The 60,948-nt window shown below is 38.6% G+C and overlaps 2 protein-coding genes across 2 annotated transcripts; one reads left to right on the forward strand and one right to left on the reverse strand.

Moving 5' to 3' along the window:
* Positions 1 to 20,744: 20,744 nt before the first annotated feature.
* On the forward strand, positions 20,745 to 37,395 carry CALB1 (calbindin 1; the record flags this gene model as incomplete). The annotated part of the gene is made up of 11 exons (XM_080339609.1): positions 20,745 to 20,826; positions 21,128 to 21,204; positions 25,695 to 25,769; positions 30,693 to 30,776; positions 30,865 to 30,921; positions 33,900 to 33,977; positions 36,303 to 36,358; positions 36,455 to 36,494; positions 36,585 to 36,638; positions 36,768 to 36,839; positions 37,282 to 37,395. The coding sequence occupies 11 exons, from the start codon at positions 20,745 to 20,747 to the stop codon at positions 37,393 to 37,395; spliced, it is 789 nt and encodes a 262-aa protein (XP_080195735.1).
* An 8,131-nt stretch (positions 37,396 to 45,526) lies between these two features.
* On the reverse strand, positions 45,527 to 60,559 carry LOC308037385 (2,4-dienoyl-CoA reductase [(3E)-enoyl-CoA-producing], mitochondrial-like). Its single transcript, XM_080339120.1, has 10 exons — positions 60,428 to 60,559; positions 56,187 to 56,389; positions 55,179 to 55,236; positions 54,944 to 55,030; positions 53,031 to 53,178; positions 49,797 to 49,896; positions 48,450 to 48,522; positions 46,179 to 46,325; positions 45,811 to 45,873; positions 45,527 to 45,713 (listed from the first exon to the last, which is right to left on the reverse strand). Exons 1-10 carry the CDS (start codon positions 60,500 to 60,502, stop codon positions 45,654 to 45,656), a joined length of 1,014 nt encoding a protein of 337 aa, XP_080195246.1. The 5' UTR covers positions 60,503 to 60,559; the 3' UTR covers positions 45,527 to 45,653.
* Positions 60,560 to 60,948: the final 389 nt, after the last annotated feature.

Below are 60,948 nucleotides of genomic sequence, written 5' to 3' on the forward strand. Positions count from 1 at the left end.
CTTCTTCCTCATTTCAAGTCCCTTTCACCTCCCTAAAAGTAGTACTGCTAAGATCCACCTGTACCATCTTATCTACACACATAAGGTACAAACTTTACAGTCTGGAGAACTCCACATGGGATCAGGACTAAAAATATTATTATATTTCTACTTGCACGTCACCAGCATTAGTAAGCCAAAGTCAAACAAGGTTACTGTGTAAGAACCCAACGTCATTTCAAGTAGTCTGTAGTGACATCTTTGTAACCTTTTTTATTTCAGTGGGATTGCCAGATATTATCCTTTGCTTTTCATTAAGCAAGGTGGTTGATTAAACACAGAAAAGGACTAGAACAAGTGACACACAAGAAGGAGCAGCAGCACTAGCTTGGTTTAGCAAGGGTAAAAGCAACACATTGTCATTTGCTGTAGTAGATATGACCCCGATGATGCAGCCTACCTACATACATGTTATCTAATAGCGTGGATCAGTAGGAGCAGATCTATATAGTAGAAGTCTGAGAACCTGACATCCACACAGCACCTATCCCAGGGTTTTGCTTTGTCTTTCTCTTCAGAACAGCTCTAGTCCAGTGCCACAAACTAAAGACCTGTTTGTGGATGCAGTGCATTAGCTATGCTACCAGAGAGCACTTTCCATTTTGGTTTCATGCAAGAGGAATCCAGTTCATGTCTTCAAAAACTGCTCCACAATGGGAACTAACGCATGCTAAGTGTGAATAGAGGCATTTGTTTCAAAACACACCTCTGAGCCAAAATAAAGCACTAAAGTACATAAAACTGTATAAAGCAGATTTGTTATGTGTAGAAGTGACAGCTTAACAGTGGAGCTGCTCAGAGAAGGACAGCATTTGAATAGCTCTGGTGAATTAGAAGCACCACAACCTCACACAGTTCCCTCTGTGCATATCTCATTTTTTGCTGCTGGATAAGTCCTAGTGTGGCAAGAAACTCATTAGCAATCCTTGCTGGAAGTAATGCTTATGTAAGTTGAAGACGAGCACATTATCAGAATGTTTTGAATAATTTGCTATTCATTCACTGCACACCTTGACGACTGTATAGTAAATTCTCTTTTGAAGACAACCATAAGTATTATACACAGCTATATTTTTTGAGAATCTAGCATTTTGAGAACATTTAATGACGTCTAACAAACGTTCATTATTTGTTTGCATCAGGTCCCCATTTAAACTCTGCAGCACACGCAGGAGGATTGGCAATCTGAGGTCCCAGAGGGCATCTTTCAAGAAAGCTATAGTTGTGGAGCCATAAAAAGTCCTTCAAGGTAATATGCCCTGTCACCCATGAATCAGAGCTAGACAATATATGTCAGCTCTTCCACAGGGAATTACTTTTTCTAACAGGTCAACTGGGGCGCTTACTATGATGAACCTTAATTTGGGTCATGTTTGCTTAGTATCCAATACCATTACAAATCTAAAACTTTGACCCTACTTCCTTTAACAACATACATCTTTCGTTGACCTTTGTCAGAATACCTAGCTAGTTTGACTACTAAACTGAGGACATTCATTACTTAAATGGGGCTTATAAGAAAAATGGGGACAGACTTTTTAGCAGGGCCTGTTGCGATAAGACGAGGGCTAGATGTGAGGAAGAAACATTTTACAATGAGGGTGGTGAAACACTGGCACAGACTGCCCAGAAAGGTGGTAGACGCCCCATCCCTGGAAACATTCAAAGCCAGGCTGGATGGGGCTCTGAGCAACCTGATCTAGTTGAAGATGTCCCTGCTCACTGCAGGAGGTTTGGACTAGACGAGCTTTGAAGGTCCCTTCCAACCCAAACTATTCTATGATTCTATGACATCTTTCTTTTTGTCAGATTAACAGATGGTGTTTATCGCAAGGAAAGAAGCAGCAACTGAGTAGCTTTGCATTTCTTTTCCATGGAAAGAAAAAAGAGTTTAAGCAAGGGATTCCCTTCCGTATGACATCTGTGTGTTCCTCCATTTTAAGGGACATTGTGGTGACATCATCAGTGTTTTGTCTATCTATACTAGCTAGAGGTGCTGTATCACTCACAGTAAAAATAGCTACACTAGTAACAACACTGTGCCAAGCTGGTACTAGGTAGCTATATTTGGCTAACATAACGTGGTCCTAGCTAGAGTATTCTTCATTGCACTGCACTGCACTGCACTGCTGCCATGTGTTGTCATAACAAGGCCTCATTCAATCACCTATTGTTTCTAAGGGGAAAACAAGAGTGTCACTGTGCACTGTATATATTTCTACATTTCTAAAGAGCTTTCTGATACAAGAGCACCTCTATAAATACAAGTCGGTGTGTAATTATTTTCTCCACAGTTCGTCACCTGCTTGATTTTTCGGTAGGCTTGCACAGAATATGATTTTCCTCTTGCTTGGGATTTTCCTCTTGCTTGGTTTCAGCTAAGCCTGTTCTGCTCGAAAACCCGCTCACAAGTTTCACTCAACTGCTGTGCAAAGATTGACCGGGGTGCCTTAACAGTTAATAATTGATTAGAAGAAAACAGTTCTTCCTCCCAGAGATCTCCTCATTTTGGGAGTCTGAAACATCAAACAAGTGGGAGGTGCAGTGGTCTGCTATTGCTGTTTCTATTCCTGCTTCTGCTGGAGCAAAGAGGGCAGTGAGTACTGACCAGCAAAAAGACATCAGAAACACAGCATGATATTAACAGCTCTTGCTCATTAAGGAGAACAAAGAGGCATATTTCAGGGTAACAGCACAACATCTGCCAAAAATCTGCACAGAGCAGTTATAAACACAAATGACTACTCTGTGTGCACATGCAGGTAATGGCAAACTTCAGTCAAATAACTTGAGTGAGTAGGTAGTTTTCCAAACACCTCCCCGGCTTTCATCCTGAGGCACAATGATGTGCACAAATCAAGCAACAAAATAGCATTACCCTATGGAAATGTGTCCCCAGAGTCCAATGTTCCCTCTTCCTTCTGCAGTACCCCCAAAATGACTCCTGTTAAAACCACAACTTGTTACAGAGATAAAAAGAGCGTGAGGAGTCTTGTCCTTAAATCTTCACCAACTAAGAAGGAAGAAATTTAAAGGCATGATACACAGACAAAGCCAATAGGAAAGTCTTGAAGCTCTTTAAAATATTTTTCTGCCTTGCTTTTAAGTCAATTAAGTATTTGCTTCAGCTCTTTCTCTACAGACAGCCAAGATTTTAAATCCTTCAGTTTTGAACTATTGTTATTAATACTAATAGAGGGTTAGATACACACAGGATTTTAGGCAGCTGCCCTTCAGCCCTCTGATCTGTGGCCCTGGCATGGGGGGCAACCTGTCTGGCTTGCACAAGGCTGGAAATAATGCAGCATTTCTAATAGAGATGTTACCCAAAAATGGTACTCCGGGGGAAAGCCACCTAATCAGCAAAGTGGAAAATCCCTGAAAAAAGTGTCTTAAAATTCTCCATGTTTCCAACTCTTAGCTCAAAATCTTTTCCTATACAGGTAAGCACCAAGGTCCACATGGAAATGCAGGTGGCCTTTCAGGCATTGGTGTTGTACCAGGCAATCTTCTGACTGTAGCTATTACACTGGGAGCTGATTAATGATGAGCTGGTGCCACAGTATTCCCAAATCTTGCTCTGAGTTTGTTTCTTTGCTGAACTGATCATGAAACAGCCCTTTCATTCAAAGCTCTGATGGGAATCTGCTTCCCCTGTTGGTATCTGCAGCTGAGATAGAGAGACCTGCATTTAGCTCCTGCCTTTTTCCTAACAGGGTTGAACACCAAGCATGAGAGGGCCCTGTCTATGCTTTGTGGGCTGCAAAAAAAGGCTTTACCTCCCTGCCATAAAAGACTTTCACTTCTGCATGCAAGAGGAGGACAAACATTTTCTCTGGCTGGTGATCGAGGATGTTTGTCTGAGATAGGAGACACCTGAGTGCCACTGACTATGTGGTTTATATCAAGTAATTTTCAATAAAAGGTAATCTGAGGTGTACATTTCAATACTTGTCTAGGAATTAAAATGTGTTGCTGAAAGGGTTTCACATTTGGTATCCGCTGCAAATGAAGCCATTTTGTCTCAGCGTGGCCATGACAGTGCAGCGCTCCACGCTGGCTGGCCTAGCTTGCCTGGCTTCTGTGGTCCCAGCCACAGGAACAGAAACAGTTCAGGTTTCTCCAAACAACACTGAACTGTGTGGCACTAACACATCCATTACTTCTCTGTAAAGGGTATTTGCTCTGAAGAGTTTTGGTTCCTACCTGAGCCATCTGACTGACACTAATAAAGTCCTGCCAGCTGACATCTCGTACCCTTACAACTAAAAGCAAGTGTGCTTCAGCAGAAGCAGGACAAATTCAGGCTGTTTTTCTTCTAAACAATATTACAGAAATAGTCAGAAGTTTGTTTTTTTTGATTTTGCAGCCTGACAAGTAACTCCATTTTCTTAAATACATAAAATAATTTCCAGAAGAATGTAGTGCAGTTTTCCAACAGCCTCAAGAATTATAATGGACTAAATAGTTTTGAAAACAGCCCAATGCACTTTAAAATAAGGTTCTTTGTAACCTTCTATATTACAGCCAGGCCTAGCTTAACACGTCATGGAAAAACAAGACGGACTTTAACAAAAAAGCCTTGTCAGCCCTTCCAGTTTTCCCACTACATTTCTTTATTCTATTTAAAAGATATTGACCTTTTTTCTTTTGTATTGGTCTTCTGTTCTTACCATAGTGTACAACTGAAAGGTCTGACATCCTTAGTTTCTAAGGTATTCGTTTTCATCAAACTACTCTAAGAAAGAAAATTCATGAGTGGGAAACTGAAGCACCAGAGCTCCAAAGAGCTCCCAAGGCCATTCAGGGAGTCAGTTCAGAGAGCACTGAGCCCAGACCTCCTAAGTCTAACAGCAGGACCTCAGCTATTCAATCATCCTTCCTTTGAATAGCACCATTTTACCTGTCTGGAGATCACTTTCACATTATAAAACTTTTTAATAGTAAAAATACTTATACTTAGTATATGTTAACTCACAAGAAGAAAACCAGAATATTCTTACTGAATTATGTTCATTCTTTTTCAGATATTTATGACCACCAGAGCTGTAACTCTTTATTCAATAAAACAGGTATGTATTCATTTGAATGAATGCAAATAAGGACCATTGATTCCTATGACCCCTTTAATTCATTAGCCAGGCAGATTATTTTTTTAGATAAAGTCAAAGGGAAAAAATACACCCAAGGTGAATTTTGAAACAACTGTGTCAAACTGAAACTGATCCTGGAGTGATCCTTATCTTCAAACTACAGGATATTTGTTCCATTGAATGTCAGAGGATAAAATCGGTCTAAAGTCTCAGGTTTGTGACTGGCAGCCACTTAAGAGCACTGCACCTGAGAGCAGGCTTTATTTTATTGACCATAAGAGTAAACAACGTGTCTTATCATTCTAATACTTAGGCATAAAAATACTTATAGAGGGTAAAAGTCTACTTTCCAGTCTGTAGTATACAACTTTTAATGGGCTAGTACTTCTCTTAAAAACAATCCTCACTGCAGACCTTGTAAAACCCAGCCATTGCATCAGTAAATATTGTGGCCATGTGTTCTGACCTTTGCTTCCAGAATTAGGAGCTGGTCGAAAGGTAGGACGTGAGGTTCTTACAACCCAAGTACAGTACAACAGCAGGGCACTTTAGAGCATTTCTCCTCAGAATACGTATGGCTTTTTTTACAACACAAAGAAGACTTAAGAGTGAGGCATCCACAGAAATGAGTTTTTCAAATAAGCCTGCAAAAATTGACAAGGATTGTTGTAACACAAGGCCAGCCAGACACCTGATTCCAGAAAAAGGGAAGCTCCCATGCCCCGGTCTTCACCCATCAGCTTATGTGAAGTATTCAGTGGCACGTGGGAGCTGGGATTATACCCTCCTGCTCTGCCCATGAGGATTTGAATCCATGATGCATCACAATTTTCAGGGCAGGAAATCTCTCACTTTCAGGCTATCACATATTGGGGGGAGGGGAGGGTGTAGAGGAAGAAAGCCCACTTGCAATTTTTCCTGTTGGAGCCACTCACTTTATATAGGATGATTAAATGTTAATTGGCCAGAAGATAAGTATTACTCTCTAGATGCTCCTTTGAGCAAGGTGACACCTGTGTTTGCGTCCTGCCCCACCTGAAGAGCTGTACAACAGGGACAGGAAAGCAAGTCTCTTCTCCCACTCTCCCCTCTTGCTCAGGTGAGTGCCCAGCCACTGAGATGACTCTCCTTGTCTCCAGCCAAAGAGACATGCAGCCACACAATGTGGTGTCAAACAGCTTCAAGGGGACAATGGAGGAGAACTCCAGTTTGCAGTACCCTACAACCTGCTGCTAGAGCACTCAGCCCTGCAGCCGAGTGCACAGGCAAAAAGAAAGTGGTAAACCTACTCTTTCCACTTTTGGTGTTGCAGGAGGAGCACAGGGGGAGGTATAAATCCTTAACTAAGTTAGATGCTTCACCAGGGTTCAGAGCAATCAGAGTTCACTGGAGCCCAAAACACCCGCAGTTCTGGAATCGTTCTCTTCTCCCTAGCTCAATGTGCCCATCACTAAAGAAAGAGGGATTTGAGAGAGACAGAAATGGGGAACAGTGGCACTTAGGGCTACACTAACAAGTTTCCTAAGCCTGAGACAAACAGCACTGAGGTCTGAGATTTGGAGTACAGCAGGGGGCCTGGCACCTTCTGGAGAACAGGACTTGGGGCAGACGACCTGTATTCCCCAGCCTGATGGTTGCCTTATGGTCCAACTTAGACATCAGAAAAAACATTGCTTTTCTTCCTAGGATATTCGTCTCTGAATCACCCATGAAAATGGGAAAACATTCCTTGAAAAATGTACCTGTTCTCTTTATAATCTTATTTTCAACCGTGAGTCATAGACCCAAGTGATTTCTAGGCCCTTAGTTTTGTTTGTTATGCAAAAAAAACCCAAAAGAAACTCCTGTAGATGATGAGAATTTGTCACATCTATGGCATACCTGGCTGTCACCCCACGAGCCCTAATAACAGGCAGAACCAGCATGGCAAGAGCTCTGGTGTCCTTCACCAGGTGCCAAGCACCAGCAAGAAGCTCACTTATAAAATAACAATTTAATTCAACCCTGTATTAAGCAAAATATTTCTATCTACTTTGTATATAATGAACTTTATGTCAGGTATCATAGAAGACTGATTAATCCTTTACTCCAAGTGTACCAAGTAGGAAATAGTGTCGTGGATGACTTTAAGAGATACCTTTGGAAACAATGGGACAAATCTGCACACCATCACTCTCCATAAAAATGCATTTCAGGCCTCACTCAAAGCCCTCTGGAGAAAACAGGATTCTTTCCTGACAGGTCAGACTCTTGCTCTGCAGACAACATCTGTACTGACACACATGAAGCAAATTTGTGTCTCTTTTTGCACACACATGAGGAAACATGGCGTTTGTGGGAAATTGGGTACATGCACTGATTTTGTAGGCATAATTTACTGCAGGTATTAAAATCTTGAGTACTGATCTTACATATCTTGAATCTGTAAATGCCAGGAAATTACAAAGGATAGCAGCTAACATAGAAGTGATTCTCACTTATCTCTATTTCTGATTTCCCTTCCTTTATTAGATTGCTATATTTGCTCTACAGAATCAGTGCTCCCCTCCCAAATCCACACTTTTTAACTCAAGTGGGGATAAGAAGCTGGCCAACCCATTCACAAGCCGGTTAGTCACTAATCCAACAGCACATGAGGACTACCATGCACTAAACAAATTTAGGTTTCAAGTTGTTAACACATATATATATTAATAACTTTAAGTCAAAGATCTCCTTGTCCCCATAGTGAGTGGGCACTAAGGTGGATTTCATGCCTCTCTGAACTAGGGGTCACCATTTTCCCAGCCTTCCCTTCTAGTAGGCGTTAGAGTTGCTGAAGGATTTCTCTAGTTACTGAGAGTCGTTTTCTCATGTAACCCAGCCACCTTGGTCCACAGAGGTGCCACAGTAGTTGTCAAACTGACTTTGCTCAGCCTGCGGATCTCCTCAGCCAGATAAGCTGGCGTCAGGGCTGCTTTGTGTGGATGACACAGAGCTGAGCTGTAGGAGTGTTGGGGCAATGGTATTTGGAACTCCTTCCAGGGCTGTGAGATTTCTTGGGCATGGTGACCTGGTGCTGGCAACAAAGTGCCTTACTGAGGCAAGGCTGCAGGAGCCGGTCTAACCAGAGTATTTTTCTGATAAAAGCTTGAAAGAGCTCTCCTTACCCTCCTCCTAATTAAGACCTTGGGCAGAAAAAACAGGCAGTAGTTAATTTTCTTTTTTTTTTTTTCTAACAACCATAGAAACTAACACTTTTTTGTTGTTGCTGAGTTTTTATTTTCATAAATTAAAAAATAAAAAATGGGGTCTTCTTCCAAACCCAGAATATTCTGAATCATACACAATTGTTTGCTTAGAAAAGGACCCAGGTCCAAAGGGGGCTGAAAAACTGGAAAAGCTGATAAAGGAGACTGAATCAGAGGTACAACTCCCTGACTAGCACTCCCTGACAGCGGAGAGCATTACATAAGCAATAATTTAACTCAAATTTTTATAAATGCCTTGTATTTAAAAGGCATTAGAAAGACTCCAGCATTGTCAAGGAGAGCTACTAAAAGAGATTGCACCAAATTCCCTTCCATAGTTTCAAATACTTTTGTTTGCCAAAGCAAAGTGTTTATGTGAACACTCCCTGACTGTTTTGTCCCTGCTTTAAAGCAATTAACTGTATAGAAGCCTTGTATGCTAACAAGGGAAGGAAGAAGAAATTTTACCTGGTAAGGATAGCACCTGCTAATAAAAATAGAAACCTATATTTAGGTTCTGTTACTTCATGCCTGGTTAATCTGGAGAGCATGTCCGGGAGAGCAACTGGTGTTAACCAGTCTGATAGTGTGATGCCCACAGCAATACGAACTCGTTAATCTTAAGTCTAAAATAGATCTTCTCCAGTAATTCAAGTTAACTATGCCTGATCCGACTAGTTTTATCTTAGACTGTTTGTTCCATTCCATTGCCTCTCTTTTGGTGCTGGGAAGATTTGACCCTAGTTCGATATAATGTCTTGATCACTATGTAGCCTGCATTGATTTTCTAAAAAGAAATTTTTAGACTTTCCAAACTAGTAGTTTGAGCTCAGTGGACTTAAATTAAACATCAGACATCTAAGTTTGAAGACCCCTCTGGCTGGGTGATGTGCATGTTTTGGTGGCCCTTGCAGCTGAAATCATGAATTAGCTATGCCCCTGATCAAAAAGTAATTTCTTTCCGTTTAAGAGGTTTAGGAAAAAGTTCACCTTCTTCCAACTTGAGCTACAGTACACACCATAAAAAGTCATAAAAGTGATGATGATTATAATCTTTTCTGCTTGCAGAAAACAAGCCTTTATGAAGTGATAGCAAAGATCTGCAGCTTCCATTTCTTTAATAGGATTTGTGTGCACTTGAGCTTTAGGAAGTTACACAGTGTGTTCATATGTTCCTAGATACAGACTTTGCAGGCAATCTGACAAAACAATACATACTATATTTTTGCCAGACCTTCACACTCTTAGGTGAAAGACTCATTTGAAAAACTGAGCTACAAAGGGTTAAATTTTTACTTGTTTTCTAGCATTTGTTAACAACTTTGGTTCAAGGCACAGAAAATCACATTGGGCACTCATTTAACTTACAATATTAATAAACTTACTCAACCTGAAGAGAATTTCAAATATTTCTATATCACAACATCAGCATTCAGAAGCCCAAAGCTTTTCCTCTCTAAGAACTTTCAAACAATGAAGAAATGAGGTTTCTAGTTTGATGGGACTCAGGCAAAAAATGTAGCTCGTCCGGAAGAAGTCTTAAGATATTTCCTTACTATATAAACAAGTCCTTTTCTTTTTTAAATAATTTTTTAAAAATTAAATTCAACACTCTTTAGTCCTTTCTTTTGATATAAGACATGCTCTCAACAGCAATCACTGAGATGGGAAGAAGTGAACATTATTTGGTCCTTTCAACTCCTGCCACCAGTGACCCAGCCAGCCCCTCCCTGGCACAGGACACAAACGTCCATGTTTATAGCTTGCTCGACACACCAGGTGGTATGGGCTGCCTGTGTGTGTAAAACCAACAATCAGACCAGTGTGATAGAATTAATTAATCATTCTGCCTCCCAAAAGTGTGTTTCTCCTTTTTCACATAAGTATTTTGTGACCATTGGACAGGGGAAGGATGCAGAACATCTCAGAAGCTATGGGTCTGGGTATATTACAAGCATATTAGTTAATGAAAAAGGCCTTTTCTCAAGGTTTAAAGACCTTCATACAACATTTAAGGCTGTCTGCAGACCCTTCCCAGACTGAAGCAGCTCTTCCCTGTGCTCTGCACTAAGGATAAGTGCAAAAATCCTGTTTGAACTTAAGCCACCTTCTCCCACATGGGGATCACCTCTGGTGGGGTTTCCTGGGCCGCATCTTCCAGACACAAGTAGCAGATGATACCTTCTGGCTGTCAGCATTTTAGGAGTATGCTGTGGCTGTGTGCTTGTGCCTTACTGTCTTCCAAATATGTAGAAAGCAAAGATCATGAATCATCATTACTGGTGATCTCCCCTTGAGGAAGTCACCTTTGAGAAAGCTTCCGCCAACTTTGCTGCCTAAAGAATCCAGCCTGCCCACTATGCCATCCTGTGAAATCAATGCCTCCTCCCACTTTCTTGAATTGTATCTGCTTTGTACATTAGCTTTAGGAACAGATGACCTTGAAGATTTATGGGTAGCAAAAGGGAAGAATATGAGTACTGTGTAAGAAACTAGAGAAGTCCTTTATACTACAGTTTTCATACCAACATGCAAAGCATCAGCATACATATGTCCATTGTTGCTCTGAGCTAAAAGAAGCCATGCCTTGGCATCCAGGTAGGAAATGTGGCTTGCAATATTTAATGATATGTCTTCAGGTTACTTGAAAAATTTAAGATTAAAGATTAATCCTGCTCTGTGAACTTGGCTTATTAATGGAAATACATATGGTGAAAAAGGTTGTTGTAAATCTCTAGAAAAGTTCTGGAAAGGCTTGCTGAAGTTAGCAAACTTTTCTCAAAGGTGAGGATTCCAAGTGTTTCAAAATTTTAAAAGCAGACATATAAAACCCTTCTAATTCCTCCACTTATCTGTACCCTAGATAATATTGCAGAGAAGATGGGTTGAGTCAGCCCAAAAGGCAGGTAGGATATTCCTGAAATAAAGCGAACAATGCAATTTCGAACAGAAAATTATATTGAGACTGCTCTAAAGTGTGTGGGGTACCCACTGAGCAAGCTTTTGGTTAGTCAAGCATGAGCTCCACAGAGCAAACCCAGGACTTGGATGGGGCTCAGTGCCAGCACAGAAAGTCACCTCCTCACAGGTGGAGGGAGAAGGTGAATCAGTTCCTGGGGCCTCCTTCAGGTTTAACGCAGGCTCTGTCAGACTACAGTGTTGCTGGTGTTGAGTTCACATTTTACTGTTTCGCAATTTATTCAGTTCTTTGTGGCTTTCTGGGAGACTTTCTTCTATGCATTCTGGCCACAGATTCACATATAGTTTCAGGCTGGAAAATAACTCATTTTGAGGGGACAACATTTATCTGCCACTTTTGCTTTCCATGCTTTTCCATGGCACAGGGCCAAGTTCCTCCTTACCCTCCTCCAGGCTGTAGGAAGAGCAGGGGCGTGATGATAAGAGACAGACAGACATTTCAAAATAGTCATTCTGAAACTGAGCAAGTTAATATAGCCAGTGAGGCATTGCTGAAAAGTTGTGGGGAACCTCTGGCTATTATTCTGATTTCCACCATATCTGGGATAGGTTCACTGCAGACAAACTGGCACTTGGGAGTCAGTCCAGGCACCTGAATACGTGGGATTTCCATGCTCCAGGTGAATAGCCCTGCTGCAGCTAATGGTGGATCACTAGGAAAACTTGTGCAAAAAATTCTGCTGGTGGGACTCTGGAAGATAACAGGCTTTCTGGCAGCATCCCTGTGCTTCTCTCACCAACAGACAGGGGACTAGAAACCTGGAGTTGAGGTCAGTCTCGTGTTGCAATTAGCTGAGACTGAGAGAAGAACAACTGGACAGTTAAGATTGTGCCCTGACAGGACAGCAGCCATTTTAAGTATTCATTATACATTTTTCCTGTATGGTTGAGTACAAAACCTAATCAGTCAGTATGTCTGCAATGTGTACTTCTTTCATTTCATTGCTTTGCTTAGTCCGTAGCTATTTAAATATAGCATGAAGTTGTCAAGATTTACATTGCTTCCATCTGGTCAAACTGGAAGTCCTGCTGGTCACCACTTCTAGTCCTTAGCTGAGGAGAGAAAGCAAGCACCTCCAAACACTTTGCATGTCAGGTGCTAAATACTCACACTTATTGATGAGAAATAGAGCAGCAGGTTGAACTGCACAGTCCTTAAATTTCTGCTGGCTCTCACAGCAGCGTTATCGCGGGAGGCACAGTGGGAATAGACCTGCAATCCAGGTCGATCTTGATCAGGAAGTAACAAAGAACTTTTTGAGTTCAGAAAGAGGGCTGTGAGGCTAAAGTTGTAAAGTGATAACAAGTTGGACACACTGCACTGTTGTGTTGTGAAAGCCTAATGTTTAGCTTCTGTTTGCTTTAACTTGCTAACATTTTCCATTCTCTGGCTGTTGTAAATGTCACTTCTTTCCACAATCACAAGGCCAGACACCAATCTTTGCTCAGAAAAGGGTGCAGCTCTTATATCAAACCTGCTCATTATATTTTTACTGCAAACCTTGGACAATTTTGATAAGTGGTTATTTTATGAATTATTGGAAGGAAAGCTTCTAATCTTGAATGCTAGAGCAGACGGGTAGAATGGATCTTATTTTAAAAAAACAAAACAAAAAAACCCTGCCCTTTACTGTATCATTTAGAAGCTTCCAAGAAGCCACTGTGCTTATCAGGTGCTGAAATCATTTCCAGGAGCTACTTAGAAATAGCTGTCCATTGTCTTCAAAAGTGATATGCCTTGGAGAATTAATAAAGAGATTCTTTACTAAATTTCTCTTTCTGATCTTGAACTCATCTACAAGGTAAATTATTTATATTTTCAAAGAACATTAAACTTTTTTAACTTTTTTTTTTTTAATAGATCAGAGGGATGGAAAATACTGTTAGCAAGTCTGCCTTCCCAATGTAATGTTCTATTTTCTTGATAAAATCACACATTTTTTAATCTGTGAGTAAGAAACGAGATAAAGTGGCAGAAATATGAGAAGTAAAAAACCACAAATACTTAAAAGAATGCAGCAGTCTATCTAAAAAGAGCTCATATTGTTTAGGAGATAAATAGTGTATGGAGGAGTTATTCTCCTTTTGATATACATGGTTACCAGCCACTGATCTTTAGTGAGAACTATGCATAAAAAATGGACCTTACAGCTGAACTACAGCTGTTGGTATGTTGCCCTGAAAAAAGTAGTTACATGCCTGCTTTTGTAGGCATCCAGTCACAGTGATCATTGATCACACACATTCCTGCACATAACAAGAACTTGCATTTCTGTGCAGCAGCTTGCAGTGACTGAGATCTTTATTACAGTGGCACTTACGTCACTTTTGCTGAGCTAGTTTTGAGTTCATCAGAGATGAAAGATGAACCTGTTCACCTTATAATATTGTTTGCTTTATTTATTGTTTTTTTCCATATTACACTTTGAGACTCTCACCATGTAATTTTATGTCTTTGAAGTTGTGTGGGTTGACCTATAACTGTAATAAAAGAATATAGAGTGAGATAACACAAGTTTTTCCATTATTTACAGAAGGCTGAGGCTACTTATTAAACACTTTCTTATTCCATGACTTTGCTAAAATGAATACTTTTTCAAGCGGCCTTTATGTTGTGCTAGACCCTTGCAACACACAGATTGGACAAGATAGGGCTGTGCTGTGAGCTCAAACTGGAAAAACCTCCGGTTTAAATTTTTAATTCAACCTTTGTGAAGAACATTGCATTTCCTAGTTACAAATTAACAATATGTTTTTATCTTGCATAACTACTCTAGGACACAAGTTGTATTTCTTGTGATTCATGCTCTTCCTAAAGAGCATTCACTTCAGTTAAGGATATGTACAGAGAAGAGAGGGGGCCACTTTTCTCCCATTTTGCTCACAGGGGATGGATGCCATTTCATTGGGATCCCATCACACCTAACATAGCCCTAAGCTGAACTCCCAAGGTTTGATCACACAGTCAGCTTTTTCTCTCAGTGGCATCACACCCCATGGATGTTCCTGGCTGTGGAGCAGGCATGACATGGGGTGTCCCCCATGCATCCGGACTGTGGTACCTGTGAGCGAACTCTGGAGCTTCCTGATAGCCGTGAGCTCAGGTTTCTTTTTAAAAAACAAACAAACAAACAAGCAAACAAATTCAAACAAACAAACAACAACAAAAACAGTGCTCAGGATATGAGGATTCTGCGAACAGGGACCACTCACACACACACACACACACACACACACACACAGCTCTCCTCCTGTTTGTGGAGCTAATTCTCAACCAGAGCATGTGTACTGCCCTGTAAACAAGACACAGCTTGAGTTGGGTAATGTGTAGGTATCCTAAATGTGCAAAAGGAGCTCTAAAATCTTTCAAAGAAAAAGACAATCCTCCTAAATCGGGATCTTAAATTTCCATCAGTCTCCCAGTAAGATGTCTCACAAGATGGGTGTCTGCAAGCTTTGGTAACCAACCACTAACACCAGCAGTAGCACTAGCATTCCAGTTAACTGCTTACTAGGCTACTAAACTCTGCTCAATTTGTTTGGAATTACATGCAAATACACATTACCCAAACAGCAGAAAGATAATAGAAATAGCAACATAAGTGACTAAAAATTCCTCTGAAACTCACCGAAAATCAAGAAAAAGACAAACACAGGTTTTAACAAACATTGGATCAGACTCTCAGTGAAAGCACTGGGTCCAGTCAGCTGCAGCCCATCTCCACTCAGTTCCTGCCATGCAGAGAGCTCAAGGCAACGGCTGAAGATTTCCTCATGCCAGAATTAACGTTGGTGGTAACGGTAACTTCACAGCACCTCACACACCACCAATGTGAAAGTGTTACAGGACTGTGGCAGGTGGGGGAGAAGAGCTGCTTTCTCCTGGTATGAGTCTTCTAAGTCTCATAGTTAGGCAGGTATTTGCCAGCAAAATACAAGAAAAAAATACAGTTAATCATTATCATGGAAAAGATGGAGCTAAATAGAACACTGCATGGTTTATTTCTTCTTGGTTTCCTAGTTGACCTATGGTATTGTAGAGGATCAGAAAGATCCTATCCACATCAGGCTTTTTTCCTGGTGGCACCGATAAACCAACACCCCAGCAGAGCCTTTCATACATCAAACAGGTTTTTTGATTCCTTCAAACAAAAAAGGCATTCCCTCATGTCTGGAGCCACAGCTTGTCACACTCCTTGGTCTTGGGAGCTGCTGGGCTACCACCATCTGCGAGGCCTGTGCTGGGTATCCATGCAATCCTTGAAGGAAAGGAGCTGCAATTAAATATTCTGATGGCTCCAAGGATCTTACAGACTGGGAAGACATGGCAAAGCATGGTTGCATGGACTTCGGGCCTTCTAATACTGAGGAATCTGTTGTTGCCATCAGTATGTTGCTCCTTGTAAAGCTACAGATGAAATTGCAAAGTATAAAATAGGTAAAAAGGGGATGAATTTGTCCCTGGCTTCACCTTAAGGCTTGCTGCAATCTGAATTTACAAGTAGCTCACCAATTTACATTTTATATTAAAACGCATTTCACATCCTTAAAATTATTTCAGATTATTCTGTCTGGTGTATTAAAAATATATTTCTATATAATTCTGTCTTTGAAAAATAATGAAGGCTCATATAAATCACTATTTAAATAATATATTTCCTGTGCAAATAGTAGTTTACTGTAATGACTATATAAGCCAAGGCCAGTTTGAGATAGATCATTCACTTCAGTGCTTCATTTTCTTTTTCATTTTTAAAGAATACACATACTGATTGAAATATAGATAAAGAGAAAGTAAACCATAAATTATTTGGTAGTATTATCCGAATATTCTGAAAAGACATGTTCTTCCAGCCACAGCCAGCCATATTTGCTGCTGGCACAAATGCCTTCAAGAGCCCAGTGCTACCTCTGCAAATTCTGCCACAGCCCGAACCAGGTACCAACACTGTTCCAGTTGTTCTGTCTGCTTTATGTGTCAGGAGTAAGCTTAGGGATCTTATTTGAGTATCTCGATCAAAGATTTACTCAAAAAAAAAGTCTTCCCAAGGTTTTGGTTTCCTAGGGTCACTCTATAAAGCAGGTGCCTTCACCTATCATCTGGTCTGTACACAAATCACGGTTAAGACTGACATTAGCAGGACTCTGTACAGATATAGCGGTTTGACCTTGTTTAGAATTACTGTAATCTACATTCTTTTTTCTGATGGAAGACTCTATCTATTGCCTTTGAAATCTATAATTCTTATGTGGTTAGGCTCAAGATGAAGGACAAGTCTGCTTTTTCTATTTGTTTAAGAGATCTTGATGTCTGAAAATTTCTTTAAAACCTTATCCATCCTTCCAGTTATGAAGTTTTCAGATATGTGTCTTAATATAAGAGTATAGAAGAGTGTAAAAGAGACCTTCTCCATATCTGACAATCACGAAAAGTTTATAATCAAAATCTTGGGAATCACTTTTTCAAAATGCTTCTTACTATGATGGTTCTCTACAGAAAAACAGGACTGTAGTGAGCAATAACAGCCAAGGACCAGAATTTCCTTCTAGGTATTTCAAGAATGACTGTGCTGCCAGTCATCACTAAGTGTCAGATGGGAAAGAAGATGTTTATGAGGGAAATCCAGCCACACCTCAGGATCACACATGAATTTGGCCTTTCAGAAGAGAGTTGACACAATCACCCCTGTCTCTGACATATCTTCTGATGGTGAACTGAGAATAAGTGAGTAAATGACTTCTGTTATCACTGCAGAGCATTTGTGTTGTTCATATAGAATATTCTTGTTTGAAAGTCTTTGGGTCTCTTTTGGTCTCTGCTTATTACAATCAAGTTTGTGATGCAGCACATGATGCTGAAATATCGGTGCTTTCTGACCGAGAATTACTTACTTTTTTTCTTGTTTTTATTTGGGGGATATTTTAGGTTGGATTCCTATTATAATTGGCATATTTGATTTCCACACATCTTGAGAAACCCTTGGGATATTACAGCTAGAGACTGTTCAGAGAGTGAATACAGAAGTCTGGTAGTCAGGAAACCCACATACAAAAACTTATTAATGGAAAGCATTTGAAGAACAGCTATGAACAACAAATGTTTTCAAAGAAAATCATAGTCACTTAGATTCTGGGTCAAGTTCCCCGGTGGCTTCAGTGTAGCATTTCTGATGTCTGCCAGATAAGGATCTGGCTCATTTTTTGCAAAGAGAATTTCAAGTAGCTCTAGCTAAAATGAATGACAAGGCTTCGGCTTCTCAGTGAAGTAATTCATTAATCAGTGTGTATATATGCATATCACTATACATATAATTTCTGAAAATAAGAACTTCATTCTTGTATAAAGCCCTCTAGAGTCACTGGAAAAATTTGCATGGACTTCATTGCGTTATGGATCACATCCTGTATATATCTGCATTTTTTAGTCTTTTCCAGTGCTTCCTCTTTCAAGGGAAATTAATAACTTCTTGGAATTGAAATGACCAGTTTCTGATTTAGTTTTGCATAAGAAGCAGAGTCCAGTGGGATTAAATATGACTAGTGTCTTGGTAATTCATTAATCATGAAAATATGGTGTGCAGTTAGTTATATAAGTGGTTATTTTTGCATGGAAATGTCTGCTACTGTTATGCCTGCGCAGGATCCCTTCAAGTGCAGCAGTGAGAACATACAAACCCATTCACCTTGATACACTGCTTTACAAAGAATGCACAAAGATACATAGATGCTCTGCAGACAATACTGATTTTGTGTATGTTAGCATAACGAGAGGACAGTGTGTCCAAGGTTCCTACCTGCACACAATCATACATGTCCCTGGTGGGGAGAAGCAGCATATTCTGAAGGTTCCTGTGAGAGTTTTTTCAAACCCTCCTGGCCACATATGACTTATGTAAAATATTTTATTCTGAGAACTTCTGAAAATGTAAACATTACAGCTCCTGTTCATTTAAAAGTCTGAGCAGTCAGATGAGCAAGGTTGGGCTGGCCCCAAAGAGTGCTGAATTCTGCTCGCCTGCTCAGCTACAGCCTTCTGGGCCAGGGAAAAGTAAAAAGCACAAAATTTGATGTGCCTTTGGAAAATGGTACACAACAACTAGCAAATCAACATAAGATGCAAGTCAGAGGTCCGTTGAAACAGGTTCAGTACTTCATTTCCATTTGTGCCTGCTGCTGGAAGCTGAAATTCTGCACTGAACTGAGTAATTCAATCCGCTTGGCAAATACAAGAAGTTGCCTCACTGGCGCAGACCTCTTCTATCTAAAAATGATGGAAATGCCAGCCCCACCTTTGTCTCCTTTCAGTGCCCTTGCGTCACTGGCACCCCGTTGTCTTATCCAATCACAAAGAATAATCCCAGGCTCGAGTCACTGTGCTACTGCTTGCCAAGGCCTAGTAAGAAAAGCCTCATGAATTGTCTCTCCTTTTCTCCATCATCATTGCTATTTTATGGAAATGCATTGCCTTCAGATTTTTATTTTCAAGCTGAGATGTAGGCAGACTGCAGAAGTCTCAGGATCTGGCTCCCACTGAAATATAATACTCTGAGAAATCCATGCCCAAAAAACATTTCCTAATGGGAAATGGACCCAGTCATTAATTTTATTTCTTTTTCACATGAAGAAGCACAAAGCCTGATTATAAGGAAATACTTAGAATTTCTTCAGTCCTTTTGCAAGTGTACAATATTTGTGGCCGTAAAACTATTCTGAACATTTTTCACTAATATTTACACATATTTTGAAATTAAAGGATTGATGATGAGATTCTTGTGTCTTGCGTCTTAGCTGCTGCTTTGTTCAGCATCTCACAAAACATAGGCCAACATGATGTATCTCTTCAGGAACTCACAGCCAAACAGCAGCAACAGAATGAGAGAAAGCTGTACATAACAGGTGGAGAAACAGGAGAATGGAAAGATGGAGGGAATCAAGTATAAGGTCTCATGATTACTTAATCGCTATGCCCACATCTTGTTCCATAATGCATACAAGATTTCAGCCACCCAATCTACTGAAATCCCTCTGAGGACATGTCAGCCTTTAACTAAGCATCCACCTCTCATCCTGCTGGTTATCTACCTGGCATTTTGCTGCCTTCTGTTTTTTCAGTATCCCATTATTTTTTTATCCTCCTAAAATACTATTGTCCTACTGTTGCTCATGTTGATCACTTAACACATGGGGATTCACAGGTTTTCCCAGCTATTCTCATCCTCCATCTTTACTATGCTACCCACTGTATTTGTCAATGTCATGCCAGCCCACCATCTTGGCCATCAAACCATGCTAAGTCCATGTAGCATCTGAGAAATATTGCTAGGAGAAAGTCCAAAAGGAAAAAGACAGTTTCAGTTCTTCAGAGTGCCCAGGTAACCCTGATGACTAAAATGAGTCATCCCAAAAGGCATCTAATCATTATTGCTAGTACAATACCATGTTACCACATGACAGAAGGAAGATCTTTGGTAAGCTGCTTGGTCCCCTCCCACCAACCCAACTGGTATGAGACAAAGAGTCTCCAAAGCTGATCTGCCAAAAAAAACATTCTTACCCATTCAGAAGTGACTGTGGTAGCATCCCTCACACCTCCACATGGAAAGAGCAAGTTGACTAATGTGATTTTCCATACTTGCCTGCTGGGACAAAATTACGTTCTAGGACAGTATATTTAAATTTACCATGTCTGTTCCCATGCTATCTCAATATGGATATCTCAATACCCTGTGGTATCACAGTGGGAATATTGGTTTAAAGAGTTGCAGCACCTCTAAGATTAAGCCTTCGTGGAGCTATCTGCAGGTCTGGTTTGGTGATGGAGCAGTGAAAAATTGATTCCGTGCAGTCTGCATGGTGTCCCATGTGTTTTTTTGTACTGAGACATCCCACAGTGCTATTAACTGTGCTCTGACATCCAGGAACCTTTCCCAGTTGGAAACTTGATGGCTAACTGGGAGACTGCGTTCATCCTCTCATCCCCCATGTCTCATGGGCACACTCTCCCTCGGTGAGGCACCGGTCACAGCTCCTGGGTGACCCAGCTCTGTTGTCTTTGCTCGGGGCCTCCACCCGGCACCAGCATCCTCCTCACTCTGACGCACGTTTAAGGGTGACGGCCCCAGGGGGCTCAACCGGGGAGAGTGTCCCCAAGCTGGCCCCAGCCTTGGTGCCGCCGGCGGGAGACCCCGGCCCCCCCGCGCAGGGCGGGGAGGCCGCGCCGGGGCCCGAGGAGAGGGAGGGCAGCGCCGGGGGGAGTGGCCGGGCCGGCCCGGCCCCATAAATAGCCCTCGGCGGGGCGGCGGCGGGAGGAGCCGTCGGAGCCGTCGCCGCCGTTGCCGCCGTTGTCGCGCTGCGCCGGCAGAGTCAGCACCGCGGACAGCGCCTCGCCCCCCGCGCCCCCAGCATGACGGCGGAGACCCACCTGCAGGGCGTGGAGATCTCGGCCGCCCAGTTCTTCGAAATCTGGCACCACTACGACTCCGACGGTGACTCCTTTCCCCCCGGGGCGGCGGGGGCGCGGGGGGCGGAAGGGGGGCAGGCCCGCGGGAGGCTGGGGGGACCCCACCACTTCCCGCCCGAAAGCAGCTCCGGGCCCCGCTCCGCACCCGCCGCCCCACAGCTTCGGGGCGCAGCCCCCGAGCCGTCCGCCGATAGGGTCGGTGCCGGGCGAGGCGCTTTGGGAGCCGCTCCGCCGGGAGGGAGCAGGCAGGTCGGAGACGTCCCTGCCAGCGCTGAAGAGCAGAGAGAGTTTGGAGGTGACCGCAACTGTAACTCTTTCTGTTGTAGGCAATGGGTACATGGATGGGAAGGAGCTACAAAACTTCATCCAGGAGCTGCAGCAGGCACGGAAGAAGGCAGGCTTGGTAGGTTAACGTTTCGCCCCACTTTTTGGTCTTCTCTGGGAAAGAAGAGTTTTCTTGAGCAAACTCCAGTGCCCCAGTTCCTTCTGTTCTCTGTTGCCATTACACAATTCATGCACCTGCCTCAGCAGGCAAAGGGAAGTAGCTCGGTTAGAAATCATCAGGTTGCAAACGAAATAAATAATCTGCTTTGGAAAGGTGAGGCCAGGGTCCACGTCCCTGGAGAGCAGGTCCCACTCACATCTTGCCAGGCTACAAGCTGATGCTTCTTACGGTGCTTAAAAAGAAAAGTCAAGGCATGCATAGACACTATCCTTTTGTAATGGATGGGTCCTTATCCCATTGCAAGTAATTTTACCTGATCCAGGTATATACTGACACTAAAAATAAAATAAGAAAAAAGAAAATAAAAGAAAACAAACGAACAACACTTCAGAATGGGACTCTTGTTTGAATTTCATACCTAATGGGCAGTATGGGCTGCAATGCATTTCTGCCCCTTGGTGGTCAATAAATAGATCTGCAGATGACTGCTAACCACTATTTGTCCTTCACCAGTGTTATATACCAGCAATATGAGTACTAAATCCTGCTAGTTTAAACTGTTCAGAGGGATGGCAAAGTTTTTTACAATACTGTCAAAACAATTCTGTATATGAGTACTAATTATAAATTTCCTCCAAATTATACCCACATGGTAAAAAAAAAAAAACAGAGAAAGAAAAGAAAAAAATAAATACATTTCAGATTCCATGCCAAGATTTAAATTAAAATAGAAGTAAACCTTTTTTAACAAATAAATTTCCTTTAAAATAATCAGATTCTAAAACAAGCCACTTAGCATCAAACTCGAATATATAACCTAATTAAGTCTATTTAAATCAATCTATGCTAAAAGACATCTGAAGTAACAGATAATAAAAATATAGTTTAACTGGCATGTGTACGTGGGGGGACATAGATTATTACTTCATGTAAGAATACCTCCAAATTGAGCACTAGCTTTTCAATAATTAACTTTGCTTTAAAAGTTTCTGTATAATTTTGTAGTAAATGAAAAAATAATATACATTTTAATTTTTGCAAAATTGTATCTTGTTATTAATTGTATGAGTGTAAACTTCATGCATCTGAAAATCTGTCTCGCAGCAATGCCTTTAATGTTACTGTGGTCTTGGTACCTGTTAATTCTTCTTATAGCCATTGATGTAGGCACTTTTTTCATGAGTGTAAGTTTAAACTAAAATGTAAAACTCAAACAACTAAAAAAAATCACCGGAAAATTGAGAAAGGAATGTGTTTTTAGAGGCAAAAAGTCGATTTCTTTTTATTTTTTTCACAGAAAAGATTAAACACAACTTCAATACCCTTCCAGTATTGCAACAGTGTATTTCCATTAGGAAGAGGATTAAGCCTGTGTATATTTAGTATGAATGGCATTCTTATAGAAATACTGATATATTATTCAGTAGTTAAAAATTAATTAGAAGCTCAAGGAAAAAAATATTTCTCATTTCAAGATCAGATTGTTTTCTCAAAGCAAGTGTACATCTTAAAAACAGAGCCTTCTCAAAGTAACACTGAAAAGCAAATTTCACAATTTATATATATTTTTAAATAACCTCTGCCTGTATCTCACACTATATTTTAAAAAATGCTCAGGTGTTTAATTAAGTCTTCCTTTCCTATTTCTCTGATTCAAACCTATCTTTGGAGTGTTCTGCCGAAAGAGCAACCTACAGTAACAACATTAAATTCAGTACTTGATCCATTGGCTCTGCCTTTGGTAGATGTTACCTTCAGCCCTGAAGCCTTTTTCTGGAATACGGATATTTGTCATCTTAGGTTTCAAATCCAAGCTGATTCTCGGATTTGAAGGCTCATTTGCCAAACAAGCATCTCATTAGTTCGTGTCTTGTCTCATGGGATACTAATTCAGTAGCTTTGAATTTCTGTTCTTTTGCCAGAAGGGACACATTGAGAAACTAGTGTAGGTTATATGTCATTTCCTTGGCTGTCCTTCTTTTAACACCCCAAAGCTTCTTTGTCATCATTAACTTTGGAATTTCAGGTCACTCTCCTGCTCACTATTTTTGAAATATTCAATTATGCATTCTTCATAGCTGGATTTTACATCAGTCATGCCATATGCATTAAAGAATCACATTGATTCTGTCATCTAATAGGATGGTTTAACATTTCCCAACATTCTTCCCAGCTACAGAACTGTTCTAATTATGTTCTAATTCTAATCCTTATATTAATCCACGCAGTAAGACCGTGCATTCACAGTTGCTTTTTCTCAGATGGAGCAGTCGCATGCAGCCTGATTCATGCTGGCTCCAAAGGGTAGATGTGTACTTGACAGTTTCAGGGCCTAGACTTTTCTTTGGTAACACTATTTCTTTTTGTTTTGTGCATTATGGTAGATAGTGAATTGACCTGATATACTTTCAGACATGTCAAAAGAACTGCTGCTTTTTTAAATATAAAAGCTATATAAGTATGTAAGCATAGCTTCCATTTATCGTGCCTCATATTTATGCAATACCGTGTGTATTTAGGTATGCCAACAGCCAAAAGAAACTGTGGGGTACAAGTGGCTAACAGAGAGGTTGATAAAGAGTCAATAGGTAGATCTCAGCTGAGCTATTCCACATCTGTTTCTCACTTTCTCTGCATGTCTAGACAATGAAAATATTTCTCCACAGAAATACGTGATTTAATTGATGCTTATTAATACAGTCATGTGTTTCTGTAGTACCATCTATCCTTACATTTTCAAATCATATTGAAAAAACATTTTTCTCTACAGCTCCACTTGTTTGGATGTGTCTCTTAAGCTTTAAAAGGGGAGATTGAGGGGTGACATGCTAGTCTCTTAATTCAAATGTTGAGCAATGCATCTGTATCAAGTTTAGGACTAGGCTTGGTTAAATTTAGGCAAGTGTTTTTTGACTGAAGACATTTATTTGGGTAACATAACTTGAATAACTTATCAAGCAGCTCAAGAGAAGATGAAGTGAACACCACCAAAAAAAACCCCTTTCTGAGTAGCATACTAGAGGATGAGAATACAGGTTTGTTTAACCTGTAATTGTCTATGCCTCCTACAACAGCTGGATGCTGTGGCACTGCAGAGCTGCTACTAAAAAATCAGTAAAATATTTAACCAGGACTAATTAAAATCCAGGTGTCTAAATTCTCCATTCTATCTGCTAAGCAAACTTGTCCTCACTTTGGGATCATTAGATGAAAGGTGACATTGAAGTGCATTGTATTAATAACCACATTTCTAATTAAAGCCATGGCAAATTACAAACTTGCCATGGATGACTTTGACAGAAATAGGATACTAGGCCATGATTGTACCAGCTACAAGGAACTGACATTTTAGTTAGCTTTGGTAATTGAAATTTGGGACAAACTACAGTGGACTTTGTACAGCTGAGATTCTCTGTGTCTCCAGTGAGTGAATCATTTAGGTCCTATAGAATCAGACCTATATAGCAATTAAACCTTTAATTTCCAAAGACTGCTATATCTTCATTGATAACCAACAGTTTGCTTCCATTATTTTAATATAATTGTCACTCTGATTCTTGCTGCACTGTTTTACTAGCTCACACCTATAAGAAACATGAAGCTGAAAGTTTAATCAGTATTGAAGGCTGATGGCAGCTCATATCAATGGAAGGCAAGTTGAAGTGTAAAATCAAATATTTAGATTTCCACCCCAACCTTTGCTATAGCCTAGAGTAAGGATAGCCTTTAGAGAACAGATGTATAGCAGGGACCGTAATTTATATGAAGAACAATTATGTTGTCCTTACTCTGTCAGATTTAAGGTTCTGCTCAAAGTTTTCTCTCTTCTAAATCTGCCTCTCTACATTTCAGCAGTGACATTTTGACTCTGTTTTTGTGATAATCAAATGCTAAACAGTGAAAAATATGATATTGTGATGGGTTCTTTTAGAGCTAAAATAGTATTCATTGCTCAGGAAAAATCAACTCAAAGACTTGTAAAGGCTATTTTGGTGTTCAGATGTATTATACTGAAATGTTTCTTATTTTGAAAGATTTTTCACTGCCTTCAAGTTACTAATTTAAAAATGAAAATTGAGAAAATTGACTAAGAATTGCCTATGAACTTCACTGTCATCGTCTTAAACAAAGGAGCTGTTATACCCATCTTCCAACACGTCTCTATAATTTTTCATTCTGTAAACTAAAATAGGCATTCTAGGTATTTAGATGCCAATCATTCATGTCAACTGTAATATAATTCATTAGGAAGCAGAACTTATCACAATGATGTGATTCGTGACTAAAAAAAATACTCAGTTTCATCTAAACTTGAGGAATCTGGCTGCAATAAGTGTGAGTACTTTATTAAATGTAGTACATTATTTGGGAACTAGTAGAATATTCAAGTAAGTTTATATATATGTTTCGCTGTATCTTATAGTAATGATTCTCTTATATCTTCATAGGATTTAACACCTGAAATGAAAGCATTTGTGGACCAATATGGGAAGACTCCTGATGGAAAAATAGGAATAGTTGAGGTAAGTCTTTTATAAAAAAGACGACTGACGTGTTTACTTGTGGAAAATACATTTAGCGTAGAACAATGTGAGCATAGTACATAAATATTCTAGATTTTTAGTTACACAGAAAGTTTCTTCCTCTGTCTTAAGATCTTTAGTATTTTTTTCACAAATGACATTTTTTCATTAACAAAAGGTATTCCATACCCCTCTCAAGACATTTGACTACACTTCATTTAACTTGCATGTTCTATTTAGTACAAATAAGCATCAACAGCAATTTAGTTTTTTCCGTAAAGCAGATAAGAGTTCTATTTTAGGCATTTAAATTGCGAAAGGTAATGTGATCTATTTCTACCCATGATTTTGAACTAATGCTCTGTGACTACTCGTATAGTGAGGATAACACACAAGTGAATGCAATCAATTGGGCAATCACTGTATGTAGTCTATAGTAAAAAAATACATATATGGTAAAAGAACATGATAATCATGTTAAATTTAAACAAAATTTTAATAGGAGTTGCCATCCAGCTTGTAAAAGATCAGGATTTCTTATTAATTCCTTTCTTGAACTTTAACAGAACTTCAGGCAGAAAAATCCCCTATTCCTTACTACCACTTTCTGAGGAAGGTAAAGATAACCAACCCTTTCTATACATGCAGCCACTCAACAACTGTATAATTTAGACAACTCGCTAGGAAGGGGGGAACTAGTAAGTTTTCTCTCACCTGCACTGTTCAGTGCTGCAAGTCAAAAAGGAGAGTTAGCTGGGTTACAGCTAGAAAAGTCACTTTTTAAAGCCTGAATCTATGACTCATTTATGTCACGCTGAATGCAGTGAGACTGTGGTTTTATTAACTGCTATTATATTTTTTTTTCTGATATTAAGAAATCAGACCTAGAGAGATAATTAAGAAACAGCTGGAAACAAACCAGGTCTGCAAAATTTCTACAGTGACCAACTCTGAGTCAGTGACTAATTTTAAAATAGAAGACTAGATAGAATCTGTAAAAGTTGATAAAGACTATCACTACTGATATAATAGATCATTTTAGGTTATCGTTTCTCCTCTTTTGTGTGTCTGAATTGCATATACTTGTTTAAAGGCATATGTAATTATGAATAAACTACCATGGAAATATGAACAGTTTGTTTCACTTGCAGCTATAAATGATTTTTTTAACAATATTTTTACAATACTTAGCATGATCAAATACTTCTGCATCCTAAAAGAACTAGTGTTTGTTTGGACTAATTGTTTAGTTTTGGACTAAGAAATGCTTATTCATTTAGTCTTGAAGAATTCTTTTTAATTTAGTATTTTTTAATATGTATAATAGCAAGCATTAAATGCAAGAAGAATGTGTAGACAGTGCCTAGAAAGACCATAGTTCTTTACTTAGGAAAGATAACTGAAAGCTTATGCTTTCAAATTCTATTTCCAATTCTGCTATTGAGTTAATGGGTAAAGGTGAGCAAACCCGATAGTGCCTGATATAGTGCAGTGCTCACCACCCCCAGTGAAGTGTCAAGCATGCTCAGCATCCACGGAAGCCATTGAATAGTGACAGTACTCAGTTCTGTGACTGAAGGGACATTCTCCCTTAATATAGCAGTTTCCTAACGCAACAGCTATATTTTGTTTCACTTACATCAGCATGAAGCTTCATTTGGAAAGTGTAGATGGGACTCAGCCAAAATGTGTTGTACATGCAGAACAATATGATATTAAAGTTGGTATTTGAATATGATTCTCCTTCCTTATGAATAAAAATGCCTGGTAATTCCAAATTGCTCCCATTTATGTAGTACATCAAATAGTTTTTCTGAAAAAGTGTATGAATGTTGTTTAAAAAAGAAATTATGTAAAGCCTTTTGGACTCCCAGGCATCATAATAAATATCCTAGCAAATAATGAGTTTGCAGGAAAGGTCTGTTGGCTGAGACGAAGAGGAGGCCTAGGTGGCTTCACAGAGGAAGGAGTGGGCTTTCAGCTCAAATTAAGTGTCAATTCTGTCTTTGCAAGCTCATCACAGTTCACTAGCTTTTATCCAGTGTTCTCCAGCTAAAGGCAATCTGACCTGTCCACTTGCTTATCACTGTGTAAGGGACCTTTCTTTCACATTTTGTACTCATTTAGAACAATATTTTTACTAAAATGTGGACGTGAAACACAAGGTTTCAAAACTCAGGACTGTGCTAATTCCACATTGAGATTATTTGAAGCTTACTGCTGCTGTAAAAATAACTATTTATTAGCCTAAAATAGTTTTTGTACTCCCATTCTTTAATTAGGATTTTAAAAAGAAAATTCACTCTATGAGCTGAAAGGAATTTTAAATAGCATTAAATATCAACAGAATTTACTTAGAGAATGATTTCTAGAAAATAGTTCTGATATAAGTACTGAGAGTATTTTTTCTGCTAGGTAACCTATAAAGACGTATCTCAGCCTGCAGCTGAGCAGAGAGGAGTCAAGCTAGTCTCAGGCTTTGTGGCTGTCTTCTGTTACTCATGATGCAGAAACAGCCAACATTCTCTATTAAAACAGCACAGCTCACAGAAGCAGTCACTGAACTGCTGTTGCTGCCATATACAAACCTGTAGTGTCCGCACTCTTATTCAAACCCATTCACTGAGTGCCCCTATGCTTATTCTCACAAAGAAATCGTCATTAGAAATAGCACCAGGTTTGCATCTTTCCTCACCGTAGTGGTATAACTGGGACCTGGAAGTTGGGCCAGTTTCCACATGATCTCCTCATCCCTTAGTAATGCAGAATTTTCCACAAAAAAGCAATTTAATGATATTTGATGCGTGAGGTTGAAAAACCGGACTTTCCTTTAGCTATATTGTTGCTATTATGAAAACACAAAAGACTACTTTTTTGGCAGAAGCTTGAGCTACTGCTGGATTTTGAGCTACTACATCTTCGTAACGTAAAAGCCTGTGCTTTTCCCTGAGACTTACAAAGGATGAGAGGTATGGCTTAAAATAAGGTAATTTACTTCCAGAGGTAGTATATTCTTTCCCTCAAAGACAGTTTGGTACTGCTAGTAAGCTGTTAATTATTCTTTGGAAAGTTACTATTTTACATTTACCCTTTCACCTTGTAATTTTCTTCCAGAGGTAGTATATTCTGTCCCTCATATACAGTTTTGTACTGCTAGCAAGCTGTTAATAATTCTTTGGAAAGTTACTATTTTACATTTACCCTTTCATCTTGTACTAATTTACAGTGCACTTGCAAAATTAACCAGACGTAACTATAGAGGTCCCAGGAATAACATCTTATTCATAAATTACACACATGTAAATCCTTCCTCATTGTCATATTTAGTTTCTTCTCCCAAACTCTGCTTACTATTATAATCAGTTCTTCCATTCAACATTTGTTGTTGAGTAGCAATGTTGATTTACTCTAAAAATCAAAGCTCCCCTGTCATCGGAGAAATAAAGAAATTTTTCCTCAGATCAGTACTAAGTTACACACATGCAGCTATTGTGTACATATGAATATGTACTTACCTACGCATGTATACACTATTTATGATGTAGTAGGTTTCAAAAGCTGCTGACACAAATATGTTGTTTAGGTTGGTTGGATTTCGTGTTCAGCCATTTAGCAAAAGCACTCAGGACACTCTGATGGTCCTGACCGTCTGTCATCAGCTGCACCATTCTGTACAGAAAGTGCTCTGATGTGTCTTTTCAGTGGTACCAACACTTAAAGAATATAACTGATTCCTTGCACAGATGATTTTAGAGGAAAGACAGATCAGGGCTCCGTACTCTTGTGCCTGTAGGGTGAGAGGGAGAGCTAAACTTGCCTACGGCATCACTGGAACACAATAAAAAAGCCTGAAATAAACAGAACAAGCAATTTGAGGGTGTGAAGTGAATACGTAAAACCCCCAAAATGTGGATGAAAATTTTAAGACGGGGCTCCAGGAAGTCTGCAGATGTTATTTTTCATAAAAGAATGCAGCTAAGAAATCTGTCTTTCTGGAAAACGCATTTTGTCTTCCTAGTAAGCACAGCTGGTCTATTCTTCAAGTAAAAAGTTTTCCTTAATCAAAACTCATTTCATACATTTTGAGGAGAGAAAAAAATATTGGGCTTTTGTTAAAAACAAATCATGATTTTACATTAAATTATACAGCATACTCTTCATCTTCTACATTTGTCACTTGCCAAAATTGAGTTATAGTAAATGAACATTTTCAATAATCAGTACAATAATGTCTGATCTTAAAAAAGATTTTTGTGGAGCAGAGGGATTGGAAGCACCACCCCTGATTTTGCAGGGCTAAAAGTCCTTTTAATTTCTTTCCGGTATTTATAGTTCTTCTTGGGCACATCTCTGTGCCTGACAAATGAGCACCGGTTGCCATATCCTTACCGTCCCCACTTTCTTTTATTCTTCTGGGGTTTTTTTCCATGTATTTTTCTGTTTACCTTACACATTTTTCTTAATGTCAGGGTTCCTCTCTCTCTTTCGTTGGTATGTGTGAGAAGTTAGTTTTCCTTAGTTTCTTAATTCATGTTCCTCCACACTTATACTCTAAACTTCCTTGTGTTATGCTTTCCCTTTGCGCTGATTCCAAGGTTTTCATCACAGATCCTAACCTGCAAGGGTGACTTTTTTCCCCTTTGACCCCCACTCCCCCTTCAGTAAAGTGCCGTCTCACTCGCTTCACTCAGACCTCAGTTCTGTTTGACCTTGATGGATATGGCAAAGCTGCAAACCAGAAGCCTTTCAGAGTTATCTTCCAAATCTGGAAGATAACAGGATGAAGCTTCCTATGTGGCCACAATAGAGCAGTGCCAGCTCAAAGAATTTCATACTCTTTTACAAAAAAGGTTCATGCTCTTTTACAGGTTCAGCTAGACTAATGAAAAATCAAAATTTAAACTTTCTTAAATTCTGTTACAGCTTGCCCAGATTTTACCAACGGAAGAGAATTTCCTGTTGTTCTTCAGGTGCCAGCAGCTAAAGTCAAGTGAAGACTTCATGCAGGTAGGGTATGAAAAGTTGCATCTTGTAAAATCATCCAAGACCTGCTTACCATAAATATATCATTAAAGCATTCATATTCTGATTGCAGACATGGAGAAAATATGACAGCGACCACAGTGGCTTCATTGATTCTGAGGAACTTAAGGTAAACCAATACCTATGAGTATGCAAGACATGAGAACAGGAGTTGGATTACAGCCTGTGCTGCTATCTGTTTCTTCAGATACCACCCATGCATGTTTTTGCATTTCAAACATGACTGAAAAGCAATATGATTAGCTGATGTTTTTATCACCAGTAAATTATTTAAAGTGACACTCTATTCTGATCAATGTTTCTTAAAGTATGTTTTAATTCAGATCAGTGTTTGTCTCAAATGACTCAGAGTAGAAGGTATTGTAGCTTAGAAGAAAGATTATAAAAGTGAGATAGGCCTCTGAATGCTATGTTGTTCTTTTCTTGGTATATTAGAGAGGACAGCTGTTTTGTTGGGTTTTTTTCCTAAGGGCATCACTACCATTAATCATTATGCTGCTGGACAGATCATGCTCTCTCAAGTATCATGTAACCCCGCAGTTTCTACGGTAACACTGTTAGGTTAACACAACTGGAATTGTGTTGTCCCTGCTTGGTTAACCTGGTGGGATTTTGGTATCAGCTTTAATATGTGCTAATAAAAGTGGAATCGCGATTGTTCCATTAGCCAACTCACCCTTCCAGAGTTAACAAACCTTAAAGCTAGAGTGATTTTCCTCCCTAGTCATAAAGCTAACAGAAATTTGTAGATGCAGAATCACAGAGTGGCTGGCAGGGACCTCTGGAGGTCAGCTGGTCCAACCCCCTGCTCAGGCAGGGCCACCTAGAGCCAGGTGCCCACAACAATGTCCAAACAGTTTTTGAATATGTCCAAGGAGGGAGACACCACAACGTTTCTGGGCAACCTGTGCCAGTGCTCAGTCACCCTCACAGTGAAAAAGTGTTTCCTGATGCTCAGAGGGAGCTTCCTGTGTTTCAGTTTGTGCACATTGCCTCTGGTCCTGTCACTGGGCAACATCCTGGTCCCGTCCTCTTTGTACCCTCCCTTGAAGTATTTATATATGTTGATGAGGTCCCCTGAGGCTTCTCCAGGCTGAACAGTCCCAGAACTCTCAGCCTTTCCTCACAGGAGAGATGCTCATAGAGATTCTGAATAGAAAGGTGCCATTTGCCACAGCTCAGTTTCACTTGATATGTTACTGTAACTTTAAATTCAGAAGAGTCAAAACAATTCACAGCAAAAGAGAGACCCAGCAGTGTTTATCCATCTGATTTGGTCTGTTTTGCCCATATGCGGTAGACTAAAGAAGAACTCCTTAAGCTTTATTAACTAAAGCATTAGGCGATCAAACTGTCTGAAATCCTTACAGGTCTTCTGTTCAGAAGAGGAATCCACATCAGATAATTCACATCTTTTTTCCTTTTCCCTTCCTCTTTGAGTTTGGTATCTGTGTGACGTTTGCTGAGGATCCTACCTCAAGGTAACCCTCAGGCTGACGAGCTCATTCTTCTGCTGGCTGGTCGCAGCAGGTTGGTGTATCTAAAGTTGGTAGGATCAGGAGGAGGCCACACATGTAGCACTTGAGAACCCTCCACCTATTAGACGATGCCTTAAGGACTGTTGCCAGCAGCTGTAATTTAAAATAGACTCAAAAAGGCAGGGCTGATTGAGGACCAGCTGAAGAATGAGGACATTTTAACTGGGTCCCTAATGGTCCCATCTCCCCTGTGCTGCAAGATTTTGCCCGCCTCAGAGAAACAGGCCATTTTAACATGTTGAAAATAAGGCACAAATGTCCAGTTTTATTTTTAGATCAGTATTTCTTGACAAGCCTACACATTTTAAGCATTTGCTATGTGAGGCGTACACCCACGTACAAGTTCATAAGAGAAATTTAAGCTGGAAATCAGGAAAAATATCTAACAATAGTAACAGCAATGGAATAGGTTGTCTAAGAGGAAGGCTGCCTGCATTTGGGAAAGGTTTGGCAATAACTCAGATCAGGCACTAACTCTGTAAGCTTAGATATAGTCCAGCCTGTCTTGAGACATGGAGGTGGACTGGACAGCCTTTCAATGTCCTTCCATTAAAGCACACAAGATTAAACATATATGTGTGATGTCCATTTACAATATTCCAGTCATTTTCTTTGTATAGACGCTACAAGGAAGGCCTTCCAGCATAGAGATTGGAAGAACTATAGTGGGGATTAGTCATATTACTATTGACATGGTTACATTCTGGTTCAAGAATGCAATCTATGCACAAATAGATTTTCTTATGAGCTACACCATTTTCTATCTTGAAGTGTCCCAAAATTCCACAAAGATAATGACACTTCAACTGATGACAGTAATTAGGTACTTCATTGGGCATTGACATCTCAGGTCTTGTAATGCCCTTGTGAAATAAATTGATATCATCCTTTTTTAATGTCACAGATCTAGCACAGAAGTTTAAAACACTGAATGAGTGGAAACAATCTTATTTTTTAAAGTAAAAAGGCTGGTGTTTCAAGTCATGCCATACTATATAAAATTCTCATTCAAAAAATGCAATGAAACTGGCTGCACACATTTAAAATACAAAGTAAGAAGGAGCAATGTGGGTTAACGTTCACTTCTAGCATTGAGTACTGCCATGGGCAAGAAGAAAACTTGATTAATCATTGATCTTTTCTGTAAAATTGTTCCAATGTTGCAAGAAGTGATTAGGCATCCAAGTTTCCAAGGAGAATCAAGGTTAATTAGTTTAGTTTACTGATAGAGCTGATTAGAAAACAAGTATACTTGAAAGCCAAACTATTTATTCTAAATTCACAATTCAACAAATGGCATCCAATGAGGAAAGTTTATGAGTCACTTTTTCCAAATAAAACTATGCAGTATACTTGAAATGATCAAAAGAAACGGTTATATTCTTAGCTGTTAATTACTACTTCTTTCATAGTTATTTGGAACTACAGCAGTAAATACTAAAGTGTGGGTAAGATAGTATTTCCCATTACTTTAATCTGAAGTTAGCAAGTCACACATTTTATACTGTAGATAAAAATTCACCTATTCCTCTTCTATTTATTTTAACAGAGCTTCTTGAAAGATTTATTACAGAAAGCAAATAAGCAGATTGAAGATTCAAAGCTAACAGAATACACAGAAATAATGGTAAGATTCTTTACAGGCATATTTCATCAAGACTGTATTAATCCAGACTCTGTTTATCTTTAGCCACTGGAATGCTCCAAATGCCTTGGAGCCCCACCAGGTCCTAATCAGGCTAACTATGTAACTATGTCATCACAGTAGAGGGATGACATACCATAGTATCTTCCCGTATTCTGCTTCCCTGCACCATTAGTTGCAAAACCGAAGTCTTCACTGTTTCAGAGGAGAAAAATTGTACCTGTCATAATTACATTATTATATTTAGATGACATTAATTTGGGGTTACTTTATGTGTTTTGCCTTCTTACAGTGCCATAGTGTTTGTTTCTGGTCTTAAGAGCCATTATTGCATGGTGGCTTCTTATCAGATTTACAAAGATCTCACTCTTTCTTCCTCCTCCTCTTCAAGAAGAAGAAACTCATGTTTTAGATAAACACTAAAACAAAACAGTTGCTTCCCTGGCCTTAAATGAACCCATCCTTGGGTCTCCCCTTCCATCCCTCCGCTATGGTGCCCCATGGTAAGCACCTGTATTGGCTTCTGAGTGGATGCTTCAGGGGGAAAAAAAAAAGACTCAGAAAATATGTAACACTACATTTTTTTGGTTTACCAGTTTTGTTTCACCCTACTGTATTTTTAGCAATCAAAAACCTGCTACGTAAGCACACCAGCCCTCAAAGCAGCCTGAAAATGTCTGATCAAAACTTGTGTTTCTCCTGGAAAATGTCTTCTGGATTGTTGTATCGGTATAAACCATTTACCTAGAATTGTCACTATGTATTCACTGGTGAAGATAACACAAGTCCTTTTCATTCAGAGAGCTTTTCGACCTTCATCTTGCAGCGTGCTCTAAATTCTGGCCTCTGCAGAGAGACACAATGACAAAGAAATAACAGCAATAAGAAAGAAATTACAAGGCCAGCTCTGCCATAATCTCCTCAGAGACTAGAAGACTTAATAGAAAACGTACAGTCCTGACCAGCTGTGAGTTGGCACAGACAGCCACTGACAACCCATCAAAATATGAAATACATTGACTTCACAGTGGCCACCGTTTCCCGCCCCCAAATGCAAAGCTCCTTTCGAGGGAAATGCACACAGGGCAGATGGTTTTCTACGAGGAAAGGAAGTGTCAAAAGGAACCAGGGTGTTAGGTAGAAATAAATGTTTATAGAAATAGAACTTTTTTCTAGTCACCTTTGCCATTTATTGTGTATTAAACAAGTGAAATTTGGTATCTTTTCATGGCATTAAGTCTGTCTTTAAAAGGATATACACTTACCTCAGTACAGGATGCTGCTTTCCCTCTTATCTAAAAATTACTTCTGAAATTACTGTGACTGAAAGTGATGGGATGGAGTGTGGGTGGTGGTGTTTTCAGTACAGTGTCTAACAATGTTTTGTACAGTTTGCTGCCTTTGTGACTCTTTTATACAGAAAAAGCAAAATAATACTTGAAAGTAGAAAATGGAACTACACAGACATAAAAACTGGGAGAGGAACTCCCACGCAGGTGTAATATCTCCTCCTACTTCTAATAATGAATATAAACTGTTTGTGCCACTCAAGCAGCAGGAGCTCATGCTTGCAAAGGTTCAAAGGAAAACACTTTCATACAATGGGATGATGTAAAAGGATTTAGAAATAATATTTGCATATTTTCTCAAATTAGATTAATGTATTTATTTCTATAACTTTATTATTATTATTATTGGGAGACATTTCATTTCCTATTTTCATACCATCAACAACGTGATCATCTACAGTGTCTGTTCACTCTTTTCTTGAAATATATCACAGAAACAGAATGTGATCTTTAATATTTAGACCAAGCAGCCAGTTGCCTGAAACTTCTATTATTTTCTGTCTGAGGAACGGAATGCTTTGTATTCTGTTGAACTTTACCTGACTGTTGTATCACCTTTAGGAATAGAGAATAATGATCATATTATCAGATCATGACATGAAGTCAAAAATAAAATGTCATCATGTCAACAATTCTCTGATTTCTAAATACACATGCATTTCTCATGTTGGACATCCATCACTGTAAGCAGGTGAAGACCTGCCTTACAGTATGTTAAATAGAATTCTTAATCTGGTTTCTTATCAGCTTTTTGCAGTAGAACCAATTACTATAAATTACTTCTTCAGTACTTTAAATAAATGTATTATACAGCAAACGTGACAGATTAAATCGTGGAGCCATCATTTCAGCATGAAATTAAGTCTAAATTTCATTGAATTTAAGTTTTTCAAATAATTGTTTTCTTCATTAGGTTGATTAATTTTGATTAGTAATGTAAGATTTTATACTCTTTCAGCTCAGGATGTTTGATGCAAACAATGATGGAAAGCTGGAGCTTACTGAACTGGCCAGGTATGTCTTCTTTCTCTATTCACAACAAACACCATATACCAATCACTGTTGTGGAAACAGTCAAATATATTGACCTTTGTTTTTTTCTCTCCAAAGACTACTTCCTGTACAGGAAAATTTTCTTATTAAATTTCAGGTATGAATATTCACTTTTTTAAGGCAACTTGTTACTACCACACATAACTAGTGTCATTAATGGATTTTTCTTTTTTCTTTTGGCATTTAGGGTGTCAAAATGTGTGCAAAAGAATTCAATAAAGCCTTTGAGATGTATGATCAAGTAAGTCTACAAAAAACATTTTTAATTGCATAGTTTGATGGCACTTATTTTCTGAATTTGTGAAAAACTAGCCATAACCTCCGAAATTAAAAATAAATGTTTAAAATTATCTTTAACATTGTTTTTCAGGATGGCAATGGCTATATAGATGAAAATGAACTTGACGCACTATTGAAGGATCTCTGCGAAAAGAACAAAAAGGTAATCCTAGGGCACTTCTTTCCCCTTAGAGATTAGCTTTAATTTGGATTTTAAGGACATTTTAATCTACCCAATTAAGACAAATATAGAGCTTCTAAGTCATCATTCCTGAAGTCAAAGTACAACTAAAAATCTCGGCAGAAGTCATAGCAGTGTAAATCCTGAACCAGGGCAGTTGTGATTATGTAGTGACACTGTCACAACCTTGCTTACGAGACATCAGCTATCAGCCACCTAACATATGGCTATAGTATGGGTAACATAAAAATACACAAAACACATTTGCAATGCGTTACTGTTAGACAGGCTGAGAGAATTATTTTTCTGCCCTCCCTCCCCCCTCCCCCCCCTTTTCTGAGGAACTGAATGCTACTATTGGAAGAAAACTTGTTCATGCTGGTAACTAAACAGGGTTATAAAGCATTATCTGTTCTTTAAATAGGAATTAGACATTAACAACCTTGCGACATACAAGAAAAGCATCATGGCCTTGTCTGATGGAGGAAAGCTTTACCGAGCAGAACTGGCTCTTATCCTCTGCGCTGAGGAAAACTAGAACTCTTCTATCATGTCCACTTAACTAGTGATGTACTCTATCTACACAATAACTGTGCACTATAAGGGAGTAGGCTGTATTTTTAAACTGCATATAGAAAATTAGCCAGGATGTGTGGCACATTCCTTTCAGTTTGTTTCTATACTGTTTGTAATGTACAGTTTTTGTAACAATAAGATTGATAAAGAGAATGTCTATGTTTGAGCCAGTCTGTATATTCAAAAAGAAACTTAAATATGTTGGGGTTGGTTTTGGATTTTTTTTCTTTCATAAACATGGCTGGAAAAATTAAACCTTCCGACATTGCTGTGGTCATCATATCCTTTGACACTTGCAACATTTCTTGTTGAACCTCAAAACAAAAAGGTCTATAGATAACTTTGCCCATTACTTTTTTTTTAATGCCAAATATGAATTCAGATTAAATATGATGTAGGTCTGAAACATGAAAGATATGTTGGCATGTCTGATTTCCAAAATTGAAAAAGGCACTAAAAAACCTTTTCACTTGACAAACCACCCACTTACAGGTCTGTGCTCTCTGCAGTTTTTCAATTACTCTTCTCATTACAAACTCATAGCATATAGACAAAGCAGCTATCCAGGATAGATGTCCATGCAGTAGTTGATGAAAATATAGTTCAATCTAGCTGTTCAACTTTACTGAATTTAAACATAGGCACTTCAGAAATAAATGCCTTTAATCTGTCTTGGAATCCTGGCTAAATGACAGGTAGAATAGTTAATACACAGATTAACATATGATATTATAAGTGTACCTTTCATGACTATTGCTGTGTCAGAGAATATGACAATCCATTTTCTAAACTATTTTCACATTTTGCAGGTTATAATTATTCTAGTAAATTGCTGTTTTTACATCATATTCTGTGTAATCTATAATTAAATTTCATATCCTAAGATTGTTGTTGTCTAGTTTGTCTATCTCCTGGATTTTTATTTTCTGTACCATCTACTATTGAAAAAAAGATATTCCTCCTTGGATCTTAAAATTCGTAATCTATAATAATAGTATTAAAATTTAACACTAAAATCTGCAAAAGCTCTAGCACAGATTTTATACCAATTTAGTAATTTAGTTTATATGGTGGGCTCTGCTTTCTGTTATGCCAGAGAGGTATTTTTTAAATGGGAACTATAGTATGGAAACAGCCCTATCTTCTTTCGTCTTTCTGTTTTTTTCCTGGCTCCCTTTTTACTTTACACCAGTTTTATACCAGACAGCTCCATGAAAGTCCAGGCTGTTGCTCCAAGTATGTACTGGTGTAGGAAGGAAACTGGGCTGTGTCTTAAGGCAAATAAACCTATGTTGCCTCCATGTACAACTACTTCAGAAGCAATTCCAGGTTAGCAGATTTGCTATATACAATGTCTCAGATGCATGTCTGTGTCTTATTCAACAAGCAGAAGCAAATACAATTTTATTTGAAATGTGTCTCAAAGAATGAGGCTCGGATCCTTCAAGATTACAGTCACTGAACTCCCACTGAAATGAATCCTTGAATTCCTCAGGTGAACTCAGGCAACTAAATACCATTTCAGGAATGGCCTAATGGCCTTGGGCTCTCTCCAGTCCAAGCCTTGGCAAGTTAAGGAGTAGGTGTGCCAGATGGGGTCTGGCTTGAAAAAAACACAAAAAAATTGAAGTAAGTGCTAAGGAAGTAAGCTGGCTCATTCTCACCGCTTTGCTCTGACTTCACGCACAGTGATATAACTTCTCACTGGCTTGTTCTCCTCTTTTCTCTATGCAATGTGAAATACAATTGTGTATGTTAAGTGAAGGAAAAGTGAATCTGCCTATCAGTACAATAAATGATTGATATTGTTCATACTGTGCACTTGAAACTCTGGATTTTGCCTTATTTTAATATTCTCAAAGCATAAAGAGAAAAGTCCAAAACATGTACGTAAAAATGTGATGTGACTCTTTGCCAAAATAGTTAGAGTGGAAGATAAAGTGCTTAAAGTGTTTTGACAAAAACTCATAACAGAAACTGGAATCTGTCTTCCTGAACACGAGTGAAGTTACCATCACAGGTCTGTTCTGAAGCTGCCGTTCTGCTGGGGGGCACACACAGAAAGCAGCTCTATCATCTGCAGGCAGAATGTGTCCTGCACTTACTTCTCACAAATGAAACTTAAAAACTTCAAAGCACAGCTCTAGAAAAGGTGTCTACTACATCAGTGCAAAGGAAAGTGTAACCAATACAGGTAAGTCAAAACTGCTGTAAATACTCCAGGTTTTACTATCTCTAAAACTCTCCTGGGCAGAGCTCTCAAAAATGCCAGGGTTGGGGCAGAATGAGGTTTACAATAAGAGAGGTGACGATAGGGAGGACTGCAAGCTTCTTTCTTCTGGTGGACATTTGGTGATCAAAAAAAAAGAAGATTGAAAGTAAAACAGTAGCATGCACAAAAATGAATGACTTGAGGTAGTGCAGGAATGCCATATTCCTGCTGAACAGAGAAACGGGCTGACAGCTGTATGAGATCTACTTTACTAAAGTTGTTAATCACTTTACTCTTTAAAAATATATACTTTATTTAAATAAATACTCAAACTAACAAGCACTCAAGCTAATATGTTCTCAAACACAGTCCTACAAATTGCAAACAAGCATACTGTGCAATATTTAACCCCTTTCTTGCATAAACATGAACAGATGAAAACTTAATACAATATTTCCTATTCAAATCAAGTAAGACAGTGATTCTGTATTAATTTTAAAGCACAGAGCAGCAAACTTTTACTAATGCTCAAACTAAAAAAATGCGGTAATTATTAGACCATGTAAAAACCTTTAGCGTTATAAATGCAGTATTTGCTGACAGATGTAAACCTTGGGTTTACATGAGTGCCTGCTTCCAGCTGTGCCCATGACAGAGTCCATGGGTGCAACTCAGGGCCCCCCTGACCTCAGGTCCCTAACACCACCCGGGTGGCAGCTGTGACACAAATCCCTGTCCATCATGGAGAATGTCACACTGATCTTCACTGATGATTTAACCGGGATTCAACACGGGCCCTGAAGCAAGCAATTTGGCTTTTGTTCACTGCTGCACTGTTCTATCCTCAACATCTCCTGCAGCACCTGTCTAATCCCCCTCCATTAACAACCTAGTTATGCACCTTTGCAAAGATTACCCACACAAGCTTACAAAAACCCTAAACAGCATATTCCATGTGCAAATGTCAAATACATATCAGAATGCTGGCAGCCAGCAGCGCTTTTATGTAAAATCAACATTGTTTCAAAAAATACACACACACTGCTGCTAAACTTCACTGAAACTATATGATTAAGTCTTTCTTTCATTAGACATTAGGGTTTTTTTTTTACTAACTTCCATTTGGCATCTTGTGCGTTTATACTAAGCCCTCATCATAACCATGGATATAATCACTGGTTGTGGAGGCAACCTGAAATCCACACCAACTTGCTGTGTCTACAAGGAGGCTCAAAATCCCCAAATGTATGTGGCCTGATTTCTTTAAGTGCTGAGCACCTCCAAATCCCTCTGAAATCAACTGGTGTTGTTCTGTACAAATTAAAAGCAGGCCAATGCACCAAAATCCCAAAGATCATTTCATTTTACTGCATATTAAATTGTTACACTGGGGGTTTTAGCTTGGTTAAAGTAGAGTTACAAGTTTGTCAGCTACAACACAAGATGTTCCATTCAGTTAAAGGTACAAATTTCCTTGCAATTCATTGTCTTTACTTAGATGATATCAGTATGTGAAAATAAAAGGATAAATGAGCAGTTCACATGCCAATGAACTTGGAAGCCAGTATGGACAGACAGGAACTCATAGTTCCCACAAATAGTGTCATGTCCTGCTTGTAAAGCAGATTCTCAAATTGGTAAATAATAGCAATATTCTCAACAGTAGCTGAAATATTCAAGAAGAGGGAATTCCTAGAAACAGGAGAACCAAAGACGGACAGCAGTTCTGGCATCACAGTGATGAAGCAGTACAACTGATCTCTTTCATTTGCAACTTCAAATGGTTTTTCTAACTTGTTTATAAGCCTCTACTATAACACCACTTTTACAGCACAGAATTAACCTAAGAAATTGTAACAGACAGATTTGAAGACAGTAAATCATCAACTGAGATAAAAAGGGTAATTTCAAGATTTAATCAAGCAGACAAGATGCACTTTTCAGTTGAAAACAGACAATGAATCCTCCTCTGTGGGCGTCTCTCAGTTGAGTTCATGGAAGTAACAACACCTTTGACTGATGGGTCACGCAAAAGTCATTTTAAAAAAGGTATTTGAATTCTGGGAAAGTTTCCCTTGTGATCCATGATATTTGAAGTCCCTCTGCAACCCTACTGACCTCTTCCACAATCTCAAATTTACACCATCACCTTTTCCGACTCATTCCTCCACTTTCTTGTCCCTCCAACTCCATTTCCATAAAATTATTATGCCACAAAGAAATTTTCAAACTCCCCTTTACCTTGTGGCTCACAGGCAAACGGAGGCAGGGTCAGGAACAGAACAATCTCAAGGCAAATATGTCCAGAAGACAGCATGCTTCTTGTGAATACTATCTTCTATCATTTTTGCTGTGTTTGGAATAGAGTAGCTGTGATGGCTACACTTTATGTCAGTCTGTGATAAGTGTGTGCAATATACAGATGCAGAGCACGCTTATGGATTGTGCACCTCTGGGATTTAGGGGTATTTTAAGACTCTTTCAGGACAGTCTCATCCTTGTGGGCACTTAGGAACAGGTTCTTTTGGAATTTCCAAGCCAAGCCAGGCTCTGCCTGGGTAAGGTAGTCCCTACAAAGCTATTTTCTCCTGTGTTTCCCGAGTTCAGACGTCATGTGTTGCTATGTTAGTAAGAAACAAAGTGTATTTAGGTAAAACATAAACTTGACATGTTCAAGATTCATTTTTTCATAGTAACGTCTCTCTCCTGTCCCGAAAATGTCTAACACCACTTTTAATGAAGGAAATGGATCCAAGCCAGACTACTCCACTCTCCTGCAGAGGTGGACGGCTACATGGGACTAAGTTTTCTTCACTTAACTAAGCCTATATATTAGGAAATATTTCATAAACTATCCAGTAACATATAACTCTTTAAAACATTATCTGTCATTTCTAAAATCTGCATCAATATATTGCATATTTCTCAAGACAGAATGTTCAGAATCTAAAAGCAACTAACTTGCATAATTTGAAATGGATGTCATTGGTAGAGGTAAGAAAAAATAGACTCCTTATTATAGATGCTTATTAAAATTTAAAATGTGCTTCTGGTTCTATCACTGAATAACATATGCTTTAAAAATGTTTTGTTGTCACCTTACAATTAATAATTCATTTAGCTATGAACAGTAAACAGGTTGAAGATACTTCAGAACCAATATCTGTTTCTGCAAGTGATAAATGTTCTTTCAGTTTCTGAAAGGTTTAATACGAGTTAAAGCGAGTTTCTCCTAGATGCAAAGTTGACCCAAATCTCTGATGAGTAAAGCAATGAAGGAAAGACAATGATCTTTAAATTTTTTAATTTTGGGTCAAGAAACACTTTTCATTTTAAACTGAAAAAGCACTTGAAATTCTTTAAGTACTTTTACATAGGAATCCACTGCCTTTTGCCGTGGAAGAGAAACATTTCTGAACTGAGCTCTAACCAGTTTACTTTCTAAACAAAAGACATACACAGGCAAAGCAATATTGTAGTGGTGGTTGAGCCAAAAGATAGTGGGTCTGTGTCCTTAAAGCCACATAATGTATTTCTGGCATTGACTATATCAGTAGGTATTACATCTAAGCACTGCGTTACCTGTTGTTGAAATATTTGGAAAAAACAATCATAGCAGAGGTAGGCTTATGTTCCTTTTCTCCTCTACCAATTTTTTTTCCATCTCACTCTACCACCACCAAAAATATGCCTCTGCTTCCAGTATCTAAAAAATACATTATACAGTACATAGTATTATTAAAAAAAAAAAAGTCTGCAAGAATTTTTAAAAAGTATTTTTATTATAATTTTATACGCAGGGAAGAGAGATGGATTAAGAATATGTGGCAGCCAGCAGTGCTTCCTAGCCCCCAAAGGCAAGTATTGACTTGATCCTATCTTAACAGGGAGACTGAGAACGTGCCTCTTTTCTTGATCTTTTCCACCTGTGCCCCACCCAGAACCTACGTTTTGTGAGGAAAATGGTTTGTGCCGGTCTCCCTCCTTCAGATGAGCAGTTCCTGAGTGAATGCTGCAAAGCGTACCTGCCCTGCTGCTCAGATGCAACACAAATAAAATAACTTAAGGCTGCACAAAGTCAGTAAAAACTCTGGAGACCGGCCATGGTTATCTTCAGTCTCAGTCCAGTACTTGAACCACATGACAAACTTTCCAATTGTAAACGTCATTCACACCTGTGGGTGCAAGAAACCAGTGGGAACTTGTTTTTGTTGATAGCCCGTCTCCAGAGGATACCCTACCGCAGAGAAATATTTTATCATATCACAGCTCACAAGGATACCTTTGAATTTCTTTTTAAAAACATCTTTTTTCAAGTGTTAAAGCCATATATACAACTGTGTCCAATATTAAGAGAAAATGTAACCACATGCAAAGGACAGTGAGCAAAGAACAGTATATATGGGCCTAACTTCTCAATTAAATAACTTTCTGGGGAAAAGACAGAGATAACGTGTCAGAATTCGATCTTGACAGTGGACCTACCAAAACACAAGATGCTATAAAACTTTTTACATTACATTCAAGAGGCAACTGGAAGGCTATCATGATGAACACATTTGCTTTATTATCAGTGGCACAAATGCTGTTCAGTCCCCCATAGGACCATCACCCTCAGGAGAATGCTGGCACGTGGAAGGTGCACTAACATAGTCCACCCTTCCAGCACAACATAGATTAGCTTGTTTCAGCTTTGTATTAAAGCAATCAAATTATTTCAAAGTCAGATGCTGGCATATGTAACTATGGCCTGGAGTGAGGGTAAAGTGACAAGATCGCTGTCAGCACGTGAAAGATGGCATTTTCAAATTGCTTTTGTATTTCTGTATATTTCTATATTTCTTAAATCACTTAGATTTCAAAGCACATACAGATATGTCCACGCCCGTATGTGTAGACACTCTGGAACTCAGCTTAACCAATTAAATAAAACCAGCATGGATTTCAGGCTGTAAAGGTCAGAGCCTGGTAACTTCTTTGAAAAATTTCCTTCATTGCTTGAAGCAGGGAGGACAAACCAGCAACTTCCTAATCTGGAAAATGTAATAATACTGAAAGAAGGACACCAACAAACATTGTTTGTTTGAGGTGTTGTTTTTGCGGGTTTTTTAAAAATCACCTGCTTATTTGGGATGGATAAACTGTCTAGATTCAGAGGTAATGCCATGTTGAAGATTCTTCAGTACCAGTCTGTGAATGCACATGAAAGCTAGGGATTTCTGTAAATCTCAACCAATGAGGTTTCAACGCTTTCAGTCCTGATTTACTGATGTCCTTTACTAGTCTTAAGTAAACCATTTTTTATGGAGAGACTCCCCTAGTCACACACACATCAATAGCAAATGATTTTAGCTTCTCATTTTCAAGAACATTAACTTAATCATGACAAACAGCAAGCTCCTTAGAAAGGCACTGCTAGTCCTTAAATGCCACTTTTAAAGTTCAGCATAAGATAATTAACAGACTGAAAATGTCAGCAAAAGATGAGACCAAGATGGTTATGCATTTCAAGATTTTGTAAGTAACCACAGGCATTACATCCTGTCTCAGTCTCTGTTGTCCTGCTGATAACCTGAAACTTTGTTTTTTGCAAGTTTAGGACTTATTATTGAAGTGTGAAGATTAGGACTTAATTTCCTAGTTTTTCCTCAGATTGTTGATTATATTCAGTTATGAGATTCCTGAAATGCTACTGGAATTACAATATTGAGAGACATATTTCTGAGAAACAAAAAAAATCCTCTGAAATATTGGAAAAAGCTAATTGTAGACCACAGCATGGCTATATAAGACAACCTAAATTTCAGTGAACAACTGCTGTCTGCTGTTGGCAACAGATTCTATTGTAGATAGGAAAAATATACATTCAAAATATTACAATTTCAAAGAATTTTATTAAAATCAGCATACAAAAGATTTAGAAGGCTATTTCTCAACTGGTTATTTCTAAATATTCATTAAAAAGTAGTAGTTCTTTTGAAAAAATCTCTACCATATAGTTTCATCCTTCAGGAGCCTTTTGTTTTTCTAATCATTGCTTCCATTACATCCCACTGCTCTTTGGTAACCTAATAAAAGAAAAGAGAGTTTTATTGGAACTGCATATAATAATTTCACATCTAAGTATTTCTCTGAATGTAAAATAGCAAGCAAGGAATTTAATACCTTCTTCAACTCATTTAATTCTCCTGCCATAGAAACGTATTCTCCACCATCCATTCTAATAACCTAGAAAAAGCATAAGTATGGTATTTAATAACAGTGAGTTTTCTGTAGCATTCTCTTGTTATGAACTGTGAAACTAATTTTTACTGATTTGGATCAGAGAAACCCATGTTCAAAATAATGCAATTTAAAAATTTTTAAGAGCTCTTTTTAAAGAACTGCATTACAACTAAAAGGGTAATAATGCTTGTAAAAAATTTCAAAGTAAGAGTTTTTGTTTCATTTCTGAAAGTAGGGCTTTAAAAAATACCAGCTAAACTCCGGCCATCACCAAGTTAATTGTACAGACAAGAACAACTAAAACTTACTGCTCCATTAACCCAACTTGAATAGTCACTGCAGAAATAGACAGCAAGATTTGCAATTTCTTCTACAGTTCCCAGGCGGCCACAGGGAATCCTCTCAATATATATCTTCTCAAATGTACCTGTTGGGTCCAGGCGGCTAAAAGCACCCTGAAAATTAAGAGATTTAACTCTATCAGAAATTAAAATCCAATGGAGATTTGACTCCACATAAACAATATGGAAGTTAACGTTTTTGAGTAAACTCTCTACATCATCTTTGTCAGCAGGATGAAAAAGAAGCAGGGCACAAATCCAGAATTTATCCCTGTTATACCGATATCCATCTACTGAGGGTGTTAAGCTGGAATTTAACATGTTTGGGATTAGTCACCCACCGTCTATCTATGAAAAACGAAAGGGGTTAATAATTTTTGTTTCCCAAACACCCTTGATAAACATTTGAGGAAATATGCAACCCTCAAAATTGGTGCATGGAGAGGGGAGAGGAACAAGTACAGAGGAGGAGTAGGGAAGGGACAGAAAAACTATGCATAGGAGAAGAAAAAATTCAAGTTAGATCAAACTGCACCAATGGCTAGAACTCAACTAAGTCACTGGAAATTCTAGTATTTGAATAGCTTAGAACAGCATGGGAAACAGATGAGGTTTGTGTCCTTCCTGGCTCCTCCACAAAGAAACAAGCTCCTCAGGCAAAATCCGCAATGTATTAGTATAATTTATTTTAAGTTACTGAAGCTATGAGAGTTAATGCACACTGTAATTTCATGGCTGTATTCATGCCATTTAAGTCTTCTATTGCCATGTTTTTAAATGCCATTTGAAATAAGTTTAGCAGTTTTGCACTTGTATGCTTTTTCATTTTCCTATGATGACTTACAACAGTGTTTTATCAAATACATGGATGTAGACTCTAAGGCAGAAAGACATGACTTTGCAATACACTGTTTTAAGTAAAGTCAGTCTGTCTTTTTAACGCTTTCAGGGAAATTTTAACTTGGAACCAGTATGACAAATGTCGTGCTTTAATAAGGACACATAGTACCTCAAGCGGGATATATGCTATTAGTTTAAATCAGAAACATTTATGGCAGGTAGCGATATTGACATTTAAAGCAGTTGCCAAAAATTATGCGAATCTACACATCAAAGTGATCTGGCCACATGATACAGGGATGCCAAAAGTTTACAGGGATTCAAAAATGAACAAGACAAACTAATGGAAGAAAAAATTCCATCACGATAATTACATATGAAGAGATACCAACTGTATCAAACTCCCTGGGCCATAGACTTCCAGAGGCTGAAGACATAAAGAAGAAATGCCATTAAATGTTTTTCTTCTACTCTTGCTCCAAAATTCACCATATACAAGGCCTGGTGGAGTTTTGGTCTGATCCTGTAATATTGTTTCAACATTCTTATGACCCTTCTGATACTGCCACTTATCTTTCTCTAGAGTCAAAAAAAGTAAACCTGAGTTGTCCAGTGTAGCATCTAATGCTGACAAGAGGAAAAAAGGAGGAAAAAAAATAAAAGGCAACCCTTGTGCCCATACCCTCAAAACAACAGCAAAACCAACTGTGAAACATTTTACAGGTAGCAGCAATACCATGATTAGCTGTTACTGCTCATAATTGCAGTATTTTGATTCAATGTGAAATGAATCCTCCTCCTGTCTCCTCTTGAGGGACTGATTTCTTTTTTCTTCCTGTTTCAGCTGGTCTGGATGACTTCCTCCAAACCCTCCAGTCCTCTTTTTCACTCATATCAAAGCTTCACACTTCCTTGCTGACTTAGTTTTTCTCTTTCTAGTTTTGTGATTTTCAACAAAACTAGTGAGATTCTGTTCTCATATACCTAAAAGAGATTCTGAAATTTTGGAACTGATAAGATGTTTTGTATAAAAATTAGGAGTTCAGGGAGAAATAGGCACTTTTACTCAACCAAGTGTAAGAATTCAATTCACTACACAAATTAAGTACATACAGTTGATAAGAATCACCATTAAATATTTTGATATATCATTTCTGTGAAATAGTAAAAAAAAGTTTCATTTATCTTAGCGAAGCAGGAGAGGCAGTGACAGGATTCAGAAGTTCAATAAATTATATTTTACAAAAGAATTATTGAAATGTGGTATGTTTAATATTCCAGCACAGTCCAAGGAAACCACACTTGAATTTAACAGTTACAGAAAAGGTTAGACTATCTTAAAGTTAAGTGTGTACTACAAATCATATTCAAGGCCATGTTTCACTTCATGCTATGTACCTTTGTTTTTATTGGACCTGGTTGAATCACATTGAATCGCATGCCGTATCTACCCCATTCAGCTGCGAGAGACCTAAAAATTCATTAACAGAATGCATCAATATTTTAATACTGCTATTGAGAAAAAAAAATATTTAAAATTGAATCAAACGTGTAAATACTATAATTTTCCTGAAACATGCATTTCTCCTTAAGGTTTTTTGTTGCTGTTGTTCTTTAAAGCATTTCAGAAAAGGAAAAAGGGGGAAAAAAAGTCACATTCGCAAACAGAGGAGTATTGACTTAATGGATGCATCACAGAAAAAGCAACATTAAGGAGCAAATCTTTCTCCCTCACAAATCATACAGACAATTCTGGCACCTAAACTCCCTGACAAACAACTGTTAGGCCATCATCTTTCCCTGGTAATTGAGACTATGCCATAAGTATACATTTCTAACATTTTCAACATAGCTCTCCCATTAGATATTTTGAAGTAACACAAAACAGAGATTGCATTCTAAAACGGGACCAACAGAATAATTTTGCTCTGTGGAAACACTTTTTCTGCATAAGCAGTATTTCAGTACATTTAATACGATGAATGAATCAGCTGGGTCATATAGTCTCTGAAAAGCACACACTTCAGTTACAGCTCTGTGCAGCAGAAATCAAGACCATCACTCATCCCTTCATTTTTTCCTGGATAAAGAATTCTAGCCACTAAAAGGCTGCCAAACTATTCAATTCCTTCTGCTGAAGTGCAGAGGAGGATCTGTTTGCTATGAAGGACTGTCCTATAGTCAGTAATGATAGAAGTCCTTCTGTTTGCTGAGTAGCATGGACAGATACATCACATTATTGTTCTGAACTGAGTACAGGCACACACCTTAATTTGAAATACAGATAGGAAACACATTTATGACACTAGATAGGTGAAGCAGTATACTCTATATACAAGCATGTCTTTTCCTGACACAAAAGAAACTAGAACAGTTTCACTAATAACTGTCTGAAGTGCTGTTTTGCCTATGAGAATGCAAGAGAATCTGATTATCTAAACTCTGTAATTGAAACTTTAAAACTTGCTGCTGCCAAAAGAAGTAGTTCCATCTTGTCCTTGTCATAAAAATCATCCACTTGTCCTTGTGAAAAAAATCATCACAGTAACAGCAGTTATTAATAATACATCCTTCTGCAAGAAGCTGTCAGCAGACTATTTTCTTTGCTAGAATACCAGAGGCTGGAAGGTTCCCTTATGATACAATGGAATAGGAGGACTATACCAACTAGCTCAATTTTCATAGACCAATTACCCTATTTCAAAGACGTGAAAAGCAAAACACACATTTCACTATATTACTCACTTGCTCATTGCATCTACACCAGCTTTGGCAGAGGCACTAGGCACGACAAATCCTGAACCAGTCTCTGCATAAATTGTTGTAATAGCCAAGAATGCTGCTCCTGGAAGTTGCAAAAACATTAAAAATAAACCAGTCAAAAAACCCCAAACAAGCAGAAAAATACCATGAGGATCAAACTCGGAACTTAGGGTAAAAAAACAACCCTTAGTGGTGCAGAAGTTTGCAGCTCAAGAGTTAGAGATGCCATTTCACTCTGGGTCATAAAAAAGATGTTTTAAAAATGTAGCCTTCGAAGCTTTGCTTTCAAGCCTTTTTCTTTTAGTTCCTCCTTTTCCATGAATGTTAAAAGTTTTCTATGTAAGTGTAAATAGGTGTTTGATTAGGCTGCAAAGGTCTGAACCCTCAGTCTTCTACTGAAAATGAATTTAGGTGTGCAAATCAGTCTAACTGGAGTGAAAGCCTAAGATCTTGCACTTTCTTTGTAGAAGCTGCTCTAGCCTAGCAATCACTAACTAGGTAATGTAATTTGCCTTAATTTCATCAAATCTTTGCTGAAAAAAAAAATAAAAATCAGTATTAATAACTAGGTTTGGCATAATCTTAAAATGACAGTTTAGGTCTTAAGTTAAAAGTCTATGCAGAAAAAAAATGTGGGTTTTTTAGATATTTTCAGAAGCTTTTTCTGCAGTAGAGCTTATGACAAAGTTAACCTGCATGACTTTGTCCCATTATTATCGTAACAAATTGCATTATAAAAAGAACACTTTCTTTTGTAAGTTATATAACAGATTTACAAAAAACATTATGGAAAAGAATGGAAACCCCAACTGTTTATTTAATCTTTCTTTTCTAGAAGTGTGCAAATTCTAAGTGTCTAATCAATGACTAGCATGAACTTACTGTAACTTGGAAATGGAGAAGGGACAACAGTTCACTGCTTACGCCATAGTAACTAAAATAACTGCTCTACTTACTGTATTTTTAAAATAATTTAATTAGAATAGCTACCCGAGGGATATCTCTAAAACCATATACATTACTGAGAGAATGTATGTGACAATAAAGACTCAGTTAAAAAATTGCAGTAATGTTACACAAAAAGGACCATAAACAAGGACTGACAGAAATGCTCACAGACATCCAGAAACCATGAACCCCACTTATAAAGAAGTCGTCTGCAGCTAGAGACTGAAACGAAAAATCAACCTAGACAAATACCACTGAACAACTCTGAAGTTATCTAGAGTTTGTTGTTAATTAACAATACATTGTTAATTTTGCAGAACTAAACTGTACATTTTTAAAAATACAGGTTAAATAGAGGTAAGTTGGGTAAACCTACTACAGAAACAAGAATGACTGATACATTTACAGCTCTGAAGTTTAAGGTGCACCTTAGTTCATACAGAATTTTTATTTCTAACACCTATATTCATAAAATGAAATACATCACCTTGTAAAGAGATATATTACTCTCACTTTGTAAAACTTTGTAAGACTTCAGTGCATAAGTAAGTAATGCACCAGCAGATTACAAGTTCCTTTTAAACACCAGGACAAACTTAAAGTCTAAAAGCAGAGCACTTTTATTATTTCCTAAATTAGGTTTAATGTAAGTCATGCTGCAGACCTAAAGGATGTGCGAGTGTTCTAGCAACTAGTAGATGTACAGCATCCTCACAGACTGTCCAACAATATTTGCATCTCCATCATTTCAGAAACTACAGTCTCTGCCTAAACTTAAAAAAAACAAGTCAGCAAAAATAAAATGAAGGTGGAGAATGAAACAACAAACAGGTACACTTAATTAGCTTGCAAAACCATACCTTAAAGGAAGCCTTAAATACAAAGCCTTACATATAGACAGAATCCCCTTGAAAGGTGGCATGCAAGTAATAGCAAAGAAGATTCACATGTTTTGGAAGCTTAGAAGTAAAGAAAGAGAGATAATACAAAGGTAAAGGGCTTCTGGATTTTGATGAATCTGAAGGTGGAAGGAAGGAAAGTAGTTTTTCATTCAACAGCAGCAGACATTTTTAAAGCCGTATTTCATATTACCATAGGGAGACACTGCATGCATCTGGACGGCCACAAAGCAAACTGTTACAACAGTTTGCTACAATGATAGAGTAAGTCAGAGTTGGGGATGGATTTTTAACATGAGAGTATTATCAAGAGAATTGTGGAAATTATTTTTTCATGTGCTGCTAAAATGTATGTGGGAAATACAACTAACCAAAACTGTCATAGACTTAACAAAACAACATTAACTTTATCTGTTATTAAATAGTATAAACTCACTGAGTACTTTTTGTAGAGGAGTTTTGAAGAAATGCAAGTAATTTGGGAGTTAGAGAAATACAATGCAAATACAAACGGATTATTTCAACACGGTGACTGTAGCTCGAAAAGATGCAGAGGTTCAGGCACGTGGAAAATCATAACATACCTCACTGCTTTTAAATGCTACTTGCGACAGTATCATTCTGAACAAAAAATAAGCTAAATATTTTCGATTTATAACTAGAAGATAACATAAAATGAAAGCGGTTCTTTGTATAGAATCTACAGTATAACATAAAAGAGAATACATTATCTTTCCTTTACAGACAATAATCTGGCTAAGTAAATCTCTGGCTAAATAGTATATAAAAAACCTGTAATTTTTTAAAGGTAAAGCCAAAATATTGCATTAAACTACTAGGTAATCTACAAATAAAAATTGTCAATGGGAAAATAAAACCTAATACTGACTTCAATTTTTAATTTATTTTCCAAATTATCTGACAGGTAATATTCTCTAGTTTTACAAGTCAAATAACACAACTGTGAATTTTATTTATTTAACTGTAGGAGGAAAATTCAAAGTGACGTCCTGACTTGCTATTCACTTAAAGAAATGCCACATTCAGTTGCTTAATTAAACCAACACAGATGTATAAGACTCAAAAGAAATAACAACGTATGTTTTAAAGCCTTATTTTTCAAATTTTAGAAAGGTTTTACAACTACTACAAACTCTGGGTAGATTCTATAATGAAGTAATTGCTAGCCAGTTCTACTGTTGTGATATTTAAGTACAGGTTTACTCAAAGTTTCTAGAAAATATGTAAAGTGTTAAAAACTGTTCTTCTTCTCAAACTCTCAAAACTGGCTACAGTAGTAAGGCAAGGAAAACAAGTAATACTGTTATGTCAAAATGCTTAGCTACCCTTTATCTTAAATTTAAGATACCTTTTTGTGCTTTAATGAGCTCCTTTCCGATCTCCAGAGTTACAAATGCAGTACCATTAAGTACAATATCAGTTATTGTTTTCCATGCATTAGCAGAAAGTCGCTCAGAAGGGGCAATAAAGTTTCCAGCTGCATTGTTTACCACAACCTGAAACACATGAAGAAAAACCTAAGTTAACTAAAAACAACTCTTCCTGAGAGAAAAGCAAAGAATTTACAAGGAACATCTGACAGCTTCCAGGTAAAAAAGTAAAAACATGTTTGTCAAATGAGGTTCAGTAAGATGAAATAACCCATGACAAATTTTAACATCTGCAGCACAGAAATGTATCAGTAACAGCAAATAAGTTGTATTTCCACATGCCTGTAAGTTACTAGTCTGCTCCTGGGGAACTGTAAACATAGAGGGCACCTCAAGTTACTGTTTTCCATAGTGTATCAAGTGCATCCTAACAGAAGAGTTTGTCTCTACCAAGTTCCAAGGTCACATATGATATTTAACGTAATGGTTGCACAGGAATAAAAGCAAAAGAAGTTCAGGCAATCTGATGACTGAAGTCTGCATTAAATGACTGTTGCACAACAGCAAGTCTCATCAGTCATGACAAGAAGAGTATTACAATTTCATGAACTGCAATGAACTTTTTAGGAATGGACATACATACACCCGACACCCGTCACTTCTTGTCTTTCTGCAAACAATAGTTAGGCAGAGGATACTTTCAACATACCATCTGCTTAGCCCTTCAAGCAGTTAGATATATTTCAAGGGGGCTAAGCATCACATAAGCAGTTTTTAAACCAAAATTTATCTTGTATATTTAATAATAAAGCATTGTGCTGAAACAATAAAACGATGCATTACTTATGGAATGGCACTTTGATTTCTGTAGGTTTGCACATAAAACAAAGTCTATACTGAAGAACTTCTAGGCTTAATTAAGACATTGGAATTTTCAAGAACAGAACAGAAGACAGCATATATTGCATTAATATAAAACCAATAAAATACAGCAGCCATAAGTTATACATACAGATGATAAATATAATTTAAAGGTCTCCCTACAGTTTGAAGAAAAAGCAATAATAAAATACAAACATCTCAAGATACTGAGGAGGTTACTTGAATCACTGCATAAATATTGTGAAGACGCAACAATAAAACAAATGAACTAAGGACTGCATGATATGATCTTTGAGGTAAGTAGATATATATGCCTGCCAAAACAATCCATATGACAAAAGAATGATTGGCAGCAACAGTCCCAAGTATGGAATAAACAAAACAAAGACAGAAGAAATATGATACTGCCACTAACTTCTGTCTCTGAGATCTCACTTGCGCAGTGGCAGCAACACTCAGGCTTGCAGTAGTCATAACGATATGTGTCATGTCTGTCACTAAGAGAAAAACTAGGCAAGAAGAACTGAATATTCAATTTACTCTATAATAAGGTATGCAAGGATCAAAGATTATGTTTATGATTTCTTAGAATTCTAATTTGTGAGACATGTTGATAAGCAACAGGTTTAATTCAGTACCAACAAAGATAAGTCACCTTTCCAGGAGGATTTAAGGGCAATATTCCATTCACTTAATTAATTGAAAGAATCCCATCATAATTGTCCAAATATTTACAAATAAACTGTTAATCCTTAGAGTAAGGACAACAATGTTTTGTCTCTTGGCTTCTGTATTTGTTTTGTCTATTTGGCTGTATTTTAAGAACCACAGGAACAGAGTAACCAGTCTAGCTGTGAATGTTTGCTTTACCTTGAAGTAATACCACTTTTTGTCTAGTGTCTCTTTAGATTCCATTAACTTTCTACAACAGTCATTTTCTTCATACATACTATGCAGAGTATTTTCGGTAATGACAACTGAAGTTCTTTCCTTCCACCAGAACACTTACATCAGGATGTCCTGCCACTTGGATTAGTTCAGCAACAGCATTCTTAACTGCAACTGGATCTCTCACATCACACTGGATGGCATGAACCTATGTAATAATGGAAAGGCAGCTGTGAGACTTCAAAACCATGTCACTCATAAATTAAACAAGCCCACAGAAGCACACAAATGCATAAAAATCCTATAACCATTTAAAGTATAATAACTAACACATTCACAGTTCTGTAAAAATTTACCTTATTCCCTGTTTTAGAAGAGATTTCTTCTGCTGTTCCTTTCAAAACATCGAGCTTCCTACAAGTAAGTAGACAATGTCACTAAATTTCCATTAAACGCAATTACAACTCAGATTAAGAAAATCCAAAGCGTTTTTCTGAGCATATAAGCTAAACATTAAAGTATCATTTAATATGTGTGTGCATGCACGTCTGTTGCTGATTTTGGTAAGCTTTCAGATAAAAACTGTATTTAGCCACTAACTTTCTGAAAGAAAGCTTTAAATAATTTCTGGTTAGTGCTACTTCAAAGCAACTCAGAAGTGACCACAGTAAGAGACTCTCTTAAGCTAATCAAATATGGTAAGCTATTAAATATATTTTCATTCCGAGTACATAATCATATCAAACTTAGTTTCAGCTACTACTCTACTAGTATTTTACAAAGCACATGCATATTCACATTTAAAACCAAATACCTAAACCACTATTTGGATAAATGTCACAATATTTATTTTTATTAAAAATTAGATTTTTTTTCTAGTCTTTACTGTAGTATTACTTAAAAGAACTGTATAAAGGTCATCTTCATTAAGGGAAAAACAGGGCTGGTTTTAAAGTCATAAGAATTAAGAGGAAAGGATTAAATTCTTTACTGCAACTCGAATCTGTATCAAGAACACCTGCAATAATACATTCAAAATGTTCAAGAATGGCCATTTCAATTTTGTATTCTCTTTTAGGCTTTAGCTGAATTTATGTCAAATATCATTGGTTGTTTATTTTGCTGCCACATTTCATGGAAATGAATTTGGTTTATTTCTTCCTAATGTTGGTTACACCATTAGATACTTGCAGATGGATCTGCAAGCTTCTAGATATGACATTATAATTTAGAAGTGTACTGAAATAGAGCAAATAGAATAAATGTATCCATTTTACAAAGAAGAAAACAAGATCCATTGTGAAGAAGAAAACGCATCGTTCAGTACTAAATGAAAGCTCTAAAATGTCTTCATTAATATTTACCGGCTTGCTATAACACACTCGGCACCTAAACTGGACAAAGCTGTTGTTATTCCTTTGCCAATCCCAGTACCTCCACCAGTTATAAAGGCCACTTTCCCCTGAAAGGTATTTGGCGGCAACATCACTTTTTTAAGAGGTGCAAAGAAGGCAGCTTGTGGTAAATTGCTCTCCTCATATAACACATTTGTGCCACGGCTGAAAAACTGAAAGAAAAAGAGAGAAAAGTTCATTTTCCTCAGTTTTGTATACAGGATTGTCTTGGTTTTGTTCAAAATAAGGCAAATTCTCTTTTTGTCAATTTTCTTTCAGCTAAGTTCTTCTAAGGAACTGCATTTTTCTGAAGCTGGCTGCACGCTTTTCAGGCAATGTTTGCTCTGGAGCTGGTAGGAATGGTATATAGAGAAGGCCCAGGTTAATCCTTATTGCTATGGCAGCCAAGGTCACTGATAAATTTTTGTATGTCAGATAAGTGAGAGGGGTGTACTTGCAGGGAGGAGCAAACAGAACAGGTGACCAAAACTAACGAACTAGTTATTCCATGCCATTCACGTCATACACAGTATAAAACGGGGAGATCACAATGGTCTCGCTCTCTTTGTCCATGGGCAGCATCTGAAGGGCACCCTTCCCGTTCTACCTGTGATCCTAGGCCTGGTTCCAGGCCTGGTTCCAGGCCTTGCATCCCTGAATCCGTTCCAGTTTACTGCTGAATCCAGCCCAGGACTTCTGGGTGCCTGCCCTGCAGCCTATGGCATGACACCAGCCTCTTAGTATTATTAGTAAAGCATTTTTAACTTTCCAACTTGTAAGTCTCTCTCCCTTTTCCTTCTATTCCCTTTCCTTAGCAGGGAGAGTGGGGGGGTTAACAGAGAAGACTGTTGTGCGACACTAGATTTTCTTATGACAGTGGAAGTAACAACCGTAACTGCCTTATTATAAACTGAATGTAAGAATGACTAGTTTGTAATATACTAAAACATACGGACCTTCAAATAAATGCTAATACTATATGAGTAAAGCACCTGAATGATTTTTAGACATTCCATTTCTACTAGAGAACTATTGAAAAAATATACTACCAATTTTTTTTATTTTGAAAGTTAATTATTCTTATATCTGTCACTTTTGTAAAAGTGTGTGGAACAGCATTATCGAATAATTACAGACTCTCAGCAGGATTTGGGTTTCAGATTCATGTATGGACTGTACTTCATGCATAAGGAGTTCAGATCTAACAAACACGCATGATTTTGAGATCACATGTGTGTATATTTACAAACTCAAAAGCTTCAGTAGTAGCTTCAAGGCTTTGATTCTTTACTATCGTAGTCAACAAAACATTCTTATTTACTGGAGAATGGGGCAGAATCCATGAAACCTGTCCTAATTCTTACTGGAGCTGCCAAGAAAACCGGTGCCATCTCCCAAACAAAACTGTGCAAGGTTTGGTTACCAGCATTGTGTCTGTCCCAGAAGAAATACCATTTACAGCAAATTAGCCCTTGATTAACTGGTCCTAGCAAAAAGACACATGGTTGACACTTGTTTAAAAACACATGTGAAGGCAGAAGAAAATTCAGCATTTTTAACTGATCACAAAAGTGATACATTTTAGTAAGAAAACATCCCATTAATGCAATAAGGAATTTGTCATTAAGAAAGTCTCGGCAAAAAAAACCAAGAGGATATTTCCAGCATTCTAAAACACTAACCTAGCTCAAGCCTTAACTTAAATACTGAATTGATTCTTTGTGACAGCAGCATTACAGTAATAATTCAGAAATTCCCAATTTGTTCAGAATACAGAAGTTAGCTTAACCTGAAGATGCAAACACTTCTAAGTATGACAAAATTCCATTATTTTTGGGTTTTTATGAAAAAATTAGAAGAATGCATTATTTTCTGTAATACTAATTTCTACTTAAGCCATAATGTGTTTCTTTGAACACAAAAAATGCTAGTTTAATTTCAGGAAAGAAGACTGGTTACTCTCATATAGTATTGTTAATAAAAACATGCAGTTGTTCAACAGGTTGACACAAAGAAGAAAAGTTATCTTAAAATACTAAAAATATTAAAATTTATAGTTCTATTTACTAACTCACATTTTCAGCACCAGAATTAAGAGACAATATTTTTAGTGGCAGCTGAATATTCTCTACATGCCACAGCTATAATGCACAGGTATGGGGATTTCACAGAGCTTAAAGCTGGCCTAAGAAAGCATGCATGTGAATTTTTCTGTGTGATAATTCATTTGCATTTGTCACACAGGGCAAAACAGAGACAATAAACATGGAGTTACACTGTCAATTTAATGGAGCTCATGCTCCAAAGAAAAGACAAAACAAAGAGTAATAGTGAAGAAGAGTTGTGAGCACTACGTAGAACAAAATGAAGTAAAGTCGAAAGCTAGAATTATCACAAAAGCAAAGCAGTGAATTAAGTCCTGCAACATTTATATTAGATGTGTACTTTAGGGATTATTTCTGGAACTTGGACTCTTCAGCTACGTGCAACAGCTTCTCACAAAGGAAAAAGCAAACCAAAGGTGGTTCTAAGGAACACAAGCAGATAAAATTTAAAAATCCAAAGAATGTCATAACATTTTTTCCAAAATAACAAAATTCTACAGATCAGATCAGAATTTTCACGTCTGTAAAATACTTATTTAACTCTTCCAACAAAAACAGAATTTGCATATTTTCATGGAGTACCAGAATACTATTAAGATGTCAGGAAAGGGGAGTTTGAAGATTCTTTTTCATGTCTGTCTTAGCAGTCCCCTATTCTCTTCAGGTATGCAGGGAGAGAGAAGGGCTCCCTCTGTAGAACTTTTAGCTCATGGCAGAGACTGCAAATCAAAACAGCATTTGCACTTCTTCTTCCTCCAGTATACGTAGGTAACTAGAGATAAACCCTATGCAGCACTGACCCTCCCTGATCGGGTACTCTGTTGGTGACTGACACAGCCCACTCCTCTCACCCACCACTACAGAAACCATGCAAGCAGCTTCCTCCTGCTTGGGGGAGGAAGATGAGGAAGCAGGCCACAGCACAGGCAGGCAGTAAGACCACACCAAGTCTAATAAAGCACTGTCATGAAATCAAGCAGACAGTAACTTGGTGTAATTCAGCAGTCTTCTCATGAGGCTGCTACTGTCTCATCACTAGCTTGCACAAGGGGCTTCTGTGACAGGATCCCCTCAATTTAATCATTCCACTATTTAAGGTCAAGGTTTTAAATTAAGCCTCAAGTGTAAACAGATAGAAAAAGAAGCTAGGAACTAGCTTAAAAAACAAACCAAAACCAAAATAAACAAAAACATGAACAAACAAACAAAACCACCTCAGCCAGGGAGTGCAACTGACTCATGAAATGACTCAGAGAGACCTCGTCTTGGCTACAGCTTCCTCACAAGGGAAGGAGGAAAGGCAGGTGCCAATCTCTTCTCTTTGGTGATCAATGACAGAACCCAAGGGAATGGCAGGAAGATGTGCCAGGGCAGGTTCGGGTTGGACATTAGGAAAAGGTTCTTCACCCAGAAGGTGCTGGAGCACTGGAACAGGCTCCCCAGGGAGGTGTCACGGCTCCAAGCCTGACAGTGTTCAAGAAGAGACTGCACAATGCCCTCAGACACATGGTGTGAACTGTGGGGTTGTCATATGCAGGGACAGGAGTTGGACTCGATGATCCTTGTGGGTCCCTTCCAACTCAGGACTGCAGAGTGCCCTCTGAAGCACCCGAGCAGTCACTGGTAAGCAGTGCTGTGCCTGGGCAGAACTCACTAGGAACGGCCTCCAGCAGCACCTGCACAAGTCAGCCGTGTCACTGCTTGGACGGCAGCACTCAAACTTACGTAACAGCTTTGCTATTGGGGTGAAAGGGCGATGCCGATGCCTTCACAGCCTGCACTGAAACGCTGCGCTGGGCGCAGGAGGGTGCCGGGGAGCACAGGCCGCACCGCTGCGAGAGCTCCGGGACGGACAGGGCCGGTGCTGGGGTACCCCAGCCCTCAAGACACGTCCTGGCTCTTTTCCCAAACCCCACTAAAGCCAGAGCCGCCCCTTGACACCGCTTCGGCCACGGCGGGGCGGCTTTCCCCGCGGCTGCGGGGACCGTCCGCAGTGTCCTCTGAGGGGCCAAGAGTGCCTGAGCAGCCCCGGGGGAGGAGCTCACTGAGAGCCCCCGAGGCGCCGGCCCATTGCCCTCGGCCCCACGGGAGCAGGGAGCGCCTTACCCGCCCGATGCCAGAGAAGCAGGTCGCGGCCCTGCCGCAGACGCCACGCCGCCCCTGAAGCAACGCCGCCGCCATCTTTCCTTGCCGGGGGGTCGCGGGTGGCGGGGCCGGGCCGTGCGCCTGCTCCGTGACCGGGACAGCGCCCGCCCCGAGCGGGAGGCGGTCCGGGCGTTGGGCCGCCCCGCGGTCCCCGAGCAGGGTGAGTTGAGCGACCGCCACTCCAGCCTGAGCTGCTGAGGTCAGAAAACCTGCGCGTCCGTCGCTACACCACAAACCTGGGGGCTCCGGCCAGTTTGGGGGCTCAGTCCCGCCGGCCGCCCCCACCTCAGGGCCGCCTTGCTCGGCCCGTGCCTTGAGGCCTCGAGTTCCAGCTGCGAGGAACAGGATGTGCTGGGTCCAGTTTATACGCATCACTGGGTTGGGGTTTTTTATTGCAAATTATTTACTCAATGCTATTTGAAAGACACGAAATAACTTTTCTATTCCCCGTGGAGTCTAAAAGAAGAAATTTATGTGCTCTC

This window comes from Nesoenas mayeri (genome assembly GCF_963082525.1).
Source record: "Nesoenas mayeri genome assembly, chromosome: 2".
NCBI classification, from domain to species: domain Eukaryota; kingdom Metazoa; phylum Chordata; class Aves; order Columbiformes; family Columbidae; genus Nesoenas; species Nesoenas mayeri.

Coding starts and splice junctions, on each gene's coding strand:
- LOC308037385 (XM_080339120.1), bottom strand. CDS start 60,502: ATGGCGGCGGCGTTGCTTCAGGGGCGGCGTGGCGTCTGCGGCAGGGCC. Junction 49,897..53,030: donor GCTCATTAAAGCACAAAAAG/GTATCTTAAATT, acceptor TGCAACTTCCAG/GAGCAGCATTCTTGGCTATT. Junction 45,714..45,810: donor AATTAAATGAGTTGAAGAAG/GTATTAAATTCC, acceptor TTCTTTTATTAG/GTTACCAAAGAGCAGTGGGA.